This window comes from Protopterus annectens, chromosome 1.part1, assembly GCF_019279795.1.
Source record: "Protopterus annectens isolate FY-2018-M chromosome 1.part1, PAN1.0, whole genome shotgun sequence".
Lineage (NCBI taxonomy): Eukaryota > Metazoa > Chordata > Ceratodontiformes > Protopteridae > Protopterus > Protopterus annectens.
In genome coordinates, this window is record NC_056726.1 from 1,927,484,176 (window position 1) to 1,927,556,264 (window position 72,089).

Consider the following 72,089-nt stretch of genomic DNA (forward strand, 5'->3'; position numbering starts at 1 on the left):
TGAGATTACTAGTTAAAAGAACAAAGCAGTTATACTGACTATATAATTTTTTAAGTAACAGTTTTTTGTATTTACATTATTTACACAACATTTTGATGAGGCCACCCCAAAACTACATTAAATTGACCCCATCTGACTTGAAAGCCTCACTTTTATGCCAAACAGTTACGTTATAAGCCACAGACAGGCCGTTTGCCTTATGCTGGGTCAAGTCTGGTCAGTGCTTCACTACAAACTTGAGGTAGGAATACCCAAAATCCTCAGGCACAGTCTCTGATAATTGTACATTCTCTTCGAGGAAGGTAGTATTTCAGCAAATTTAATGGACATTTAATGATTGAGCATTCCCTCAAAATAGTGGACTACTTCCATTCTGCATTTCTTCAACCCATCTTCAAAATGCACATTGGTTGTTCTTCTCCATTCCAGATTTGCAACAATCTCATCCCTAGTGCTTCTTCTGATATGACTGCATAAACTGCAAAAAGGCATATTGAAATCTGGAGAGGCTAAGATAGGCTGTGAACAGAGTACTATTTTTAGCTGATTAAGGCATTTTTCCTTTTGTTAAATGTGAAAGGCAATCTGTTGAGGCAGTGGAAGGGTTTAAATTTCCAACAGTAGCAGCTAAGCTCAAGAATGGCCTATTTGATTCTTAGTGCATGGAAATGGAGCCTGTTTTTTTTTCCTTTTTTTTTTTTTTTTTTGTGGCCAAATAATAACCTCTGTCATACCAAACATACTCTTGGAGGCAATGCCAATTTACCCAGCATGTTTTTTAACTACATAAAAGTCCCTGAAATGTCACATGGATACCATGCAGCCCAAATGGAAAGGCAATAAATTACAATGCACCACCTGTTGTTGCAAAAGTTTTTCTTATTTGGCTTCAGCCACCAAAGGAGTCTGCAAGTATTCTTTTCCACATCCAATGTAGTCTAAATCTTATCTGCCTTAACCTGTCTATAAGTTCAGTAACCCTAAGCAATGGGTAGTTGTCAGATTTTGGAATGTTGTTCAGCTTTATAAAATCATTCTAACACCTCCATCAGTTTTAGGGCTCTGTCTTAAGCATCTTCTATATCTCATCTTGCACAGATGTTCTCTGATATTCAGGTATTTTATAAAGTTTTATGATAATGGGACAGATTCCGTAGTTTGTTGCATCTGGCACACTCTTCTGATATCAGTGCAAAAGTTGCAGATAAGTCTATAGTATGTAAATATGCCCCAATGAACTTAGAGTATCTTGGCACATAACAGAGTTTCTCAATAAAACCAGTGTATCATATATCAGTCAGTGTAAGTCACGAAAACTGTCTCATAAAGCATGATGTACATTAAAAATCTTAGAGAAATACTATCCCAGTCTAAGCTGAATGACATTCATAAATACATATCTACAAATATCTCTCCTGTAAGCTTAGAGACAACTATTGGATATTGCCGCAAGTCATATATTAGAAAAATATACCTGCATAATATTTCTGATAAAAAAATTAATAAAGGCGAAGGGCAATTATGGCCACATTGTCATGGCTAACAGTAGCTAAGAATGGGTGCGGGATATGTGTGGGGAACACAGTTAACTCACACACCCAAGGAAATAGGGAGATAGAAAAGCAGAATTGGGGTGTGGGTAAAGAAGGGGGAACACAAGAGGTATGATGGACTAGGAAAATCTGAGGAATAGTCAGAGTGGCATGGACATTGTTTTTTTTTTATTTTTTATTTTCTTTATTTAATTTTTGTCTTGGTGGGAATAGAACCCATTTTTTCCCTGTTTTTTTTTTTTTTTGAAGAATAGTAAGGAAGGTAAAAATAGGGAAGGAGGAAGAGAAGGCCAATACAGCATATATACACATATAACAAATATCACAACACAAGAAAGACAAAGGTTGGAAATAAACAGTAAGGAAAAGTAAGGTACACAGACCTGCATACTCTACAATATGGTCAATGGAAATTAGACAAGCAAGGTGTGGATGCATAGCAGCCATGGTGAAATGCATCTGTACCTATGTACTACCATATTATAACATGTTGCAAACAGTGTGGCAGTTAAACCTGGATGTGTATGGCCAATGGCAATTGTGTGTCATAGGATAGTGAATAGGGATCACAGTACACATTAGATAAATAAACCATTACCCAAATAGTATGTCAGCAGTACAAGTAAAAGCCAAGCAGCATCACAGATAAGCAAGGGTAGCCACTGAAATGCTAGAGAATACCAGCAAAGGACAGATTAGAACCTCTGGCCATACATGTGAAAGGCAAACAACCAAGCACAGCACCAAACAGCTGTACTGTAACAAAGCAGCAAACTAGCTGTTACCTACACAAGTAGGCATGCACAACCCAGACATAAGTGTAATAGAATGCATATGTCACACCCATATGCCATGTCAAATATATATATATACATACATATATATATATATATACATACATAACCTTTAATGGCCTAACAGGAAAAGCAATGTCAATACACTATCTGGTCACACATCTATGATTAATGCTATATAACCAATATCAGGTTGTGCACATGGATTTTGACAATGTACACTGGTTAATATGTAAACAGAAATATAGCAGTAACCAGCAACTTGTGTGTATATGTCCTTCATCTGAATAATAGCTATAGGGTTGATACAAGTTGACTTTGTAACAAAACCGCTACATGAAAACAGATGAGAATTCCAGCAAAGGTGAGCATACACTATGCATAGGTTCAAGATATATGACATATTTACAAATGTGGAAGGGTGGTGGACAACATGGGACTACATCAATAAAATCATGGCAGCAAAGTTCTGTTAGCAAGTGATAAAGAAGGACAATGATATATAAGGGGACACATTACTACTGCATGTGCACACATCATAGGGTGGTGTTGAAGTCAACCCAAACTACATTGAAGCAAATAGCCAATGTATGTCATACAGGCAGACTGAATTTGTGATATCAATAAAAATGGGCATGTATAAATCACACACACAGTACTGTGCAATCATTTAACCGCAACAGACATAGGCAAGCAAGCTAGGACTTGGCATCACATACACATATATACTCTCATGCCAATGTAAAACAACATGTGGAATAAATGCCTGTGGTTAGTTCTTATTAACCATTGTTGTAACTGAGCAAAGGACAGTCCTGTGAACAACATTATAGCACATTAACATGAAGTCAGTGATGAAGTCCTAAGGTACAATGGTGTTTCTATATTGACTGGAATATGTGTAGAGACATGGTGCTTCTCTACTAATAAGAATATGTGCAGAGGCATGTACACCCATTTCTGCAGATGTACACCATGTGCTGAAAGGTGAGAATTTATGTGAATATGGAAAGTATGTAGAAAGGTAACATAGGCCAAAGAAGGTATACTGTAATGTTAATGGATACATTATCTTTACCACAATATATTACATGTGCAGTACATTGGCAGTCTATGCATTCAGTAAAGGAGGACTGCACATATGTAGCAGACACATTTATAAGAAATAACATGACAACATCACTGCAAACACATGCCACACACAATGCCAGTATGGCAGTGTGACAGCATGATAAGTGTCAACCAAAACACAAGGGCAATGATATGACCTTCTGCTGAATGTACATGACATGGCTTCCAGCCACAACTCTGAGCTGAGATACCAGATGACTAAAGGCTTCTGAGCTTCCAAAAAAACATAAGTTGCCTTTTTTTTTGCTTATTTATACTATTTACCGCACTGTTTTAATAGCTGCTGCCTACGTTTATACTGTGTACTAAAGTACACTATTGTACTGCAATTGTCTGCATTACTGTGCCTGTTAAATCAAATTGTATTGCTGTTTTTATTGTTTACTAATATTTTTTTGCTATTTTCACTGTTTGTTAACTGGTTAACTGTTGTTTGTTATTTACTGGTATTTTTCACTTTTTTAAAGCTACTTGTTCTGTTTGTTCTGGTTCCCCTCCCCAACCAGTGTTTAAGTAACTTATCTGTTAGCTGTTCAAAACATTCTTTGGAGCCTACTTTCAGATTTTCTGTTGTTTTACACATTTTTTAGTGTCTCACTGCTATTTTTTCTGCTATTTTAAACATTCTCTAGTGCTTCCCACTGAAACTGGGGTAGCTAGTATCTGTAGCATAGTCCAGCTACAGGCTTGCTGCATCTGGGATTGTTTGTGGTGATTGTTTGTTTTGAGCACGCCTTGCACTCCATCTTGGATTGGAAGGGACCTATCTGCACTTTACTAAAAGGCTTGTGTTGATTGGACCCTGTCTGGTAAAGGAAGGTCAGTCTAGGGCTTGGAATAAGCATCCTCAATTGGTCCTTTTGAATCTTTAAAATTTTTTTTTCAAGTTTTTAGCTTCTGATATTTAGGCCCTGCATTTGAGCAGGTTTCTGCTTGTTTGTACAAAGCTTAACTGAGGTGGGCTACCAGCCACAACTCTGAGCTGAGATACCAGATGACTAGAGGCTTCTGAACTTCCTAAAAAACATAAGCTGTCTTTTTTTTCTTATTTATACTATTTACTGCACTTTTTTCTTGCCTGCCACCTACCTTTATACTGTATTTCTATATTGTGCACTAAACTACATTGTTGTACTGCAGCCGTCTGCATTACTATGGCTGTTAAATCAAATTTTATTGCTGTTTTCACTGTTTACAAAGCTTTTTTCAGCCATTTTCACTGTTTGTTAAGTATATACTGATATTTTTCACCATTTTAAAGCTATCTGTTCTGCTTGTTCTTGTTTTCTCAAAAACAGTGTTTAAATAACTGATCTGTTAGCTATTTGAAACATTTTTTAGAGTCTCCTTGCTGATTTTCTGCTGTATTAAACATTTTAGTGCCTTGCTGCTATTTTCCTGTTGTCTTAACCATTCTGTAGTGTTTTCCATTTAAATTAGTGTGGCTAGTAGCTGTAGCATAATCCAGATACAAGCTTGCTGCATCTGGGTTTGTTTGTAGTGGTTGTTTGTTCTGAGCATATTTTCCGGGCCGTCTTGGATTGGAAGGGGCCTATCTGCACTTTAGTGAGAGGATTGTGTTGATTGGACCCTGTCTGGTAAAGGAAAGTCAGTCCATGGCTTGGAATAAGAATCCTCATTGGCCTTTTTGAATCTTTTTATAGCTTTTTTTCTAGTTTTTAGCTTCTGGTATTTAGGCCCTGCATTTGAGTAGGTTTCTTCCTGCTTATACAAAGCTGAACTGAGGTGGGCTACCAGCCACAACTCTGAGCTGAGTGCAGATGACTACAGGCTTCTGACCTTCAAAAAAAATACATTGCCTGTTATTTTATTTTATTTTTTTGCTTATTTACACAATTTGCTGCACGTTTTTATTGCCTGCCACCTACTTTTAGACTGTATTTATATACCGTGTACTAAACTAGAGTGTTGTACTGCAACTGACTGCATTACTGTGCCAGTTAAATAAAATTTTATTGCTGTTTTCACTGTTTACAAAGTTTTTTATTTATTTATTATTTGCTGTTTTCACTGTTTGTTGTGTATTTACTGGTATTTTTCACTATTTAAAGCTTTCTGTCCTGTTAGTTCTGGTTCTCCTGCCAAGCAGTGTTTAAATAAATAATCTGTTAGCTGTTTAAAACATTCTTTAGAGCCTCCTTGCTGATTTTCTGCTGTTTTAAACATTTTATCTCATGTCTCACTGATAATTTTCTGCTGTGTTAAACATTCTCTAGTGTTTACCAATTAACCTAGGGTAGTTAGTAGCTGTAGCATAGTCCAGATACAGGCTTGCTGCATCTGGACTTGTTTGTAGTGATTCAAAGTAAAAGGCAAAATGGTTCCACACAGCTGGGTAATCCAAGCAGTAAATACTTTATTCCAGTAAGGTAAGCGCTTTTACAGATAACATCCGCTTCATCAGACCAAGACAAACAGTTCATTTAGAAAACATCTGAATACATATGAAATAAAGCTACATAATTAACCTGCTAGATACTGAACATTTCTAAGTAGCTTACTTAAATTACATGAAAATACTGGAAAATTAAAACCATTAATAAAACAGTTAAATTACATACAAACTATACACTCAGTGCCCATCAGGTTAATTATGTAGCTTTATTTCATCTGTTATTTGATTGGATTATTTGAAGGTTTAAAAGGATGTATTCTAAATTAACTGTTTGTCTTGGTCTGATGAAGTGGATGTTATCCGTGAAAGCACTTACATTACTGGAATAAAGTATTAGCTGTTTAGATTATCCAGCTGAGTGGAACCATTTTGCCTTTTACTTTGCATCTCTACTTACTTTTGCAGTTGGTTCCCTTTGTCTGTTTCAGAGGTTTTGTTTTATATTCGTATTTGTTTGTAGTGATTGTTTGTTCTGAGCAGGTTTTGCAGGCCAATGTAGATTGGAAGGGGCCTATCTGCACTTTAGTGAGAGGATTTTGTTGATTGGATCCTGTCTGGTAAAGGGAGGTCAGTGTAGGGCTTGGAGTAAGCATCCTCATTGGTCCTTTTGAATATCTTTAACATTTTTTTCAAGTTTTTATCTTCTGCATTTAGGCCCTGCATTTGAGCAGGTTTCTGCTTGTTTGTACAGAGCAGAACTGAGGTGGGCTACCAGCCACAGCTCTGAGCTGAGACACCAAATGACTAGAGGCTTCTGAGATTGCAAAAACAAAATAAGTTGCCTGTTTTTTAAGTGGGGTTATTTATACTATTTGCTGCACTTTGTTATTGCCTGATTCTACATTTATACTATATTTATATACTGTGTACTAACCTACACTTTGTACTGCAATTGTCTGCATTACTGTGCCTGTTAAATTAAGTTTTATTGCTGTTTTCTCTCTTTACAACCCTCTTATTTTCTTTCTTTTTTCACTGTTTACTAAGTATTTACTTGTAATTTTCACTGTTTTTAATGCTATCTGTTCTGCTTGTTCTTGTTTTCCCACCAAGCAGTGTTTAAAGAACTGATTGATCTGTTAGCTGTTTAAAACATTATTTAGAGCCTCATTGCTGATATTTTGCAGTTTTAAACATTTTGTAGTGCCTTACTGCTATTTTTCTGCTGTATTAAACATTCTATAGTGTTGCTCACTGAAACTATAGTAGCTAGTAGCTGTAGCATAGTCCAGATACAGGCTTGTTGCATATGGGTTTGTTTGTAGTGGTTGTTTGTTCTGAGCACATTTTCCTGGCCATCTTGGATTAGAAGAGGCCTATCTGAACTTTAGTGAGAGCATCATGTTGATTGGACTCTATCTGGTAAAGGGAAGTCTGTCTATGGCTGAGAATAAGCATCCTCATTGGTCCTTTTGAATCTTTTTTCAAGTTTTTAACTTCTGGTATTTAGACCCTGCATTTGAGCAGATTTCCACTTGTTTGTGCAATGCACAGCACCTCACACTGCTGGGCAATTTTGCTCTAAAGCTAGACAGTTAAATTCAACAAAATTTCCCTTAGATACTCTGTAGCACACTAGTGTAGCCCTCATCCTTAGTGTTTTCCCGGTCAAAGAAATACTGCTAGTGACCTGTAGCCTGTTAACCACCCGCAAACAAAAAGTATATATAAAGCCCCAGTCAGAAATATCCAACCACTGTGCTCCTCCATGAATGATTCTGGTAACCCACCCTTAGTGACAACAGTCTTCAACCCAGCATTATGGACAGTTGGACTACCTTTGCTTCTCTTGTCAGCCTTGTTGACTTGGATCTCTAGAGGGAGTGTAGCAATACCATAGTGTACAATGACAACCCTGTACTAATAACTCAATCTAGGACAGAGTCTGAGAAATGTATTTACACCAAGAATCTTGAATCCATGCTCTCTCACAATCTAAACAGTACCACGGAAGAGGTTGTCAACTCATCCACCACTACACATGCACATAGTATCATTACTCATACACATAGTATGCATCAAACACAAAAATCTACATACACAGAGGTTCTCTCGAAAAACTTACCTAAACATCAGAAACCTCCAAAACATAAGACTGCTGCAACTAACACAGTCCCCACAGCACCCACGACACATAGCAACACCAGTTTCTTACCCACCAAGCCAGTTAGGTGAAATACTCAAAAAACAAATTTTTTTGTCATTGCAGTTTTAACTCATTCACTCCAATGGAGCTCAGGAAGTTTGCACAGCAACTTCCAATGGGCAGAAGCTAAGCATTTTGACAAAATCAAATTATGTCCACACATTTCGAACAAATGTTCATATCTCTGGAACCGTAGGGGTTATGAAAGAAGTATAAATGGCAAACTCTTCAGCACACATTATTTTTTATAGTGGTAGTATTCTGTAGGTGCTAGGTCTTAAACCAAATTGTATAAGTCGCAGTAAACACAGTGACTATTACATTTGTAATATTTTGTAAACAACTTACAATATCTCAGCAACCACTCAAGTTACTCACATACTGTCAGCAGCATTGTATTCATCAAGTTGAGTGCTTATTTGAGTCTAAGGAGTTCTGTCTGTGTTACTTGGTTATTAAGATATTTAGAAAAATTTGAAAATGATATATCTGTAAATTAATATAATAAAATCAATAGTTAATATCTATTTACCTGCACTAGACAGAAGCCAAATATTAATGCAGTTGAGTTTGCCATTGTGTACGCTTTAAGATGAAATCTTTGAAAAACCTCATACATAGCATAGTTTTGGGATTATTGATGCAAATATGAGCGAGAAATATATTACAGTAATGCAGTTTTTTTGTGTTGTGTACGCTTTTAAGATGAAATGAAAAAAAACCTCATACATAGCATAGTTTTGGGATTATTGATGCAAATATGAGCGAGAAATATTTGACACCTACAGGCATCAGTAGGATTTAACTGAATATGCATTTGGAGGAATCACTAGGATGTAATGAGTTAATAGTGAGACACATGGATGTCCCACTCACCAGACTGGAAAAGGAGAAAGTCACGGTCAGCTACCTGTCCAGTGCCAGAATTCATCAGATCATGCATTCAAACAGATTTGTCTGCAACAAGTACTATTATGACTTCATAATGGTTCATGTTGGTGTCAATGACCTGAGATGTACCTCATTGAACTATATGGAGTCAGATATGGTTGAACTCTTTGAGTATGTGTCCCTGGCAGGTATGTCCATAGCCTTAAACAGCAAACTACTCTCACCTTGAACTGTGCTGTAATATAAACAAAAGATTATTGATTTCAATAACTGGCGTAGATTTTCATGTCATGCAAAGGGGATCAGCCTGGGAAGCCATGGTTAACAATCCTCCCTGCTTTTCCAGAGACATTTTGCACCTGGCACCTATAGGCTCTCAGCTCCTGGCAAAAGCTCTTGCCTGCCCATAGAACTTTCTTTAGGCAAGGTCCTGAAAACAACATTACCAACATGACATTAAACAACCAGAAGAAAATAAGGGTCATGCTGCTAAATGCTAGCAGCTTAAACCAAAAACTGCACTACCTGGAATCACTTCTATCACTAGAAGATGTAGATGCTTGTGCAGACACAGAAACCTGGTTCAAGGTGTCAGAGAGTACCCCAGCCTTGGAAGGCTACAATGCCTTCCACTCTGTTAGACCAAAGAAGGCAGGGTCTGTATCTAAATTACAAATAAATTCACCTCCCATCTCCATAGAGTTACTCCAAGTCCAGGTTGCAGTGGGTAAGACCCCCTTTCAAGTCATAACCAGTTATAGATCCCCTCCATGGGTCATGATGCCCACAATCCCTACTTGACCAAACTGGAGGCAATCTAAATTTTATTGAACACTCTGGTTATAGGGATTTGAAATATCCCACCATCAACTGGGAAACCTATGCTATCCAAAAAATGAAAAAGGCACAATGCTCCAACCACAGTACTGTAAACCAAGTAAAAGGAGCACCGGAGACCACATAGTTCAGGCACGAACAGTTTATTAGCAAATCCACACCACAGACATAACACCAAAACACATGTTAAAAGGTTTTGCTTTGGGATAATGTATCTTATTAGCATATTCATTAATATCCCTCTCAATTTTAATAAACTTCCTATCCTGTGTTTTTTACACCTTGATTCAATGTTGTTCAACATATCATTGTACTTCGCATTCTCAGTATCTACTCTAAATAATAAATTGTTAATAATGTTATTATTCAAAACATCAGTTTCTTTATACAAATTTTCCATTTCAATCTGGTTATCCTTAATAATAGCTTTCATAATGTCAGCACCACATCTATCAAACGCCATGATGAGATTGTGGTGAAACTGAGAATATTCTCTGACATTATTAGAGTATTTACTATCCCTCAAACCCTTAGGAACAATTTTTAGTGCTAAACTGCATCTTAAATAAGCATTGTCAATCTCCCATGCTTTATATTTATAAAGTAAATTATCTCGTTTACATATCTTATTAGCATAGGTTTTATTATCAGTTGCAGTCTTGGTGGTGTTATTAAAATCCACCCTGTAATTTAAAATGTCTTGAAAATTTCGCTGTGTACCTGGTAACCGTGCCTCGTCTAAACAAGAAGGTTGACCATTATGTCCATTTCCAAACCCTGTGTTCATACCAGAGTTAGTACTGTTGTTTTCTCCAGCCAAAAGGATGTTAGGAAAACCCTCCAAACTCAAATGAAGATGAGGTGAAATGTCCAAATTAACAGTAGCGTTAGTCATGGAACCATTTTTGTGTCTTTCCTTCCTTCAAGGCTGAAAGTAAATTAACTTCCTGGTTGCCAGGCAAGTACGTTCCTGAAGCTTGCTGAAGCAGAGATTGGCTAATCAGGGTTAGAAGCCCCACCAGCTGAGTGATTTGTCCAATAAGCTTACGCAGCTCTCCTAATTCATTCCCTTTAGGGCAATCCTTGTTGACTGAAGTGCTCGAACCAGATGGAGAATCCATGGCCACAAAATACAAACTGATAAATCCAAAAAACAAAAGACCACAGAATGAGCATGTGAAAACCAAAGAAGGCGGGGTTTGTATCTAAATTACAGATAAATTCACCTCCCCTCTAGATAGACTGGACAACTCCATAGAGTTACTCCAAGTCCAGGTTAACGTGGGTAAGACCCCCTTTCAAGTCATAGCCAGTTATAGATCCCCTCCATGGGTCATGATGCCCACAAACCCTACTTGACGAAACTGGAGGCAATCCAAATTTTATTGAACACTCTGGTTATAGGATTTGAATTATCCCACCATCAAATGGGAAACCTATGCTATCCCCAACTCACTAGCACAAAAGTTCCTTGACTTTGTTATTACAAATGTCCTGGAACAAATGGTTCATATCCTCACAACAGAAACAAACATTCTAAATCTGATCCTCACTAACATGTCAAACAGTTGCAGTGCCGCAACTGTCAGACACTCACAATAGTCACCTTGAGCTGGCACTAACACCAGAACTCACAAAGCGTGAAATAAGACTAAAATACTTCATCAAGGCAAACTATATAAGCTGCACCTCAAGCTGGAAGTAGTGTCTATGCCGAAGCTTACACTAAAGCCCTGTAGAATCACTTGCATAAGTGTATAAACTCAGCTGTACCAGAAAGAATCAAAGCTAGAGCCCCAAGTAAAAACAAACTGCCATGGTGGACATCCAGTATCAACAAACTTCACAATAAATGCAAAATAATGCTGTCCAAAAAAATAAAGGCAAGACCCCAACAATGGAAAAGCACACTCCTCAGCCTCAACAGGGCACATAAGACAACTGGGCTCCTTTGAGAGAAAGTTAGTAAGTACAGCCAAGGATAACCATAAGGCCTTTTACAGCTAAGTACATAGCCTAAAAGGTAGGACCCAAGCATGTGCAGAACTAGTGACCAAAGGTATTACACACACTGACCCCACAGAGATATCAAACCTGCTAGCGGATATGTTTGCTGAAATTTTCACTTCCTTATCTCCTCCTAACTTATCACAAACCTTCCCCCAAACTTCTCTCCTCCCTACATATCTGAAGAGCAGGTCCTCAAAGCCTTGTCCAAGGCAAAAAACACAGCTTCTATGGGACCAGACAGCATCCCAGGCATTCTTCTAAATAGATAAAAACATGAACTAGCATCGCCATTAAGTACCCTTTTCAGTCATAGCCTAACCACAGGCTTTGTTCCTGTGGAATGGAAAACAGCAACAATTATTTCCCCTCCAGAAAGGTGGCCTAGCAACAGACCTGGGGAACTACAGACCCATACGCCTGACCAGCTTCATCTGTAAGGTCATGGAACATATCATTATGGACCTCATAAATAAAGACATAGACAACATCCAAACCCTGGATTCTACCCAATTCAGGTTTGTCAAAGGCAGATCCTGCCTGTTAAATCTGGTAGACATCTTTGTAAATGAGACCAGGGCCATTGATAAGGGCAGATCTGTGCACACAGCATACCTAGACTTGGCAAAGGCTTTCAACACAATCCCACATTCAGGCATTACAGATAAACTTAGCAAGCTGAATATAAACCCCTTTATTGTAAGATGGCTTGCCAACTGGCTCACAAACCAGACAAATGCTGTCAAATTGGGTGACCCCACATCAACTAGCACACCTGTTACCAGTGGGGTGCCACAGGCATCAGTGCTAGTCCCCCTACTGTTTGGTATATACATCTCAGAAGTTCAGGTCAAAACTAAGGGGTTGTGGCAGAAGTTTGCAGACAATTGCAAACAAGGTGCAATCACTGATTCCCCAACATATGTCAGTATACTCCTGGTGTATTAGTCACAGTCTCAAACTGAATGCAGAGAAATGCATTATCATTCTCTTTGGCACAAACAATGTCCCTTCACTCTATTAAATCAATAACAATACCCTAAGTACCCATGAAATGGTAAGGGACCTGGGATCACAAGTTGACTCCAACCTTAACTTCAACCACCATGTGTCTACTTAGTAAGGAAGGCTTTCTACGTAGCACACTTGATTAGTAAAGGCATTGCCTTGAGAGCAAAAGAGGTTATAACCCCTCTATACTCTGCACTAATCTGGCCCATAATTGAGTATAACTCCCCATTCGGCATGTACTGTACAAAGCACTTGCAGCAACTGGAGTGACCTCAAAGGTTTCTAACAAAGAAGATCAAGGAGCTGCAGCATGTGTCTTACACAGACCAACTAAAGTCCCTTTCACTATACTCTGTGTAATATAGACTTCTTAGGGGAGACTTATGCCTGGTCTAAAGACCCAAACCTAATGAACTTGCTGCATATCAGTAAATCAAATGGGACTATGGCTACGTGTTCCAGGGACCTAAATATTGCCTGCAACTTAAATAGGACATACTCAAGGGACAGCTTTATCTCTCCATGACTGATGTGTCTTTGGAACAGGATATCCTTTCATGTGAAACAGAGCACATCTATGACACTGTTTAAGAGGAACCTGGATGAGTGGATGAAGCACCATATATTCTTATGGGGGATATCACCTAGATCCCTCTTGGACATGGGCTGTCATCAATAAATGCAATATTGGGTATTGACTAGCATTTTCATGGTATTACATTGGAGTTAAATGGCTAGGCTTAAAATAACCTCCGGGTTGATAACCTAGTAATCTCCTATGATCCTATAATACTATGATCCTATGAACCACAAATCATGCCCATATTACTGTGGAATACATGGAATATTGCTACATGTTTTTGTGAGTTAGTGTCAATATCTCACATGTATAGAGTGGAATTGTAGCAGTAGCAGCATGTAAACTGCCAAAACTCATGGACAGCTGAAAGCTGAATGAATATTTGATGTGGTAATGTATGTCATGCAACCATTGCAACATAATGCTAAATGTCACATGTACATTTGGCTGTGTATCACATACGCATGGCAGTAAAATGTTATGCATGCACAAGTGTGCCTATAAAGTCCAATCACAGATATGGCAAACACCATGGGGCAGCATTACACATGTGGATCACAGAGACAATACTAACAGTCCTGATGGTCCACTCAGATGGGGATGAACATCACAAATGATCTTCTCAGCTATTTCCCTGAATACATCATGCATAGACCATGCCATATATTGGAAAAAATTCCCAAGTATGCTCTCATCAGAGTCCAAAAGACATCAGTAACCACCTCTTGGATCTGTTTCTATTAATCATCTTGTTGGGGTGCTGGGTGTCCTCTCCTCTGAAGCAGGGATGATGGCATGTGCAGGTCCACCTTACTCTTTATTATCCTCATCTCCTTCATGGTCAACATCATAATTGCAGGGCTCTGGCAGTGGTCCAGCATGTGCTTGTCTCTGATGTCTGATGGATGAGCGTCCATGGGTCCTGAGCTCTGTCAAGGTGAATCACAAGACAAGAAACTACATATGCATACTTGCTACTACATGACCACATAAAATACCTACTGCACAGGCAGAAAACAGTCAGTATGAAACGTTAGAATATGTTATGGCCATAGTCAAGTGTACCACCATATGCAATGTATGTCATTAAATCAAAACCATAACAATGAAAACCAAATGTTTATCAGGCTGCACATGCCTGTGAAAATCATATCTGACATTAAACTGACACTGATGTGCACATCTGTAGTCTAGCAGTCATTACCTAACATTCTGTTGACATGTGATGTCTGTATATGAGAATAAAGGTATAACAAGATATATTGCAGGTGTCATTAAAAACACATTCTCAGATGAAATGGTCTAAAGTTATTGTGTAGAACAAGTATAGTAAACAGATTTGCTGCTACCGGATGACTTCTCATTCACACTACACATTCCCAGTGTCCTATTATCTATATTTATGGATTTTTTCACTACCAGGCCATTTCAGGGCCATCGTATCCATTGCAGAATATTAGCAGTTTACTCCAGCATGTGCCATGACATGCATAGCACAGCTTACCAGTAGAAATCCTTACATTACATGAACACTTGTTTATCAGCCATCATTATGCATGACAATCATGTGCAAAGCCAACACACTTACATATTCTGACATTTGAAGAAAAGCATGCTATGAAACTATGCAATGCAACCCTCTCATGGGTCTGCCTTGCAAAACTACACTGTGAAGATGACAACATAAAACTAGCAGTGTGACCTGTACTGTTTAAATATTTGTGATGTTGGCTTCAGAAAATTGGCCAGCAGACTTTCTTGAGAGAATACCACTATTTCTATGTTTTCTGTCTTGTATGTGTGTTCTGCACATTTATGTGGGTGTGTGCATATCAGCTGTAACTCAGGTGTCTATGCATGTAATGAGTCATATGAACAGCGACCAATTAACACATTCATATAATGAAGATATATTGAGATGACAATCTAGTGGGAAAATATAAAAGTCATTTGCAAAAGAGCTGAGCAAGGCAACATGGTCATTGGTAAACTAACATCTATTTTTAGAATGCAACACAACACACTGTTAATAATGTACAATCATAAATACAGTGACAGATGATGACATATAAAAGTATAGTACATGTTGTACAAATGTATCAGTGCCCTACATACATTTATTAGAAATCTCCATCCTGCGAAATGCAAGCAGAAAATACAAGTGTGTTTTAAACAAGCCATCAAAGGTGTTGTATGTTAATGGAATTCCCATGCTGAACTGAAGGGCATGCTGAACAGTTTGTCAGCAATAGTGTGAACACTGATACAGCAGATACTCACTCAGTATGGACATAGGCAGGCTAAGCAAAACAGACTAGTAACAGAAAACCACATCCACAAAGAGCAGGCAAAGCCCTATTAACTTGTATGTGAAACATCACCATCACAACCACTGTGACAGTTACACATAAATGACTGGCATGTAGGTTGTGGCTTGCAATTCAAAACATTATCTTCAGCAAACATGGTGTGCTGCTAACTCTTATGTAAAAGTATTTTTAGATAATTCATAACTGTAATCACAGGAATTGTCTATTGTACTTATCTTAAGATGCATGATGGGTATTCCTGCATTATAAGTAGTATGCATAGTAATGGCAAAAAGATGACCCTGTAACAATGATCAAATCTATTTTAGTTGCAAAATCCAACAAAGTAATCAACATACCTCTGTCCCTACACTGGTCCTCCAGCCTGTGCATACATATGATGCATAGGGCCCAATTCCATGTGGGATCTTCATCACCTGAAAAAAGTAAAAAGCATTAATGAATTATGTAGATATAAAACAACATTGATATATGTTACTCAGCTCATGTTCATTAACTTTTAAATTGAAGAATATTATAGAATCTCTGTACACAATCATTTACATACTGGACAAAAATTAAACATAGATTGGAGAACCTGAGAATCAAATCTGTAACTCTCAGCTACATTCATGAATGTATGTCAGCACAGTGGCCACAAAACAAAAACACAACTGTAAACTTTCATACAACAGACAGTAAAACACCTTCATGCAACACATAACTTTTAACAGTGAATTACAAATTGTTGCACATCACATACACATAGGTGTGTTTTGAGTGGAAGAACATAAAATATATACCTATATTAATTGATAAATTACAAATTATAACTCAAATTTATCCCTGATATCAGGGGATAACCCTGTTCTGCAGACAAACAGTGGGATTCAATAAACTCTGTGTAGGCTTCCCACAAAGACTACATGGAGTTTACGTGTTTGTGTGGTGAGCAGCAGCAGTGATAACATATTCATGCTGTGCACCACATTTAAATTTAAATAAGTGCAGTTTTGTGACTGGTAACAGTGACACCAACCAGGAAACAATGTAAAACAAAATGAATAGCAAACCTGTTTGCAGAAGAGCAAACTAGTTTAGCAGGATTACAGGGAATGCTACAGTGATTACCAGGGATTTTTATATAGTAATGTATATGGTCCAAACACTGTAAAGAACAGTATATACAGTGCAGAGTATTATAGAATAACAATAAATAAAAAGCAAAACTGGCACCACAAATCTTACTAACGGGCTTTATTAAATGTTGCTAGTAAAACAAAAACTTTCACCAGAATGTATATGAGAATATAACAGGGGGGGACATAACTAATTACACTGAAGTTTTAGAAAATAAATAGATTTTATGGTTTAAAGCCAATCAATTTCCAGGGCTTAATGACAACTGTACTTTCAAATGAACTCAAGGAAATACAAAGTGTGGTCAAATAATAGGTTGCTAAATGAGGTGTTATTACAATTTTGTATATATAATTTTTTTTATTAATTGTCACTTTAAATGCCTAATTGATGAATACTTAATTTTTGGATGTCACATGACTTGATTTTATAGTATTTAAGGGTCTTGGTTTACATTCAAACTATTTGCTTGAAGAAGCATTTGAAGGTGACAGTTTTTTTTTGTTTTACTAGCAATGTTTAATAACGCCCATTAGTGAGACTCGTGGTGCTGGTTTGCTTTTTATTTATCGTTATTTGGTTTTGTTTGTGAATCTGGTCTTTGAACTTATGAGATTTTTGGGAAGTAGAAGATAACCCCAAAATACATAAGTTTACTACTGCTCCCTCTTTAAGGCCTATTCTTTCGGCTACCAAGTGGATCAGTGAACCTCTACCAAAATTTCTCGAATTTCATCTCAAAAAGGCTTTAAGTTGTTCTACAACAATTGTAAAAGATACCTCACAAATTTTAGAATTTTTTTATATGTCGTCAAAAGTTAATAGTGTTTCTGATAGTTATTTCATAACTTTAGATGTGGACGCTCTATTTATATCTGTACCAAATCATATTGATATTGATATTGAATTTTTCACAGAGTTCATTACTTCTTGTGCAATTTTTTCTCCAACAGAAACTGAAGCTATTTATGCTTTAACAGAGTTGGTTATACGCAATAATGTTTTTCTTTTCAATGATGTGATATACAAACAGTGTAAGGGAGTACCTATGGGTATGCCCACAGCTAACAGTTATGCTAATTTGCTTGTAAACAATTGGGAAATTAAATTTGTTTTTAATCATACTAATATCAAAGTTCTGTATAACATTTTGTTCTATAAACATTTTGTAGATGAGCTGTTTTTAATCTGGAAAGGGTCTTTAACTACTTTTTATGATTTTATTGATTATCTGCATTCAACATCTGACTTTTTTACATTTTAAATATAATGTTGAAACACAGGTGCCCAGTAGGAAGGTAGCTGGAATAAAGCAGCTGAACCACGACAAAGTAAAGTCTTCTTTTTTAATACAAAATGGTGAGCGCTTTCGCAATGGTAACCATTGATTCATCAGGCAGCTCATTCAAACAGCAACAGCACTTAAATACTTTAATTCATTAGTAAAACAACCAATCCTACCACTAATTACTATGGTTACATTTTGCCCTTAGTTAATTGCTGAAGTCAGAAAAACACTGTTTAAAAACCACATGCACAGAATGTAAAAACAAGAACATGTGGATGAATATAAATAAAATACATAAAAAGTCACTGAATAAATACATATACTCATGTTGCCCATTTAGTAACTGCTTGTGTGTGTGGGTATAAGCATAAAAATATATGTACATTTATATAAAAAATATAAGCAGTAGACAAACAACTTAATGCATATATTCTGCCTAATAAATACACATGCTGTCCACCTAATAAATACATATGCTTTAAACATACATCTCAACAAATACTTGTCTTTAGTTGTATCTATGCTAGAAACAGCTCAAGAAATACTGTCATATTGACCCAAAGCCCTGCATGTGTTTATGTAGTCTTCTCTTGTTAAGATAGTATTATTATTATTTATTTTATTTTAACCTTCTAGATTTTAGCACTGCCTTCAATGGAACACTATCATTGAAACCCAAACCTTTGTGTGCTCCTAAACGCACAATCCATTTTACTTCCATATTTTCAGTAGTATTGACTATGTCGCCCATCCTATTGCTGACATTCTGAATGTGAAAAACCTGAAATAAAAATATTTGGTCATTCCCCTTGTCCAATGTATGCTTAGCCAAGGCACTATACAGTTGCCCTTTTCTAGTGCAGTAAAGGTGATCCCTTATCCGTTCCCTAAGGTGACGGGTAGTTTTGCCAACATAGAAATGGAAACGTTCTGCAGTGAGCTACATACACTATGTTCTTAGTATTGCAATCAGCAGAATTCCTTAGCTCCCATAGATGCCCTGTTTCAGGGTGCTTGAAAACCCTTGATTCATCTATATAAATGCACTGTGCACATTTTCCACATCTATGGGTACCATTCACTGTGCTATCCATCAGAGTAGGTATCCTTAAGGTAGGTTTCATTAATATGGGGTATAGTGAACATGAAATTGATAAGGTGTACTATAATGTACACAAAGAAGAGAAAGGTAAAGCTAAGCCCTACTACTCTGATAGAGCAGGTAGTGACAGGATAGGTATCAGGAATATTGTATTATCACACATCCCGATGGTTTTACCATATACAAGAGATGTGAAAAGGTTTGAAACCATAATACGACAAAATTGGCATATGTTGTTAGTAGATGAGGATACTACCAACATAGTGGGTGGACAACCACATTTTGCATTTAGAAATAAGAAAAATCTGAAACAGCAGCTTTGCTGTCCAATGATACCTACTCTGATGGATAGCACAGTGAATGGTACCCATAGATGTGGAAAATGTGCACAGTGCATTTATATAGATGAATCAAGGTTTTTCAAGCACCCTGAAACAGGGCGTCTACGGGAGCTAAGGAATCTGGCTGATTGCAATACTAAGAATGTGGTGTATGTAGCTCACTGCACAACATGTTTCCATTTCTATGTTGACAAAACTAACCGTCACCTTAGGGAATGGATAAGGGATCACCTTTACTGCACTAGAAAAGGGCAACTGTATAGTGCCTTGGCTAAGCATACATTGGATAAGCTGATGACCATATATTTTTATTTCAGGTTTTACACATTTAGAATGTCAGCAATAGGATGGGCAACATAGTCAATACTACTGAAAATATGGAAGTAAAATGGATTTTGTGTTTAGGAGCACACAGAGGTTTGGGTTTGAATGATAGTGTTCCATTGAAGCCAGTGCTAAAATCTAGAAGGTTAAAATAAAATAAATAATAATAATACTATCTTAACAAGAGAAGACTACATAAACACATGCAGGGCTTTGGGTCAATATGACAGTATTTCTTGAGCTGTTTCTAGCATAGATATCACTAAAGACAAGTATTTGTTGAGATGTATGTTTAAAGCATATGTATTTATTAGGTGGACAGCATGTGTATTTATTAGGCAGAATATATGCATTAAGTTGTTTGTGTACTGCTTATATTTTTTTATATAAATGTACATATAGTTTTATGCTTATACCCACACACACAAGCAGTTACTAAATGGGCAACATGAGTATATGTATTTATTCAGTGACTTTTTATGTATTTTATTTATATTCATCCACATGTTCTTGTTTTTACATTCTGTGCATGCGGTTTTTAAACAGTGTTTTTCTGACTTCAGCAATTAACTAAGGGCAAAATGTAACCATAGTAATTTAATTGATTGCTGAGTGCTGAATTAACTTTGAGTGGTAGGATTGTTTTTTTTAATAATGAATTAAAGTATTTAAGTGCTGTTGCTGTTTGAATGAGCTGTCTGATGAAGCAATGGTTAGCATTGTGAAAGCACTCACCATTTTGTATTAAAAAAGAAGATTTTACTTTGTTGTGGTTCAGCTTCTTTATTCCAGCTAACTTCCTACTGGGCACCTGTGTTTCAACATTTTCAACTTCTGGGCTGGTTTGGATTTATTTGTTTGCTGCTTGATTTTAAATATAATATCCATTTTACCCATAGTAATTCCCTAGATATTAGGTTGTTCAAACACATTGCTGGCACATTTGGAACTACACTATTTAAAAAAGATGTAAAGAAAAACACTTATTTGCATTAAGGTAGTATGCACCCCCCCCCCCATATTTTCAACAACATTGTCAAAAATCAGCTTACACATGTAGCTAAATTTAATACTAATAGAATAAATATGACTATACAAATGCATTCTATGGCCAGTTATTTTTTGATAGAGGCTATGATCATAAGGAAGTAATAGAATTAGAATCTAGAATACAAAGAGATGTAGTGGAATACATACACTCCATTTTTAATGATGAATATACTTTAACTCACACTAAAAGGTTATATCCTAAGAAAAATCATTCACATAAATTTAGATGTATTATCCATATGACGCAAACACTTCTAGAGTAAAAAATATAATTAAAAAGCATTGGCCTTTGCTAAAATATATTCCAGCTTTTAGGGATATAACTTTGGATGATATATCCATTGGATTTATGAATTTAAGTTATCTTCAACACAAATTATGTTATAAAGAACAAGAAAAACATGTTAATAAGATTTCCATAAATACATTTGATACTCTAAAATGTATTAATTGCTAGTTCTATAAATATATCTGTACTGATACATCATATACACCAAGTTACACTTAAGGTATTTAACTTTAGAAGTCATGGTACCTGTAATACAAAAAATATTTCTATATATATATATATATATATATATATATATATATATATATATATATATATATATATATATATATCTATCTATCTATATATATATATATATATATATATATATATATATATAGATAGATATGGATCTACTTCAAAACATATAACCCCATAACATCCAATTTCATAACATTGAGACCAGAACATCTAAAATCCATAACATCGAATTTCATAACATCTAAAACTACAAATCACATAAAAATAACATCCCCTCCACATACAATGACACAAAATTACCAAACACCCTTTTTACTATGTTTCTACAGGGGAGCAAGCCCCCTGCACCCCTCATATAGGGGGATCTGCCCCCACACCCCCCATAAATTAAATATACCAATTCCAAGATCGCACTACAGAGTGAAAAAGTTCATTTCTTAACCCCACTATATCATGCCCCCTGCAGAAACGTAGTAAAAACTGGTTTGGTAGTTTGGTGTTGTTATATGTGGAGGGAATGTCATTTTCATGTGATTTGTAGTGTTAGATGTTATGAAATTTGATGATATGGATTTTAGATGTTTTGGATTTTAGATGTTCTGGTCTCAATGTTATGAAATTAGATGTTGTGGGTTTTAGATGTTTTGAAGGGGACCTATATATATATATATATATATATATATATATATATATAGAGAGAGAGAGAGAGAGAGAGAGCTATAGAAGACTTAAAGACAGAATATGTGAACATCTTTCTGATATAAGAAGAAAATTAGATACAAATGCAATGTATAGACATATTAAAAATACTGATGCTTTGCATGTTTTTAGTTTTTTAATTTTACAGAATATATATAAGAATATAAGTTGGGGTGACATAATTGATTACACTGAAATTTTGGAAAATAAATGGATTTTACAATTTAAAGCTCATCAATTTCCAGGGCTTAATGACAATCTTACTTGAAACCAACTCTAAAGGAAATACGAAGTATTGTTAAAAAGTTTTTAAATGAGGTGTTATTACAACTTTGTATATTTTTTTTAAATTAATTGTCACTTTAAATGCCTAATTGATTAATACTTACATTTTGGATGTCACATGACTTGATTTTATAGTATTTAAGGGATCTTGTTTTTTATTCAAACTATTTGCCTGAAAAAGCCTTTGAAAGTGAAAGTTTTTGTTTTACTAGCAATGTTTAATAAAGCCCATTAGAGAAACTCGTGGTGATGGTTTTGCTTTTTATTTATTGCTATTTAGTTTTGTTTGTGATTCCAGCTTTGTCTGTGTTGGTGGAACTTTTGCCTTTGAGCATTGTAGAATCCCACTCCAGGCATTCTGTACAAGTTGTGTAAATGATCTGTAAGGGTACATGGACTGCCATTTAAAATAAACAGTCAGGGAAGTGTGTGTGTTGAATAGGTACACACAGATGAATTGTAGGAATGAACACAGGGAAAGAGGCAGGTGAAACATCATAATTAATGGCAGATGAGGACATGTAAATGGAAGACAGTTGTAGCAGGAACACTAAACACATATCAGTATGGTACAGTATGGATTGTGCAGTGAAAATGTATATTATGGGACTGTCAGCTAGCATAACAATGGAGAAGATGACTTTGTGAAATAAGCATCCTAATATGAACAATAGAGAGGACATCTATCAGGAATGTTATATACAGTCTGGGTTGGGTGCATATTGTGAAGCTGTGCAAATTGATTTGCCTGAATATGAGTGTAATATCAGCCGAGGTGTCCAACAAGTCAGACACAGTTACAGGCTCATGGACAATAGTAAAATAAGCATGCACAATCATGGGCAGTATTAGAATAATACCACCATGAATCCCATGTCTCTGACACAACAGATGTGATTCTGAGTGATAATAGATGGTTCTGCATGAACACACTTGTACAACTATTATGACATGTCAGCAATCTATGAGGGTAATCAAGCACACTGTTCTGACACTGTAACATTTACTGAAGGTGTGAGAAGGGACACTGCTATACCTGTATGTTTTATGATCACTGCAGGTTAGTTGACTGGTGTACATGGCATATATATGACACAATCCACACTGTCATGAATCTAACCCATGCCATCAATGTTGTCAAACAGCTGTGTATTTACTGTGTACATCCACAGAACAAGTATCACACATGCATCTGGTGTACACCTTGATGGGTGCTCTGTGCCATCAGACAATAATGTTTATGAAAAAAAAAGAATACCTAGGTATGGCCAGTAAGATGTGTGACAGCTCTCCATGGCAAAGGTGTTACACTTCAGTTACACATCACTGGAAGATTTGTGGAGAGGTGCATAAAGAAGAGTGCAGGTGCATTGTACTCAGTTATTGGTGTTATGGAGGCTGTGAACTATGGACATATTCTGGCCTTTGATGTGGATGTCCTGCACATACTCAGTAGTTGTGTTACATACAAGGGAGTATTCCCCACTGTGTCCATATGCTGGTGGATGTTCTACATACCATGCACCCCAGGACACACTTCACATACTAGTTGGTCTGCTTATAATGTACATTTGTTTTCATAATGCAACAGTTCCCACGTGTTTTTGTTTCATCTCATGTGTTGTCATGGCTGTGGCAGCAATATTTGATGTGTGTTGATACTGTCAGTATTATGCTAATATCACGGTTGGAGTCAATGATTGCTCACAATCTGTAGTCCTCCAGACAGCTATTTGGACACAGGATGTGTATGTCATTCTTGACATTTGTGACTTAAATAATGGACAAGGAAGGGTCTAGCACACAGCCCTGATGTACAGCAGATCATTGGACCCGAGATATGTCACTTCACTAGTTTCAGCTTATTTAGATGCCACGTATTTGATCCTGTGATCTACCCACTTGGTGATATAGGTGTTTACTGAAATATATGACAGTGTTGAGTGAATACCTCAGTGTACGTTTGTGTCAAATGCCTTGGCCTGGTCAGGTTTGACAGGATGATAGTGTTCTCATCATGCATGCCCCTGATGACCCCTATCAGGACATCTAACAGATATAAAAGACTTAGATTTATCTTTAACAACTCAAACACATATGTTGCATACAGCTGGGATATTACTAATGTCCATATATAAAAGGTCCACGATTTCTTATGAAGAAAATACAGGATCTACAAACCATGCCATGACATATGTGCATAGACTGAAAACCTTGTCATTGTAATCTGTGTCTTATGGGATAAGGTGACATGTGCCTGGCCTACAGGCCAATCTCTAACCCTTTCTTGATGGGAATACTGCACATCTGCAAATCAGCTGTAGTAGATGACATCAGCAGTGTCTGATGAGGAGAAAATGCTAATAGCATTGTCCCACATGCTGGTAAAAAAATGCTCTCTCTAATGTGAAGCAATTGCACAAAGACACAAACACACACATGCACACACACACACACACACACACACACACACACACACACACACACACACACACACACACACACACCAGTTGACTGCAGTGAGAACAGAACTCCTACTTTTCTAAGTAAACTGACTAGAGAACTTTGTATTTAAGGCAAGTGCCACAGCTCCAATCTGACTTGGAGAATAGCTGATGACATCAGCAGCGTATGGTGAGGTGAAAATGCTAATAGCAATGTCCCACTTGCTATTGTAAAATGTTCACTCTAATGTCAAGCAAGTACACAAACACCCCCCAGTTGACTGCAGTGAGATTAGAGCTCTTACCTAACTAAGAAAATGGACTAGAGAACTTAGTACTTTATGCAAGTGTAATGGCAAAAGTCTGACTTTTACAAGGCTGTAGAACAACTCATGGTGGATGATACCACAGTGGATGTTAGTGTGAAGATGTTGGGAGGCCAGTATGAACTGGATGTGTAGTCATGTGAAGTGTCAAAATATTAGCAATCCATGGGATTGGAGTGGTAATTGCAGGATACACATGTATGCTCTTCTTACTAGATAGACACACACATACACAAGCCTCCCAACCGACTGCGGTGAGAACTGAACCCCTACCTATCTAAGTACACATACTGGAGAATACAGTGCTGTATGCAGCACAAATCTGACTTTTACAAGGCTGCAGGACAACTCATGGTGGATGACATCAGCAGTGGATGTTGAAGAGGAGGTGTTGGGAGGCCTGCATGACATGGATGTGTAGGCATGTAAAACTGTCCAGATATTTCAAGTTCTGCATGTTACCAGTTTATTAAGTGCACACTGTGTATTATGTGGTGGTTATGTTCCAGTGTGCAGGTGTACTTTAAGAGACAGCTTTACAAACTATATGCAAACAGATGCCTACATTACAGCAAGTATTTGATAATCTGAATGTGTATTGTCATTATAAAGATATGTATGGTATATCACACAACATTTCTTATTAATTCATGTAGTGTAGTTGATATACTTCTGAGCAAGTACTGAGAGAACAGGGTTGCAGTGCATGGGGGAGGTAACAAATGGCTGCACTGTAAATATGTGACATATTCTTAGATAGGGCCTTCATTTTTTTGTTTACACATGTAGTTTCATGGCATGAAGACTAAATGGATAATAAACAAAATTAATACACACTATTATTTACTTTGCATAGCGCAACGACGAGCAGCAGGTTTGTGTGATGGTTGGCAAAGTGTTTGCAAATGCAAAATACACATTTCTATGTTTCCCTGTTTGCTCATAGTTAAGTAGTGTGCAAACATGAGGCTCATTGCTAAAATTATGAGAGTTAATACTGAGTGTATGAAACAAAGCTTCTTCTTAGTTGACTCTGTGGTAGCAGGTGTAAATGCATTGACACATTCCTTTTTCAGACCATATGATATAGGATTTGAATCAAGGGCACAGCATGCTTAAGTGGCATTGCATAGAGGTAACCAAACCATTGAAGAGCTGCTCACTGTCATTTGGCATTGGTATGTGAGGCCAAATTCTGTGCAAATATAGAGGCCAAAAAGTGAAGGGCTCTGTTGTTTTTTTTTTTTTTTTTGGTACTAATTTGTGTTTTGTGTAATTCTATTTTTTGACCAGATTGTAGTTGTTAAAATTTTAAAATGGGGTATATAGGAAAGGGGTTTATATTAGATGCTCGAAGTTACTGAACTTCAAATATGATATGATCGACACCATATCGTCAAAGTCCAGTAACATCGAACACCTAATAAAAACATCACAAAAAGTCAAAAAATAGACCTACTTGCTTTAAGCAAGTGGGGGCAAGCCCCCTGCACTCCCCACACCCCCCGCTACTTAAATATTCCAACTCTGAGACCACACTACATTGAAGTAAATGGAAATCACCCTTTACAGAGATTTCCATTTACCTCTTCGATGTTCTGCGGTTTCGCTGTTTACATGTCGACAATGTCAGATTCCACATTGTGAACGTTTGCAATTCTGATATAGACCCATAGGAAAGTAGTGAAATGGATGGCAAGCAGGGGTAAGAACAAAGGGAAAGCAATATAGGAATATGCAGGAAGAAGGTAGGAAGGAACCAGAGCTATCCATTTCTTCAATAGTGTAAAATGAAAATATGTACAGACTATTAGCTGAATTTGGACAGTCAACACCATAAAGAGGGCTGACAACAATGCACTCATGTTGTACAGCCAAGTTTATGAGATCAAGTGTGTCAAGAATAGATGTCTGAAATGGAAATCTCAGTATGGGACAATCATTTTTGTGGGACAGGTGCCCTTTTTATGTCAGTAAGAGAGGAATGCTGAGTAAGATGTTGGTATTTCTGGGTCAGGTAAGTAGGGTAGGTGAGAAAGCAAATGCAAGCAAGCAGGTCAAACAAGACAAGACACAGGGATTATGAAGAACACTAAAGGTTGGGGACAATGTGACTAGGTTGAAGGAAGGGACAAAGCAAGCTCATACTCATCAAATATGGGGACAATGAGAATCTAGTCCTCACCAACTGGACTGTCATCACTGTCTCCTTACTCCATTGGTTGCTAGAGTGCTTGATGTCTTCTCCTCCTATAGACCATAAAGGAGAGCAGTGTCTCCATCTGGCATAGGCATACACCAATGGTATGGTGCATGACCCTGCACATCAACCCTGGCATCTCCTGGCAGGTGATGAAATCCCCACCTTCGCCAGTACTCCCGGAGGGTACCACAGCACCAGCTGCCATGGTAGTGCTACCTAAGGGCACAGGTAGTGCAGAAGCAGCAGCGACAGTACTGCCAGGTTGGGTCTCAGATAAGATGGGTGTGTGTGCTGGAGACAGTGGAGTAGGGACAGGCTTACCCTCTGGGGCTGGCCTACCTCACTGTGCTGTGAAGCATTTACTGATTTGTTACAGATGGATGACATGGAGACATTTTGACTACACATCATAGAAAAAAAGAGATAATGGTTAGGGAGAGAGAAAAAAAAATTTAAATTAGTGCCATCATATTTACTTGAAGTATTATATTTAAGTATATGTCCTAACAACTACAAACCATAATTAGGATTGCTCAAAGTCATCCTTGCAATGTGCATGTATTGCACATATGCTTGGTGAAATTATACAGATTACAGTTAACAGCAGGGCCTTTATGCCAATTGTATAGAGTTTAATTTATGTAATATTATTAAATGAATGTAGCATTGTATAGTTGCTACTTGTGGTCTTTGAATCCACAACCTCTGACTACAGTCTTACAATTGACTCCTAAAGTTGGTTTGTTCTACAGACTTATGTATGCACGCTTGATCTTACAGTTAGGGTATACATGCTCACTTTGCTACTACTGTATAGAAAACATAAAAATCTAGCTTTAACTATAAAAGCTACAATAATACTTTTCTAGTGCTGTATACATGCTACTTGTTTCCCTCAGTCCCTCCAAATGATCAGCATGTACCCGCTGATTCAACTCAATTTTAGGATTAGCTCTGAAAAGAAAAGAAAGCATCAGAAGAGCATTATACATAACAGTCTTGCCTATAATTAACTTTTTATGTATGATAAATCTTCTTTATTAGCAAACTTACACAACTGTGGGATGTCACTAGTCTAAAACTCATCCAACCACTGGTTAAGTGTATCCATCTTGCGCCTTTTTAGATCACTGAAATGGTCCTTACACAGTTCTCCAAATTGGGGGATGCCAGTCACACTGGATACATACTTGGCCTGATTATTCCAAGCTTCAGACTTGTACTGGGAACCTGAATAGTCCCACTGCACAAACCTTTGGCTGTGGTGCTTTACCAGGCATCTAATAAATATTTTAGACTCCTGAACACCCCACCTCTGCACCCTAAATTGGGCACCTTCCCCTCTAACACCAGATATGTCTAATCCCAAAAGCAGAGCAATGGCAAATGTTGATTTCCCATCAGTTTCTATTATCTTGTTTACTGGTAGTGCACAAACCTGAGAAACAATGCAAACCATATTTGCATAATGCTAAGCAGAGAGCAACAGTGACAAGCAGGCAGGAAAGCAATTTTTGAAAGTGGAAGATTAATCTGACACATGACATTAGTTTGAGAGGTGTCTGCTGCTGTAACAATTAGGTGAATTAAATTTGCAGACATATACTTGGGGCCTAAATGTTGTAACCTGACACATTTTTGGTTTGCCTTTATACACTGATAAAACTGGTTCTTACAGTGTGGGATTCAAACCTGTGCATAAGGGACAAAATATTTTCTTCCACAGCAGTGACTTTTTTTCTACTTCTTCGCCACAGAAAAAGTGCTTATTAGACATAGTCATGAATCATTCATAAATACAGATGCCAGTCTGAGGTGTTAACCATGTATGTCTGTGACCTGACTAGGTCTTTTGATATAGACTTGTTTGTGTATGTGTCTTATTTAAGTGTGAAGGCCATCCAAGTCCAGATTGCAAAATTATACTTACTGAAACATAGTAGACAGCATATTCTCAGTCATACATCTGAACCTTCAAAATACAGTAAGGGTGTCTTATCCATCATGTATATAATTCATATCATTACCACAATTTATAATTATGTATAAGGTGTTATAAGTGATGTTTAACATAATGTGAAATGAAACAAAAGTAAAAATGTCTAGAAATTCCTGTATTAAAACCCAAGACCATGTGTATGGTAGCCCTACACTCACACCTGTTGCCACAGGAGTATTGAAATAACTCTTGAATATTTACCTATTACTATAGCCTGGACTGTCACAACAGTAAAGATATGTTACACTTCCTGTATTAGAACCCCGGACCATCTGTATTACAGCCATACACTTACACCTGCAGCCACAGAACTCTTGAATATTTACCTATTACTATAACCTGCACTGTCACAACAGTAAAGATATGTTACACTTCCTGTATTAGAACCCCAGACCATATGTATTACAGCCATACACTTATACCTGCTGCCACAGAAATGGTTATATAACAATTTCATTATTCCCTATTCAGTCTTCAGTTCTCTGTATTAACTGCCATGCAATGCCACTGAGCATGTTTGCATGGTACCCAGAAACATTAATGGAATGTATCCAGTTTTACACTGTTGACTGTCTGCATCCTGCCTGCAGGTATTCAATGGCTGCAGATGTTGGGGGAGCTTGCTAACCACAAAATAACTTCACTTAGTGGTATTGTACGATTGAAAGCAAAAACTGTAACAATGTATCATTTTGGCCTTTAAACTGTCTATGCCCTGTCAATAGGTGTCCTGTCTGCTTCCTGTGTGGGCCACTAGTCCTGGTTTGTACACTGCTAAGCATCAGACACACACACAAGTTAAGCACAGATAAACCTGACATCCCTTGTGTTTCTCAGTTTCCCTTGTTTGTGCTAAGCTGCTCACCATGCAAACACTGGCATTAAAAAAGAAGAAAAATACAAAAAAGGGAAGAATTAGATGAAATGAAGAAAAGAAATCTGTTAAATAAACAACTCTACAAATTTTATGTTGGTACACATGAAACATGTTTATACAGGTCTGGATTTGAACTTTCACTCTAATCAACCTTCAAAACACAATAAGGGTGTTGCGTCCTTCTTTGCTACACAAACAGTTTTGTGGCAGAGAATTAAAATCACTGTGCAAACAACCAACTACAGCATCATCCACAGTACTAACAAAACATGTGACAGTTGTTTGTACATGTATTAATTGAAGATGTAGTGTACTGAGTGATCACACAACCAATTCTGATTATTGCTTGCATAAATGCAACTTCTGTCTTATCGCCCTGTGTTTGTGGCCCATTCTTGTCTTATCTGACCAGTAATCTGACATATGCACTCTGTAAGGCATTTTGTATTAATAAAAGTGCTGAAACACAGGACAAGTTTATTGAAGTGAAGTGTGTAGTACACAGACTTCCTCGACAAAGTACATTAATCAATCACAGCTTTATACTATCCTTAATTCCTAAAACACATAAAAAACTCTATAATTCAGGAATGCAAAACATTGTTGAAAAAATATATTAAAAGTAGCTATAATTTAGCTACATTTCAAATAAATAAAATTAATAAAGAATAATAAAATTAAATAAGTTAAAGTGAGCTGCCTAATAAGCTGCAAGAACAATTACAAAAATCATTTGACCCCACATACTATAACTGTTTCTTAAATGTTCTTAATTTTGTATATCTATTAAGACATATATAAATGCATAAACAGGAAACACTTCAAGTATGCATCTATTTATATAAAAATATAAAAGGTGTATTCAAGAATAGATGTACATATATAGGTCGTACATCCAAAGCAAGTACAACTACTTTTTACTTCACATTCATACTGACTCAAAGATTACTGTCTATATCAGTTCTGATGCTTCCAGGAGTAACTGGGATGGGGCACTATCTTTCTTGAAGAAGTTATCGTTTTCCTGCTATAGTTTTTGATACTGTGAGATCCTTTCTAGCTCCTCTGATTCTTGAGTTCAATCACCATGCAGCATAAGTAAGAAGCAAGCAAACGCGATAAATGTGTAAATTTTGTTCATGTTTATAAGATCATATCTTTAAATATAAGGGATGAGGATTGAAATTCGCGAGAATATCTCATCTCAGCCTCCCCTGTGCATCAAACTCCAGGAGTAACTGGGACTCAAGGGGCACTTCTTTCTAACAACTGGTAGACGTAGCTACGCGCCTTGCTCAGATTAAGAGCTGCTCAGCCTACTTGTTTGGGGTGTAAAAATTCTGTGGTTTCAGAGTTCCTCTTATGAGGAATTTAATAAGATAGACTACACACCATTATTTAAATTATATAGTTTGTTGAGTTTGAGCCGTGAAGGAAAAAAGCAAAAGTAGTTGTACTTGCTCGGATGTACCTAATCTATATATGTACATCTATTACACTTACACCCTTTACATATATCGATTTTATGGATATTTTTATATTTTATATGGTTTTGTGCTCTGCATTTCGTTGAAATTTTGTATTAATACCCTTAAAATGAGTGAGGATATTAAATGGCAATGATATACAGTTGTCAAAAAATGAAGAGGAGATTGGACGTTACTGAACAGAAACTGTGAAATGTGTGTTGCTTAATCACATTTAAATCCCTGCTACAATTACTTCTACACTTTGTAAGTCTAATCTGACTGACACACCCACTGGAGGTAGAGGAGTATGAATGATGTTGTGCTTCCCTTCTCCCTACCAGTAATCATTCACATATGTAATCCATTAGCAACAAACACTGAGGGAGTGCCTGCACTATGTTTACATCTGATACACAGAGCCCAGTATTTGGGAATCAGTAATTCTAATGAGTTCACACCACATTTGCATTTTCACCAGCCACATAGTCCTGTAACTACACCATAAAAAGCAAGCCATATATCCAGGGAACCTAAAGGTGAGGAGACATGTTTATGTGGATAACACAGAAGAAGATATTACTTTGGGATTTATCTGCACAGAAGACTATTGGTCTTAATAATGTATGCCTGCATTTTCAGCTGTATACTGTATATGCTGACATGCCAGTAAGGAAATCTGTTTATACACATGCATTAGCAAATGCTACTTTTATCTGTATGCATTTCTTAGAAGTGTTCTGATTGCACAGACATGTTTGTCAGAGCATTTCACTTTCTCAAATGCACAGCCTTATTAACTGTCGTCACAAGTGCTAATGTTACAACTGTTTTTTTCTTTGTGCACTTTTCCATTGTTATTTCTGTGAAATGTAAATGTCCTATATTGTCAATGACACAGGGGGTGTTAGCCTTCTAGGATGGAGCATTCACACAACCATGGGAGTGCTGGCCACAGGTAGACATGATTGCCAATAGATTAAAATGGAATTTTCTGTGTTAAGTCTGCACACATGTTTCAAGGACAGTGTATTTGATGGTTTACTATAAAAATCATAGAAATCAAAACCATGAACATTGATATCCTCGACACATTTCATCACCTCATGAATTTTAATGAGATCAGATCATCGACCCATACCATCGACAGTCCGTTTTCAGTCTTAATGTCAACAGTTGCCATTTACAGACATGCTGCATTTCTCTGCCCTGATGACGATATTCTTAACTGCCGTTCACTTGACTGTTGACATACTGACCGTCACTCCTACCATGTTCGAACAGGAACCGGACGTTCAACTGATTTTCAATATTTTGATTGTAAACTGTATTTGAGATCACTTTTAGCATTTCATCGATGGTTTGTTAGTAAAATGTGTCACTTGCCTGTTGTTTTGGGGATGTGGAAGCAAAGTTGAATTACTACAGGAATCCACACAAGGTGAAAAGGTGTCCAAACTAAAAAATAAAAAAGTCACCACCACGTCAAATTCCAAGTGGATGTTTATTAAAACACAGTTCTCAACAAAACTTAGCGCTTTTGCCTGTTTCATACAAGCATCATCAGTGTCATTGTTCTTGGCATTAAGTCTAGTTAACATAGTAACAAGACACCAATCAGAACCAAGCAATTAAAAACAGTAATTTTAAGGAAACATAATACAGACTGCCTACCTTCAAACTTATAAAACTTAACCAGTTGTAAAGGCTAGTAATGTTACATCATTAAAATACTCACAAAACATAGAAACACCAAAAAATAATGAAATAATGAATAATAACAATCCATATAAAAACTATATCAAATCAATGTTGCCCTTAGCTTCAATATACTGACCATGGAATAGTTGTCATTAATGCATGGGGATACTGTTGCATTTAGTCTTAGTTGCCATAGCTTCTCCCTAATCTCAAGTATAGTTTTCTCATCATCCCCCTGTCATGTTCAACCCTGTCAATAACAAAAAAGAAAAATGTATTAAAATTGTCAACATTTCACCTTGACAATATAATGCATTAGTGGTTTTCCTATTTCTCATATCTCTAAGGTGTTCTGACATTCTATCCCATAATCTATGGGTGTTTTTCCCTACATAGAATGCAGGGCGAGTACCACACACAGCATTACTGTTTTGGCACAAACAAGAATGTTGCTATTGTTACTCTCCTTGTTTTGGATCCAACCTTGCTTTGTGCATGATTGTAATATGTTATAACCACATGGGATTATACAGGGTCATAGGAAGTTAGTAGGCTATTGGCCCTGAGGCCCTTATAAGCCTAGTCAAGAGTTTAGCCCATGTTTAGACAAGTCAGTACCCAAAGCCCCTGTCCACTAGGGACACAGGTGGAATCCAAGGGGTTGCACTTGAAAAGGGATAATGATGTACTCTGCCTGACATGGAGAGGTAGTCTGTTCCACAGATGGGAGAGTCTCTGAGACAATCTGCCCTGTCAAGTCCTATTGATATCACAGACCAGGTTGAGGTTGTGCATGTAGGTTACTTGAGTAGAGCTTGACTTGCGGATATGCAGCAGTCCCATCAAGGTGGGGTCTGGGATTGCTTTGCATGCCAGGTCACCTCTGAGGAGTCTGTATAAAACTGAGTAGAGGGACAGGGCTTGAGGCCCTGGATTATTCTGGTGAGGAACCTCTATGCTCTGTCCAGCTGCTGCATGTAAATATATTTGAATATCTTAACTATTGTATGTTTCTCCAGTGGGTTATAGTGAAATGCCAGCTTTAATATGTTATGTTGAAACAGGACTTTTATTTATGTGATACTTATGTGTATTATCCTTTTTTTGTGTTGTATGTTACTTAGAACTAATGCACCTAGACATCCCAATCTCCAAAGCACCCCCTTCAGTGACCCTGAAAATGACATCATTGTGCATGAATTTAGACATCATGGTGCCTTTCTGCTTGAGATGGAACATGGGGATATATCAGGCAGAATGCAAATTTGGCAGTAGATGATTGCAAAAGTAGAAGCAGTAGGCAGCCAGAGCAGGACATATGATCAGGTGTACCCTAGGGCCACTGACATGGTTTCACTGGAATAGAGGAGAGCAGCTGCAGCAGCCTATGAACAGACGGGTACTAGTGGGCCTGCTACACAGCCACCACCAACAGCAAATAAAGTGTTCCTGTCAACTGTCAGGGATCCAGACAGCTCAGTGGAAAGTATGCAATAGCATGTCATTGATGCTGGTGCTACTGTTTCAGGGAGGACAAGTATGAACTAGGAGGACCTTTCAGGTAGGCTTACCTATCTCAATTGTTAAATACTTGTTGTATAGTAAAATATTGACAGCAATGCTTAAGTTCTGTTTAACGTTAAGGTACTTTGGAGGGATAGTTGTAGGTTGATATATTTACAAGAAATCTCCATGGTATCCCGTAAGTCTCAAACAACTTGTACATGTATACATATATATATATATATATATATATATATATATATATATATGTGTGTGTGTGTGTGTGTGTGTGTGTGTGTGTGTATGTATATATACATATATACATTCTGATGAAATTCTTAAATAAAGAATGAAAGCGCGCTCAATCACAGGTTCTACTTACTGCATTCTTTCTTCTTGTGTTATACCTAGTTTTATTTACATTTTACAGATCCATTCGGAAGTTTTTTTGTTATTATATATGTATATACGTATACATGTATAGTGAGTCCAAAACAAAACAGTGTAAGAAACTTCTCTGTTTGGAAGTTTTTCAATTCCTGTATGTCTCGCTAATCACTATAGGAATTGAAAAACTTCCACGCCGAGAAGATTGATACAGTAAACAACACATTCTGGTTGTTAACTGTATCACGGGCTATGGTGCAAGTGTCATCCAAGTTCTTTATAAAAGTATTATTAAATGGACATTTAAAGGGCAAAAAGGTTTAACCCCCTGTGTTATTAATTGTGCTGATAGTGTCCTTATCTTTTGCTTAACGTCATCCAGGACCATCATCCATAGGAAGCATAGCATTATCTGCACATGGTAAGCCAAACATTTTTATGTCAGTACTGATGAGCACTTCAAAGAAATATTTACTTTATCCATATATGGGAGTTAAGTGTCAGGACTGTTGTGTCTATTGCTGTAATGCCTGTAGTAGTGGCACCACTGTTAGTTTGTTAGCATATATTGTACTACAGTAGTGTAGGCATTAATTTCTTTTCTGTGTTTGTTGCTTATTATCACAGGTGATCCTGACAGTGGAAGTGTAGGACTCTTACCACCTGATATCAGAGTATTGGCAGACTCTGATGCTGGTGGTGGGAAAACAGAGGCACAGTTGTCAACGCAGAGGATGAATCTGACACAGAGGTTGACATTCAGCCATCCCTTGTAATTCCATCAGACACAGTCAGTAGGCCTATGCTAATCCATTCCAGTGAGCACTTAGATATTGGATAGGTGGAAGGTGAGACACTTGATCAGAGAAGCATGTTTACTGTGGCTTCAGTGCCTGTTGACTCTGGATGTAGACAAAGTGTGGGTGAGGTGCCATGCAGGAGGGTTGTTTCAGGTGCTCAGAGGAAGCCTTCTGCCCATCCTTCACCTGATACATGCGTGTCTTCCCATGCCACCCAACATATGTTTAGGGCTTTCATGAAGGTGCAGACATGTTCCAATAGGTCACTCAGAGAAATGCTTAGGGTTGTAGACGTGGCACAAGCTGACATGTGTGATTGCCTCCACCATCTTGCTGATTCAATGGATCCAATGAATGACACGTTGGGAAGGGTGGTGTCTGTGATAGAATGTCTGCTGGGAGGGAGACAGCATCCATGTGGGCATATGTGAGCCACATCATCTGAAGTTGGCTATAATGGCTGTGCCTGATCATGCTCCCATAGTGGCAATACTTCCACTTCTCAGTTATTGGTTAAGATGTCCACACTCAGAAGTGGCAGACCATGGAGTAATGGTTCTGGGCATCATCATGAGGAAAGCTCATCCAAAAGACATCAGTCACATTCAGGTAGCAACAGTGTATCTGACTGTGGCATGGACATGCCAGTGCAACACTTGACAGAGCCAGTTCACATGGTCAGGTATTACAACAATTAACTGTCACCTGTACCAAGCATGACTCATACCTGTCCAACATACTAAGACAGAGAAACACATTTCAGCCAAAGACAGGACCTCAACTGCAGAACAAAAAAAAAAAAAAAGAAAGAAATGTGCATTATGTTGTAGCACATGTTTAGATAGTGATTTTGTATTTCTACCGTTTTTATATAATTTAGGTGTTCATACATTCTTTCTTGGAACTTTCTAAAGGTTTTTCCTATATAAAATGCTGGACATTCCAGGCATTTTGCAGCATAACCAACACTTTTAGACTGACAAGTGAAATGACTACATATATATATATATATATATATATATATATATATATATATATATATATATATATATATATATATATATATATATATTAACCTTATTGACACGCAGTCTAAATTTTACCCCTATTTCAATAACATTGGGGCACTGCCTGCAGCAGATAGTTTGAGATAGTCAAGAGAGGGTGTTAACACAACACCTAGAATTGTGTGAACTAAGATGGCAATTAAAGCTAAATGCATATGAGTACCCTGGCCTGAATGAATATACTAGTATATATTGTTTACTGAAGCTGAGGCACATTGAGGGTTATTGCTTTTAATTGTTTTATTGTTTTTTAACTTTGATTGGCTGAGGATGTGTTTGAATAATATTTAAATCTGACCTATGCTCAACTCCTGAGGGACTTGCGTGGCTACAAACATCTGCATTAGAAGCTGAAGCTAAGTGAAACTTGCAGTAGTGCATTTTAATATTCTGTTAAGTACAAACCTGCAGTTTTAAAAGTACTGTATTTTCATTTTTTCTGTCTCCTAATTGTGTGTTTCTGAACAGTGTGCTCTGTGTCTCTCTGCAGTTAGTTCCCCACCCTCAATCCCTGTTCTTGTGCTGGTATTGGTATTGCTGGCTCTGGAATTGCCCACCCCTCCTGTAAGTCTGTATTAGAGCACTCCTCCTGGGTCCATCTCATTTGCTCACTTAGACAAGTACAATGAGATCATATTCTGAGTCTAGTGTTCACTCTACTCATCATCATAGAGTAGATTTGAGAAGGCCCCCAAAAAAATTAATTTGCTTTTACTGTATTTGTCTTTCCTCCTACTTTATTTTGCTTTTCTTAAAAGTACTCAATTTTATTTATTCTGCAGCATTTATTACTGCTTGGTAGTAGCCTGATTAAATTGTAACTGTTATTCTAAGTCTTTTGGTTTAAGCACTTGGGCTTCATACAGGCTGTTTTACATTAAGAAGGTTTGTGGTCTGCACTGTTGTGTCAGGACAGGTAGCTTGCATCCTTCTAAGCTGAGAATTGCTGATTGAAGACCCAGTGTCTGCTATTCTAAAAGTATATTAGTTCTGGCTTAAGCACTTGGGCTTCAGGCCAGTTATTCTACATTAAGAAGGTTTGTGGTCTGCACTCTTGTGGGAGGAGAGGCTGGATTCTGCCCTTCTGAGCTGGGAATATCTGGTCACAGGCTTATTGTGCCTGCTTATTTGAACTGTTTCTTTCTGAAATTGGTGTGGCTTGTTGCTGTAGCATAGACCAGATTCAGGCCTGCTGAATCTAGCTTTATTTGTATAACTTGAGCACTGATACAGGCCATCTTTTTTGGAGAAAGTTCCCCTGCACCCTAGTAAGCAGGGGTGTGCAGTTAGAACGTGTCTGATTGAAGACTGCTGGAACAGGGCTCAGATATAGCTTAGGTAACTTGTTTAAATCAGTTTGTTTTATATATATATATATATATATATATATATATATATATATATATATATATATATATATATAAATTGTACTTTATTCATCTGCTTTGACTGTATTTGTGTTTCTTCCTACTTTATTTCTAGGGGCATTGACTACAACTCTGATCTGCGACATATAACAATAAGTATCCTTTTCTGTGTATTTAAAGTGTTTTTTGAGTATATCTGCTTTACTTTCTAAAAAAAAAAAAAAAAAAAAAAAAATACATATATATATATATATATATATATATATATATATATATATATTAATAGGTTCATAGATTCATAGGTAGGTACTAGGCTGTTGGCCCTAGGGCCTATATAAGCCTAGCCAAAAAATGTACCCTGGCTTTCGCCACCTAGGAAAATAATTTTCCTGTGCCCCTGTCGAGCAGAGCCACAGAAGTGATCCCTGGGGTGAATTTCCCATTTCCCATCCAATCATCAAGATTTTTCTTGAAGAGTGCTAATGAGGAGCTCTGTTTGACATAGATAGGTAGTCTGTTCCAGAGTATGGGAAATCTCTGAGACAGGAATCTATCCCTCCAGCATGTTCTGTTTATTGTGGTGACAAGGTTTAGGTCCCTAGAGCATGTAGCACGGAGGGATTGGGATTTCTTTAAGTGGAGCATGTCCAACAGCACTGGGTTTGACATAGCTTTGTATGTTAGGCAGAGATCGCCTTAGGCAATATGCGATGGAGTAAAGCTGGAGTTTTTTGAGACGGTCTGCGTAGGGCATCTGTTTGAGGCCAGTAATCCTCTTTGTGAGGTATTTCTGTGGTCTTTCCAGTTGTTGTAGATGTCTTGTGAGGTACATACCAAAAGGGGCATTGTACTCTATAATGGGTCTAATGAGCGATGAGTAGAGGGGAACAATGACCTCTTTTTTTCTGGATGAGAATCCTTTTGTGATGAGATGAGCCACGTAGAAGGATTTCCTGACCACTGTGGTGATGTGATTATCAAAGGAGAGACTACTGTCCACCTGTGTCCCAAGGTCTCTTATCACATTTTCGGCATTAAGTAGACTACCAGCTATGTGGTAGTTCATGGGTACAGAGTTTTTAACAAAGGGGATGACAATACACTTTTTGGCACTGAGCTTCATGCCATGGCTTTGACACCAAGTATCTGTCTCAGTGAGGCCCTTTTGTAGTTTGTCCACATCGTTAGGAGTTTCGATTATGGCTCCTAGTTTTCAGTCACCTGCAGACTTTGTTAGCCAAAGATCTTCTGTATTAGCCTGCACTTCAGAGAAGTAGATACCAAACAGGAGAGGACCCAGGACTGAACCCTGTGGTACTCCACTTGTCACTGGTCAAAAGTCGGATTTTGAATCCGCTACTTTCACAGTGTGGGTTCTGTCCATGAGCTAGTTGGCAACCCATCTTGTGACATAGGGATTTATACCTAGTTTAGTGAGCTTATGTATAATTCCAGAGTGGGGGATGGTGTCGAAAGCCTTGGCGAGATCTAGATAAGCTGTTTGAACCATTTTACTCTCATCTATGGCTTTGATGACTGCTTCAAAGAAGTCAATCAGGTTTAGGAGACATGATCTGCCTTTTAAAAATCCAAACTGGGTAGGGTCCAGAGTTTGGAGATTACCAATGTCTTTGTTTATGAGTTCCATGATGATACGTTCCATGGCCTTGCAGACCAGGCTCATCAGGCTAATGGGGCAGTAGTTCCCAGGGTCCATCGTGGCTCCCCCTTTCTGGAGTTGGATAACCGTCATGGTCCGCCATTCAGTGGGTACAAAGCCTGAGGTGAGGCTATGATTGAACATGGTACTTAGGTAGGGTGCCAGTTTATTCTGTAGTTCGTGTAGAACGCAGCCTGGGATATTGCCAGGTCCCATGGATGCTGTGTTCTTGGCTTTGAAGAGTGTGTTTTTTTCCTGTACAGCTGTGATTATAGGAACTTTGCATTCTTCCAGTATAGAGATGGGCCCTCTAGGGGGTGAGAGGGGGGGTAAAGTTAGCACTGAACCTATCTGCCTGGATGCTGGCAATATCAGTTGGTTCTGTATATTTAGTGCCATTGTGCTGTACCTCAGAGCAGATCTGAGTGTTCCCATTGAGATTCTTGACATAGCTATAGAATGCTTTGTGGTTGTCTTTAGAGTCAGTGGCAATTTTGTTTTCGTAACTACCTTTGGAGGATTTTATGAGGGATCTCAGCTTCTTACTGAGGTTGATCAGGGAGTTCCTTCAATCATGGGATTTTACTCTTTTTTGCAACAGTTTCTTTCTTCTGTTGTAGAGTTTGTTTATGGCAGAGGACCACCAGATTGGCTTCCTTTTTTTGGAAGATAACATCTTGGTTCTATTATGGATAGCATGATCCATGTACTCGTGTAAGTGCTTATAAAGTGCATTTGTGTAGGATTCAGCAGTCATACCTCTATTATCTGCTTGCATGGGTGTCATGAAGTTTGCCACTTCTGTCTTAAGAAGTGTAAAGTTGGCTTTGGAGAAGTTTTTTACGATGGTTTCCCTAATTGGGGGTGGGATGTGGATGTCTAGGCTGATTAGCCCGTGGTCGGATCTGACCAATGAGGAATTGACCTCTGCTGTGGAACACCGGTTTCCCATGTTGGTAATGACCAGGTCTAGGATATTGCTGCCCCTGGTGGGGGTGTGAATAAGTTGATCCAAGGTGTTGGAATTTCTGAATTCTAGCAAACGTTGAGCAAAAGAGTTGGTACATGAGTAGTTTTCCCAGTTAATGGTGGGGTAGTTGAAATTGCCGATTATTAAGGTGTTGGGTTGTACCCTAATACTTTCCAGTGTATCAAGAAATGAGGAGTGGAAATCCTGAGGCATGGTGGGGGGTATGTAGCAAGCTACAATTTGGAGTGCAGTCTTGCCCAGAGTTAGTTGCACTTGGATAATCCCGGATGCATTATGCTGTGCAACTAGCCTGGAGGTGGGGATATCCTTAATGAATATGGACATGCCTCCGCCTTTAGTGCTTCATTCTTAGTTAGGTGGCCGAAAGGTATGGTATGAATTGTAGCCTGGTAATGCAGGGGGTGCTCTCTGGAGCTTTGAACCAGGTCTCTGTCACTGCACAGATGTCAATGTCCTCCAATTTAAGGAGTGTCTTGAGTGAGTGCAGATTTTGCTTGCTTGTGGTGATTATGTCATTTAAACCTTGCCTAAAAAAGGCACTATAGGGGCAGCAAGAGCCTTAGCCAGTATCTGGAATCCTAAGGGTGACAGGTGCAGGCCATCTCTGGCAAAGCATCATGGTCTGTCGATCATGTCGTCCCAGGCAGACAAATACTGGATCCCCTAAGAATGACACCAGAAGCTTAGCCAATTTTTGAAGTCAATCATTTTGTCCTTGTACTGTGGTATCATTCTGGGTGATGGCAGGATGCTACTCAGGGTTAGGGTCATACCTGCCTGGGATACAAGATCGAAGAACTCCTCCATGTCTCTTTTCATGTAGTCCAGGGAGGTATGTCTCAGGTCATTCACAACAACATGGACAATGACAGTGTCATATTTGTACTTATTGTGGAGTGACCTGAGTGCATGCATTATGTGGCGGATCCTGGCACCTGACAGGCAGCTGACAGTAACTTTCTCCTCATTTAGTCTAGTGAGTGGAACATCAGTGTGCCTGACTATAGAGTCACCTATGACTAGATGCTTGTTTCCCACCTTTCTAAGCTAGTATAGTCCAGTTTTCAGGTTAGTGCTGAATTCAGGGCTGTGTTACAAATCTCTGTATTTGCCCATACCTTACTTGAATAGAAGGAAGCTTCTCTCTTCACCTGTGAAAGAGGGGAGCTTTGAGCAACCTATCTGTCCCTGGAGGAGTGGTTTCAGCCCATAAATTAGTAGTTTACTGGCCATTTTGGGCTAATTTCTATCTCTTTCATTTCCCTGCTAAAAATGCCATATTTGCCCAGTTTTGTGCACCAGGAAGCACCGGTTAGATAGGGTAAAACTATTCCCGGCTCCACAAAGTCTCCTCTTCAATTTTTCCCTTGGAACTAGACTAACTTTCAACTTAAGCACTCAAGCCACTCATTTCTCAGCCTGGCACTTACTCAAAACGTATAGCAAGCACTTATAAACCCTAGCACTAGACCTTCCTGTACTGTACAGAAGGGCAAGGCTCTCTATTCGACCTTACCAGGCATCCAGTAAAACAGTTCACTGTACCTATCCAGGCATGTCCAGAGGGAAGTTTCAGGTGTACTCTCCAGTCCAACTGGTGAATCTGGGCATTTTGAGGCAATGTTACAACTGCCTCATGTACACAGACAACCCCCTCTTTCTACTACCAAACACTAATACATGCGAGAGATGCAATTATACAGCCAAACTGTAGGCTAGGGTCTCCCAACCCAAGACTGGATCAGACAGTCAAGAGGAGAAGGGAAATACTTGCACCACACCACCAGTCTCACATAAACCCATTAAAGCAGCACTGGAAAAAAGCATACATAAATACATGAAAACATACTCAGAGGCTCTAAATAAAAATCTGCAACAGAGACCTCCAAAACAAACATCCAACCAACCTCCACCCCCCCAACACAAACCATGAAACACATACTTCACAAAACCAGTGTGCCATGCAATCACAGCCCTTAAGGCAAAATAACATACCCAACATACTAGAACTAGGTGACTCTATAGTCAGGCACATTGACATCCCACTCCCTAGGCTGAATAAGGAGAAGGTTACTGTTAGCTGCCTGTCGGGCGCCAGTATCTGCCACATAGCACATGCACTCAGGTCACTGCAGAAGAAGTACAAATATGACTCTGTCATTGTCCATGTTGGTGTGAATGACCTGAGCCATACCTCTCTGGACTACATGAAAAGAGACATGGAAGAGCTTTCTGATCACGTAGCCAGGATGGTATGAACCTGACCCTTTGTAGCATCCTGCCCTCAGCAAGAATGATACCATGGTATAAAGAAAAAAATCTCAATTTCAACAATTGGCTAAATTTCTGGTGTCATTCAAAGGGGATCCAGTGTCTGTCCGCCTGGGATGACATGCTCGACAAGCCATGCTGCTTCACTAGAGACAGCTTGCACCTGCACCCTTAGGCTTTTGAATACTGGCTAAGGCTCTTGCCACCCCCATAGTGCTTTTTTTAGGCAAGGTTCAAAAGAAAATCCACCACCATAAATAGCACAAGTAACAAAAAACTGAGGGTAGTGCTACTCAATGCCAGAAGACTAAACCTCAAAATGCATGCACTCGAGGCACTCCTCAATATGGAGAAAATTGATATATGTGCAGTAAACAGAAACCTGGTTTATGGCTCCAGAGAGCACCCCAGCACTACCAGGCTACAACTCATAGCATACATTTCGGCCACAGAACCCAAACCAAAATACAAAAGGCGGGGGCGTATCCATATTCATCAAAGATACCCACACCTCCAGATTAGTGGCACAGCACGATACTTCAGAGATCATCCACATGCAACTAACAATGGGCAAAACTGCAATTCAAATTGTAGCTTGCTACAGATCACCCACCATGTCCCATGACCCCCATTCCCCGTTTCTGGAAACACTAGGAAACATAAAGGTCCTACCAAACACCCTAATATTGGATGATTTCAATTACACAAACATTAACTGGGAAAACTATTCAAGTACTAACTCCCTTGCCCAACATTTCCTAGAATTTATAAACTCAAATGCCCTGGTTCAACTAGTCAACACTCCTACAAGAGGTGACAACATAATGGACCTGGTCATCACCAACATGGGTGACCGGTGTTCCACACCGGAGGTCAACCCCTCGCTGGTTAGATCTGACCATAAACAAATCACTTTGGATATCCACATTCCACCCCCACCCCAGAGAAGAAAACCACCATGAAAATCTTTTCAAAAGCAAACTTCACATTACATAAGACTAAGCTGGAAAGTTTCAAAGCCCCCATGCTGAAGGATAATGCTGTCCAAGCTGCAAAATCCTTTACTAATGCATTCTACGGGCACCTACAAGAATGCATGGATCATGCCATCCCAAGCAAAACCAAGACTCACTCCTCCAAGAAAAGGAAACCAGTCTGGTGGACTCCTGCCATAAACAAGCTATACAATAGAAGGAGGAAACTAGTATAGAAAAGAGTAAAATACCAAGAAGGGAAGACATCCCTGATCAGTATCAGCAAGAAATTATGATCCCTCATAAAATCATCCAAGGCGAGCTTTGAAAGAAAAATTGCCAAGGACTCCAAAGATAGCCACAAGGCATTCTTTAGCTATGTTAAGAATCTAAGTGGCAATGCTCAGATCTGCTCGGAGTTAGTGCAGAATGGCACAAAATACACTGAACCGACCAATATCGCCAACATCCTGGCAGACAGGTTCAGCACAAACTTCATCCCCTCTCACCCCCAAGAGGGCCCATAACCATACCAGAAGAATGTAGAGACCCTGAAATCACAGACACTTAGGTTAAAACAGCCCTCTCCAATGCCAAAAACACAGCATCAATGGGACCAGATGGTGTCCTAGGCTGCATCCTACATGAGCTCAAAAACGAACTAACCCCTCACCTAAACACACTGTTCAAACTCAGTCTCTCCACAGGCTATGTATCCATAGAGTGGTGCACAGCAGCAGTTATTCAGCTCCACAAAGGTAGAGCCACAACAGACCCTGGGAAATATCGCCCTATAAGCCTGACTAGCTTGGTCTGCAATGCTCTGGAGTGCATCATCATGAAACTCATTAACAGAGACATTGGGAACCTCCAAACACTGGACCCTACCCAGTTCAGCTTTGTTAAGGGCAGATCATGCCTCTTAAACCTGGTGGACTTCTTTGAGACAGTTACCAAGGCTATAGATGAGGGAAAAGTGGTACACACAGTCTACCTAGACCTCGCAAAGGCCTTCGACACCATTCCCCATTCTGGTATTATAGACAAGCTCACCACCCTGAACATGAACCCCTATGTCACAAGATGGGTTGCCAACTGGCTCATGGACAGAACCCACATGGTGAGAGTTGCAGGAGCTAGGTCCAACTCTAAATCGGTTACAAGTGGAGATCCCCAGGGCTCAGTCCTAGGACCCCTCCTGTTCAGCATATACTTCTCAGAGGTACAGGCAAGCAAACTAGGGGCTATAATTGATTCTCCGGCTGACACAGACATCCTCCAAAAGGGTCTTACTGAGACAGATACCTGGTGTCAAAATCATGGCCTCAAGCTAAATGCCAAAATGTGCATAGTCATCCCCTTTGGAAAAAACAAAGTACCCACAGACTACCACATAGGTGGTAGTCCCCCAAATACGGAAGACATAATAAGGGATCTGGGGACCCAAGTAGATAGTAATCTCACCTTTGATAATCACATTGCCAAAGTGGTTAGAAAATCCTTCTACGTGGCCCACCTAATCACAAAAGGGTTCGCATCCTGATCAAAAGAGGTCATTGTGCCCCTCTACTCATCACTCATCAAACCCATCATAGAGTACAACGCCCCATTTGGGATGTACCTTACAAGACACCTGCTACAGCTGGAAAGACCACAGAAGTACCTCACCAAGATGATCACTGGCCACAAACAGATGCCCTATGCAGCTCGACTGAAGAAATTACAACTGTACTCGGTTGCATACCACCTACTCATACAAGGCCATGTCCAACCCAGAATTGATGGACATGCTCCACCTAAAGAAAACCTTATCCCTGTGAGCCACACGCTCTAGGGATCTAAACCTTACATCAACAATAAATAGGACATGCTGGAGGGATAGTTTCCTGTCCCAGAGACTTCCCATGCTTTGGAACAAGATCCCAATCTACATTAGGCAGAGCTCCTCACTAGCATTCTTCAAAAGAAATCTTGACGAGTGGATGGGAAACAGAAAGTTTACCTCGGGGATCACTTCAGTGGCTCTGCTGGACAGAGGCACAGGGAACTATTTTAAGGGGGCGGCGAAAGCCAACACATTCTGGCTAGGCTTATAAATGCCTTCGAACAGATAGCCTAGTACCTACCTATGAACCTACGCAGATGTTTTTTGTTCTGAAGAAGTCCCATGTAATTTTATGGGGGAAGAAAGCACTTAACGTTTATTGTGGTTGTTTCCAATAAAGGGAACTGTTTCTGTTTGAGGTTATCTCTTTGGCTGCAATTTATTTCTTTGGAGTCATATTGTGTGGTTGTGGTTCCCTAGTTGTGAGATACTAAGACATAGAACTAGCACAGAGCTTGGCTGTGTTTCTGCAGATACTCACACACCAATTTCACCTTGAGGCTCCATACAGACACACATACAATAGTTACCTGGTTCAGCCATGAAGCTTAAAGCTCATTTTGTCTCATTGGCCATTTGTTGCTTTATCCAAATGTCTGTCTGCTTCCCTTTCTTACTCACATGCACTTACCAGCCTTTTTTGTCAGCCTAGACATCACCCCCCTACAATACCCTGTGCAAATTATGGTAACACCTTGCCATAACCTTGTTTTCTTTCTTCTGCATTCAGGGATACAAAAAAATCGTGTCTGCTGTTCAGGGTGTATAGCTGACTTAGTCCTTAGTATATCTGTGTTTGTCATGTTTTTGCTAATTGTACTTTTGACTTATTTTGGTCTTAGAAAGGTAGACAGTTGATAGAATCAAAACATTTTTTGCATCAGTATTTTTAATAATCTTCTGAGGGTTGTAAAGTCTGAAACTGAAATGTGTATCATTATTGTCTAACTTCTCTTTCATGAATTTCTAATACAAAAGTATGAGGCCAAATTGAGGACATTTGGTGACCATCAGTACTTTTGAGGGGTATAAATGTGTGAATCTTTGATGCCTGAGGTCTACTACTTGATAGAGGACACATGTATTCATATATGTCTCTGCTGTCATATGTTAAACTCATTGCTGTACAAATCACCCACCTTTTACTTGCTTACATTACCAAGTAAGGACATGCAAGGATATGCATTCATTCATATTATTACACAATACACTCCAGGTTCAACACTTACCATGTAAATCCAGGAATTGCAACAGTTTTAGTTCAGGGCTGACTCTGTCTGATGCTAGGACTACCTACTTGGGTAGGTAAAGGCTGAGAGCATTGCCTGGCATCAATGTTGCTATATGTATGTGTGTTGGAGGAAGCTTTTAGCCTCTTAATTAGTAAGTGAGTGTGCTATTCATTGCCTCTTAGCCAATGTGAGGGCATATTAAGCATGCCTACATCTGCCTGCACCCACAGCAGCTGCTGGTTTACCTTCTGACTCCTCATCTGTGTTTGGCTGTGGTGAACTTGCCACTGGTGGTGTGATGTGCGCCCCTTCCCCTTGTTGATCCTACTGAAGCTGCTTTCTCAGGATGATGCTGTGAAGCATGGTACAGATGATGAATATTTCAGTACATGTACATGGATTGTGCTACAAGACTCCCACAGATGTATCTAGGGAGTGGACCTACGACTTCAGTAGCCCAAACATATGCTGCATGATCTTTCTGGTTTGAAAGTGTGCCTCCTTATGGCATTCTTCAGCAGGTATGTGTGCATTTCTGATGTGTGTCATCAGCCACAGTTCCAGGGTAAATCCTGCATTCCCCAGTAAATGACCCTGTGAGATATCACCCCTAATGTACGTCTGATACAGTTGGGAAGTGTGCCAGATATGTCAGTCATGGTAACTGCCTGGGTTGTCAGCACACCCATTCAAGATGATTCCTTAGCATTACACATAACTTGGCAGTTAATAGAGTGGATGCCCTTTCTCTTTATGTAGAGCCTTCCCTGTTCCCTGGGTGGTGCCTTAATTTCTATATCTGTACAATCTATGGCACCCAGTACTTCAGGATATAGTGCTACAGAATACAACTCCTGCACATTTTTGGCCCTGTCCTCAAGAGTATGTGGAAAATATATGTGGTCACTGGATGCTGGAACATAACATTTAGGAACTGATGTAGGATGCTGGATGCTGATGTCTGTGACAACCCCAGCATTTTATTTTTTTATTTGTTTATTTATTTAACAGTTGTTTACCGGGAATATCCAACTGGGATAGAGCTCATTTTCAGTGGATGTCCAGGGAGACACACTCCAGATGCACGTCTTTGGAAAGTGGGAGGAAACCACAGCACCCAGAGGAAACCCACACAAATGCAGGGAGGACTTGCAGACTCCACACAGAAGGCACCCAGCTGAGAATCGAACTGGAGAACTCCTTGCTGTGAGGTGACAATGCTAACTGCTGTACCACTGTGTTGCCCTGTAGTCCCCAGCTGGTCTCTGAATGGTTTCTGTAGCTGAAATTCAAAGTGCTACACATACCTTTGTCTCCACTTGTATGGATTCCCATTGGTTTTCCCTGTGTCTAAGTAGAGGATGACAGAGGTTGCAGAGTTTCTTTAGTGTATCTGTATCCACCCTGTGACACTCTACAATTTTATCTTCATGCAGATTGTCATAAGTTAACCAAGGTCTGAAAACTCTTCTCCTTCTTGGCTATGGTCTATTAGCATCAGCAGCAACATAGACTTGGGTCTGCTGCACATACACATGAATTAAAGCAACAACAGCCCCTAACATTCTTTCGGTGTAGAATCCTTTCTGTGGCTGTATTCCAATAGGTTTTGGAATTCACAGGGAAAACCAGCACTGAGTCTATACAGTTGCTTTATAACTTGTTCAACAGATCCACTATCTTGGGTTGGTTGATTAGTGTACAATTCAGCTGCTTATCCTGTAATTAGCATGCCACGGTGTTTACCATGGTTGTGCAACTCTACACACTATGTAGAGCCAATACTGAATAAGAAACAGTATACCATGTGCGCAACTCGATGTGATGCACATAATCTGTTAACGGACCATGTAAGATTTATTGAATCTTCCTGAAATTGTATATCTGACCATCTTACTCCCTCCAAATATAATTATGAGAGGGTGTTGAATTTTAATTAATAATCAATGACACACATACATGAAATTCAATTTACAAATGTTAGCATATTCTATATTGTTTTTGCAGAACTATGCCAGGATGTTCAAAGCTTTACATATACAACTGTAGCAAAAGAATTGCTGTTGGTAGAACATTATTGATCACAGATGTATTCATAATAATCCATTGAATAAATTATGTAATCATAAGCATGTTCAAAATAACTGTTAATATCAATATGTATAGCAGCATTTTCAAAACTTTTACACTGACACAATGATCTGAATATAATAAGAGCAGAGGCGGCTGGTGACTTCAAATCAAAGGGGGGCTGCAGGAGACAGGTGAATGGGTGGGGTCAATGGGAAGGGATGTGGCCAACTAGAAAGGGGAGGAGCTATGCTCAAAACCACAAAAACTGTAACTTTAATTAAATACGCTGCCCTGGATGCCAAACCATCATTATGAGAGTCCAATCAAGACAAAATGAAGTGTAGAAGAAAAAAAAAATATTTCAATGCATTGGCTGCATGACAGCTTACTTAATATCCAGATGGAAACAAAAAGGTTGTGAGGCATGAAAAAATAAATTATTTTTTAAACACATTACTGGAATGCCAGTCAAAATCAAGTATAAGAAAAACAAGCAGCACTCAACTCAAACCACTTCTCCTTGCACTGTAGTTCTAATTATAATTTATATTCAGTTTTATTAAAGTACCAAGTAACATGCTGAAAGTAACAATCTGTGTGATACCCCCACTTGTAAAAATGTTTCTTATCCAAAAAAGACCTGCTGCCTGACAATAACAATTTACTTGTTTCATGGGGAAAACATGATAAAAGTAAAAAATGAAAAGCAAACAAGAAACAAGCTCAAGATACATTGCTTAAAGGATTACTGCACAGGTTATGGACCACACATGATAGATTGGCATTCTGTTTAGTTTACAGGTAAAGCCTGCAAAGATGACTGCAAGTCTCCAACAAATTTAATGAGCTTCTTAAAATAATGTAATCCTGTCCTTTATTACAAATACTGTCATACGCATTTCAGTACCCAAGGCTTATGGTCATTAAAGCATTGCTACTTAAACACAGAGCAACAGTCACTGCAACATGAATTTTCTGAAGAATAATAATAAATATAAATCAGCAGTACAAAAACATGGCAGAAAACCAGAACATTCTTCAAAATCAAGGACAGATGAAAAGACACTGTAGTACATGTGTCTACATTGGATGGGGAATACTCTGCACACTTACACTGCATAACTTATCCTTGCCTTGCTTGGACACATCCAGCATCACTACATGGGGGGAGACGGGTGCAACAAGTATGTCACAATTTGAAATGTCTCTGGCTGACAGTGATGGCTCTGACACATTTGTCATACCTCTCGACCTCAGAGCAAGAAATCCGGACAAAGCCATACACAGAAGTGGGACAAAGGCCCAAAAATAAGGACAATTTTTAAATATTGCTCTTATAAACTTAGAAAGATAATAGAATAGTAGTAGATCTTGCATTAGTATGAATTTTTTGAAGGGTGTGAAATCTGAAACTCAAACGTCTGTCATTATTTTCTAATGTCAGTCTAATGATTTGCCACTAATTTGCCAGAAAACCACAATTTTATGAAAAACAGACCAAACATGTGATGCAAAAATCTGGATATTCTGCAAAAATCTGTGCACACACACACGCACACACACACACACACACACACACACACACACACACACACACACACACACATGAGCACGCACGCTTTACACGCTCTTCTGCTGCATCCTTCTTTTTAGAGAGAAGAATGGTAAACTACATATGGAGGCAAAGAGCCTGTGTGTGTGTTCTACCTTTTGCTTATGTCAGTAATTATCTTCTGGAGTCCTTTAAAGTTCAGATCACCTTTGTAAACATGAAAATGCTGAAACTGTCACAGGCTGAGCCGTTTCCTGTGATTTGATTACAACACAACACAACGTGTCTTATTATCTTATAATTTAGAAAAGGCCTATAGAAGTTAAGGAACCCAACAGCTATAACATAGAATGAAAAGGCTTTTAGTTATGCACCAGTACTTCCTTATAGTAATCATCTTCATGTCATATAAGTAAACACACACACAGGTTTATTATCATAATTTCTCTTCTTCTCTGTTATAATTAATTCCAAGGAAGTGGAAGACATGGGGGTTGTAATATGCTGTCAAATAATTACAGAAAACATCCATGTTGAAGGAAAGAAGAAGGAGTCTACAATGGTACACAGAATGTACTCCCCTAAAACAGCCATCAATTTAATGTAAAATTAAATAATTAAATAAATGAAATTAAAAGCACTGGTAAGTGACTACTTTTTCTATACGCAGAACCTCAGATGAAATTCTACATGTAGAACAAAAGCATTTACTGTTGCTGTGCAAGTGATTTTGTAGTTGTACTTAATATTTTTTACTAAACTGATATCTGTTTTTAAGAGAATACACCATCTGTACATTTTTATTATATCCCACACATCTAATGAGGCCATTACACTGAACTGTTTGAAAACCTTCAGAATGATCATGATGGCACAGTGAGCATCAGATGGACGTGCTGCAAGTCTGAAATAGGATTTGCTATGAGTTCAAGTCATCTGAGCTTTTCTGTCAACAATTTCGCTTAAGCAGACAGACCAAATACAGCATGTCCAGTTATGAGAATAGAATTCAAAATAATCATTATAAAAAGCAGTTTTATATGGAGCACCCTCCAGGCAGTCCACCTTGATCTGTGAAGATAATGCAGTCAGTAGTAGACACCAGAATAGTACCAGAAACAGACTACCATTAAGTGATTATATACATACAGTGCAAAAAGTCAAGATTGTGTAACAAGCTTGCATGGTGTAAAAGTAGCATTTAGCCAGCTGCTTACAGCCCACTACAAATTATCTCTGAGTAAGTAACAAGTATTTATCAGTGCATCTGTCTATATAGATTAGATTACAGCAAAAAGCAAAATTCATGCTATGTTCCCCACGTGTATGTTTTCTTGAGTAAGTTCACCCATTTAGCTCTTTTAAACATTCCTATATGCTGGCCATCATCATGGTTTTCTATTCTACTGCTTGTTGTCTTTTGCTCTCTTGCGAATTATAAAACTGTTATATTATGCCATTTCACTTGCTATTAGTATACATATGTACATACCACCAAGAAAAGAGTAAAAAAATTTAAACTTTGTAAAGTCACTTCAGTCTCTCTCACAGTCAACTGTCCGTCCAATCGAATGAAGGAATGATTGATTATTTCCATAATGCAATTCGATTGCAAAGAAACAAGTTAACTCACTACCTCCCTGCTACTGTTTGTTTCTTGCTCTTTTCCCAGCATATAAAGCCCGAGAAGAAAGCACGAGCCAATCAGTAGCCATTCAGCCCATCCACGTCACGTACGTGCCTGCGGACGTGGCAGTCCGAGCTCCTTCCAATTCTATGTGGTTGCACAACCACATAGACTTCTGAGCATCACACCAATGCCTTTGCTCCTTAATCTTTACTGCTTTTACATTAGTCTGGATTTATACAAACTATATATTTTTTAAAACCCCGGAATTCGGCGAGCATGCGCAGTTCGAGTTCCGGGACTTCAGAGAGTCAGTTGGACTCACAGCTAAATAAGCAGCAGCCAGCTTAGAAATAATAGTTATTATTATATAAAATGTATCTTTTACTTACAAAAGTACTTTACTTTTCTTTTTTGCTGGGGGGGGTGGAAGTCCTGCAGTCCAATGGGACGAGCCACCTCTGCTTATTTCTATCAATTTCTTTCCCTTGGCTTTAAGCCTGCTTTTCCTATCACTTCATATTGAAATTCTTGTATGCATTTTACTAATTTATCTTTAATTTCTCTATTTACTGGCTAAAGTTTCTTTAAATATTAACCTGTATCTATTCTTAACCAATGTTTTCATATTATGTCTAATTTGGGACAAATATTTAAAGTTCAGATACGTTTGTATTATTTCTGAAGATTGTAAAATTGTTCTTAAAATGTTTTGCAATACTTTGGATCTTCTCTCTGCAGCCGTCCATTGAAAACAAACTCCTATCCATTCAGGCTTTCCTGGTAATCAAAATATCAATAAAGAAAAAAGTATCTGTTGCCTAGACTCTTATTTGAGTTTTCTGTTTTATATTTAAAAGTGGTTGGAAACATCTAGTTTTACATACACTAGTGAGGTCCTTCTCAACACTTAGCTGCTGCTTATAGTTCTCAGTTTTGGGACTCTCTGCTTTAGCTTGTCAAAACGTTTAGATTTCTGCTCAGATTGTGCATTTTCAGACTTCCTAGCTTCATTTTTTAGAATATACACTTTCATGGAGAGATTTCTTTTGTTCAGGTCTACTTAAATTTAGTTTGGTATTAAGTTGCTTTTCACATGATACAAAAATGTAAAGCAGCTCCAAGCATAACTGCTTTACCCTTAGTCTATGAAAGTATTCCATTGAGTGTGTTTATTTAAGCACAAGCAGTTGCCTAGATTCTCTATGAAAGAACGGTGCATTATAAAGCACAGCATGCCATTTGATCTCAACAGATCAAGAACAGTTCCATTAAAACCCATATAAAAACTGCTAAATTATTATCTTTGCTGGAAACAAGCCCTAAGCCTTCCCCTGAACTTAGGCATACTAAGTCCTTCTTCACACAGCACTAAATAATTGAGAAATATCCCATTAATGCTCATTGCAGTCTCACACCTGAAGCAATCACACTGATACGGCATTTGCTCATACCTTTCAACTGACCAGATTTTCGCAGAATGTCCAGATTTTTGGCTCATAATTTTGGTCTGTTCCTCATAAAAGTTGTGGTTTTCTGGCAAATCACTGGGATGATCTGAGGACCGAAGACTATCAGAGCAATATTTAAAATCTGTCCCTATCTTTGGGCCTAGGTCCCCCCATTTTGCTGGGCTTTGCCCAGATTTCTTGCACTAAGAGGTTGAGAGGTATACTTTTGATAGCCAATAAGGGATGATATTTTCCAACTTGTTTTGGTATCACTTTTTAGAATTTGATAGCCAATGAAAGGGACATTATCCACTTTGTTTAGATATTTTTAATCCATCCAGTCAGTCCTCAATTATCTGCAGAGTAATCACTTGAACAGGAATGAGGTTTTATGGAATTACATAATGCACAAAATAAAACACATATTTTCATAGGGAGTATACCAACAGTCCCCTGTGAGGGTTATACCCCCACTTCCTGTTTGTTGTGCTTAATTTAAGGTTGTGCAAATTCTGAAAAACAGCAGTTACCAAAAATACTGAAAACACATTTGGTAATCTTTCTGTGACATGCTACAATGTCTCAACAGGTATTAAATAATAAAATTAAGCCTACGTATGTTTTACAAAAATAAAAAAGAATGCATAAGCAAAGCATAAAGTGTATGAGTACTCAAACTGAAATGAGGAAATTATCACTAAATCACCTATTGGAAAACTATGTTTAATGTTTGTGCTTTGATATTAAAGTCAGACATTATTTCTTATAACGTTATTATAGATATCTTAAGTTGTAAAAGGGAATGACAATGGAAAATTGTTTAAAAATAATGTAATATCTGTATAATATTTTATATTTTTTACTAAAATATAATTATATGATAATGCCATGATATATTATTAGTAGGAGGAGTGGGGGATACAACCCCCCAAAATGAGGGTGTGCGAAAAACATTGATAATGTCTGTAAAAACATAACCACACATGAAACCTTTGACATAGTCTGACAAAATCTAACCACATACAAAACCAGTGTTTTTGTAGGAGGCCTAGCCCCTCTGCACAACCCTTTGGTAATTATATATGTGAAGGCTGTCAGCCTAGCCAGAGAGAATTTTATAGATAATTCTATCATTTGTAAATATCAATGTAAGACACAGGCTTGTTGTCTTAAATGGGAAAAAACTGCTGTTAGATGTGGAACTGAAAAAAATGAAACAACAGTGCTCTCTACCGACCAAAGTAAAGCATGTGGTGACCCTTTGATGTAGACAGTGGTGCAGACGAGTCTAGATGAAGACATTTTTTCTATTGTTTTAACCAAGAGTTAAATTGCTAGATTTAAACATGCAAACATATTTTTATTGCTCTGCTTCCTGACCAGCTGCAAGATAACAAAAGGAGATGTTAAGAATGTAAATGTAGTTTCTGTCAGCCTGAGAACCCAGGGAAGTGTGAAGAATCATGTAATGTGTAGTCTGTGAACCCCAGGAAAGTGTGAAGAATGATGTGATGTAAATCAGAACTGCAATTTCAATTTAAACACAGAGAACCAGAGATTATTAAGCATTTTTGTCTTGACCATCCAACTCATTAGCACTCTGCCTGTTTTCTTATGTAAGTTATCTTAGACTTGTGTTTTCTCTTAGAAATAGCTAAAAACTAGAAAGATTAGACTGTGCTTTTTTGTGATGTCAGTACTGTGCTACTGAATTATTTTAAGTATTTCTCTGTGATCTCTGAACTCTTGACTAGCACTGAAGTATTGTCTTGTGTTTTTACTATTTATTATTAAATATTTTAAAACTTTTCAACTGTAGCTGTTTTGTGTAGAGGTAATTTAAGCTCTAGAGTACATTGCATATTTATAGTGATTACTGTACCAACTCACTCTAATAAGCCTTGCCTGTTTAGTTATACTACCAATTGGATAATAATATTGCACAGTAATAATTGGACACCCTTGTAAGGGTTTTGAGTAGCTAATAAATATTAGCTGGGTGGCGGCAGTGATTTCTACCGTATAGTCTGGGTAAAAGGGGCACAGCTGAAGAACCTGTGCCAGCCTTCCCCAGGAGTGTCTGTGTGGTTATATAAACTTATCTCAAAATGTGTGTGTGTCAGCTACTTGGGCAGGGACATGAAGCACTGGTTGGACAGAGAGGGTGCTGGAGATTTTAGCTTGTCCAGCTGGCTGAGATTTGGACCCTATAGCTGTGCCAGTGGGGAGTCTTATTGGAGACCTGGAGAGCAAGGGAGCAACCACCCTCAGACCGACTGTGATCTCTGTGTGCTCTTAAGGGAAATTGCACTTTACTGTGTGTATTTGTTATCCTTCCTCCTATATGAGATGCCCCTCACTGGTGTTAGTGGTGAGGATTGAGGCTCCTTGATTGCTGGGCCAGGGCACAGGTGTCACAATATATACCAAATCTGAAGTCACACAGTGTTAGGGAAAGGCTATAAACCCTTCCTTAGTATTCAATTTTATCAGTATTTTGTGTATAGTTGTTTTTTTTCTGTGTGGACATTTTACAATTTAGATATCTGGCTTAGATATTTGGACTGTCGATCATATGCTAGTTTAGATCATGTGAACTACCGAACTACTGCCATAGACAGATAGATAAATACATAGAAGTGCACTCTGTCACTCTCTCTCTCTGTTTTCTCTCTCTCTCTCTCTATTTATATATATATATATATATATATATATATATATATATATATATATATATATGTGTGTGTGTGTGTGTGTGTGTGTGTGTGTGTGTGTATATATATACATATATATATATATATATATATATATATATATATATATGTGTGTGTGTGTGTGTGTGTGTGTGTGTGTGTGTATTATCAGCAATATGACTTCATTAGACAAATAAGATAAAATAAGAAACTATAAGATAGATACAGATAGATAGATATAGATGTATACTATTTAAAGCATTTTTGAAAACCAATGTTTGTCTTTCGGCTTTTTCCCAGTAACGGGCCGCCACAGCAGAACTCCAGTCCGCTAATGATTGGCAGTAGATTTTTACGAAACGCAGAGGTGCCAGCTCGATGCCAACCCTTCAACGAAGGCACGCCCATTTACGCACTCATGTCTTTCAAACGCTACCCAGCCGTGGGGAGGACATGTAGACGCCACACAGAAGGCACTCTCAAGCCAAGCCGAGAATCGAATGGGAGAACCTCTTGCTGTGAGGTAACAACGCTAGCTGCCATAAAGAAAATTCAATAAAGACAATCACGCACCTATGATAGTTATCTCAACTCTCTAGCTCTTAATCCTGGCTTAATAGAGGTTACCTGATTTAACCTAGATAGAGACAATAATCCACTTTCAGCTAACAAAATAATTATTTCTATGCAGGACAGTCTCCAAATCACTACTCCTTTCTCTGAGTTCCATCAAAAACAAGACATTAAAGTGTTATAAAATCATTACACCTCCACAAATATCTATACAAAGCATTTGGGGAGGTTTACAGTATATGAAGCATTATATTTCCCCTTGCTTTTAATAAAATAACATTATTCCTATATACATTGCAATAAGTCCCCACACCTCTTTCCTGACAAAAACAAGGTAAGACAGTTGTGAACATATACAACATTGCTGATATGGAGAAGCTATGCTATTTTGAAAAGTTTAAAAACTTAATATGTTATCTTTAACAAGGAAGGGGTATATCAGGAACTTTGGTGATATTTAGAGTAACACACAAAAATCAGGATCTAGTAATGTCACATGTATACTAAATAGGAACAGTAGCACCTCTCATCAGTTCTAGAAATCAGTATCATCAATCTTCTTCTTCGTTCGTCTTATCCCGGTTAGGGGTCACCACAGCGGATCATCTGTCCGCTCATGATTGACAGTGGAGTTCTTTATGGTGTCAAGTTGCCAGCCCAGCCCCCAACCTTCCACAGAAGGCACACACACACACACACACTCACACCTAGGTCCAATTTAGAGTGTCCAATCCACCTATTGCATGTCTTTAGGAGGAAACCGGAGGAAACCCACGTGACCACAGAGAGGACATGCAGACTCCGCACAAAAGGCACCCCTGCTGAGATTCAAACCGGAGGACCTCTTGCTGTGAGGCAGCAATGCTAACTGCTGCACCACCGTGGCCGCCCCTGTATCATCAATAATTTCAATAAAACAACAAATGGCCATTGTGGAGATAAATGTAAACACTTGTTGTCTGCCTCTCAGATGAGACCCTATGAAAGTTTTTTTTTTTACTTTTTGATTCATCTACACACACTCTGACATATTAAGGGGGTAATATGTATCTACACGGGCACATGCATGCATGCATACATGTATCTTCACACATAAAGAGATATATATCTATTTCTGACATTAATGAATATGTAAGATTTTATTTTTTTATTAGTACCCTCATAATTAAGTGCATTATTCTACACTCTAAAACTATGTAGTTCATGTCCATCTTTAAAATGTAATAAAGTAATGCATATTCTTGATGAAGTAAAATTTTACAATATTGCCTGTATAGCTTTTTCACTATTCTATTTTAAGTGATGGTTATATTTTGTCTCTGGTGTTACACATTATGACATTTTTATTTTCTACACCCTTGTTGTCATTTTACTTAAATTAAATCACTTACAAGAAATTCAACATTTGTTTTCTTATTTTTGTAAAGCATGCTATAAACATATGTTAAATCTGAGCTTCTTTAAAATGTGAAAACTCACAACAAAGAAATTGCTTGCAATTTCTCATTAAAGTCTTCTGTTGTCTAAGCAGTCTTGCCTCACATAAGTTCATAGATCATTAATGTCTACAAGCTGAGCACTACACAATAAATATTAAAATGTTAAAAGCCTATGCATTGCTACATGTGAATGTGTGTGTGTGTGTGTGTGTGTGTGTGTGTGTGTGTGTGTGTGTGTGTGTGTGTGTGTGTGTGTGTGTGTGTGTGTGTGTGTTTGTGCACATGCATGAGTGTGTGTTCAAGAGAGTGACTGTAAGAGATAAAGACAGAAAGGGAAAGGAAGACGGGGAGACAGTGGGTATCACTTTTTCATGGTCTACATGGCAGATAACGCTTGCTTTCTTTTATTAACTCACTCCTCTTATAGTCAGTTAAGAGGCTAGTCATATTGGTAGCTAAGAATTATGGACCATTCCTTCAAGTACAAATGAATGAATGATTATTGCTTCCCTGAAGCACTATATGAACTGCTTTTTAGCTCTTCAACAAGGCTGCCATAACTGAGCAGCAGATAAAGTGCCATGCATTCAGACACCAATATAAAAGTATTAAACATTTCTCTGATGAAGGTTTAATGTCAGACTTAAACTTCAAGTCCAGATGGAGTCATTCTGCAAAACAGCTATGATTTCTCTGAGTCTACTATGTCTTTTATAGTAAATAACTCTGAGAGGTTTGTGTGGCAACAGTAAATTAGTTGTTTTTAAATAAAATTATCCACGCTTTATGTAGCAGTTGTCAGATTTTTTTACGAGGCAAAATGAATGATAGCACATCGAAGAAAAGTAGATTCCTGTGGTATGGAGCTGCTTTTGTAAGATAATTTTATTCTAGTGCCTTGCATGAATGTTTATTTATTTTATTTATTTATTTTACATTTGTTTACTGGGATAGTTCGACTAGACTAAGTCCATTTGCAGTGGAGGCCCAGGGAGAAAAGCTCCACATTTGTTAACAGAAATACTAGAATTTAATACATAGTAGTAAAAGGAGTCTTTATCATATGTTTGAAGTTTTATAACTTAGAACATTAAAACATCAAATTTAAATGTTCGAAGTTATAAAACTTCTAACATATGTAAAAAAAAAAAAAAAACCAAACCCAAAACTAACGGCTGTAGGCAGGGGGTCAAGCCAATTGTAATACCTCCAAAGTGGTTTACTTAGATACATGTACTTCCTGCACTAGTTTTTAAGTAGGAAAGACCACACATAGGTTGAGGGAATGGATAATAGAGCACCTAAGAGCAATAAGAATTAAGGACCTTCATAATGCCTTTTATATGCACAGTACTAAGTGCATAAATTTCACGAAATTTTTATTTTTTGTGATAGATAGGGTTTTTCAAAATGACAGAGGTAGTGATGTCATATCGGAAGTTGAATTCTTAGAGTATAAGTGGCAAGTGATTTTAGATGCAACAACATCACCTGGTCTAAATGAACACATATCTTTAGCACCAGCATTGAGATCAAGAGCTGCTAAAATTTAAATATGCAATCTATGTTCATTTTATAACAAACAATTATTTTTAATTTTTAGTAAAAGCTTTTATATTATAGATATTAGATTTATTTGTTCATGGGACAGGGCTATATTTAGGTTGAATATGATGTATGAAGTGTGTTTTGCTTTAAGAAAAGTGTGATTGTACTAATTTATGCTTGATTGATTAATGGGCATGTGCATTTAATGAGTTGTTTTGTGGTTACTACTCACTCTGAAGATGCCATTTGTATGGTGAAAGTGCTTAGTGTGTGTAGCCAGAATAAAGAAGCTGTTGGATTTGTACTCTGTTTCGTGTTTCCTTCTACATTTTACAAGTGATCTACCCATTGGGTAACTGTTTCGTTTTTATGTGTTATCATCACATTGTTGCTTACTGTTAATGTGTCCGGCAAATCTATATCTATCTATCTATCTATCTATCTATCTATCTATCTATCTATCTATCTATCTATCTATCTATCTATCTGTCTATCAGTCTAGTGCTTTATGTGCATGTTGGCATACCAATGAAGGGTGTGTCAATATTTGCTACATAGCTGCTCTGTTATGCATATATTAATTATGACATCAAGAACATTATCAAAGAAAAAGTTTCATGAACTAAATAACAAAATTCCACCACACAAAGGTCATTAATTTTTGCTTCATTAAAAACAAAGATGTATAATGCTTAACTTCTTTATTTAAATTATTGTTGCTGCTAGTATGTTGTTAATGTACTATGGTCATAAGTGTATTAAGCAAGGTCAAAATCATGTGCAGAGAGAGAAATTTGAATATATTTGAAGGGCTACATCATGTCTAAAAATGGTGACATAGTTCCATATACATGTATATCATATTTAGATGTAATTCAGACCTGAACATTTGTATGTGCCACCAAAACAGGGACAGCTGTCATCTCTGATTGCAGCATAGTAACATGTTACACCATTGTATATCATTGTTTTAATGTCATGTTAAAGAGTCTGGAACACAAGCTGGCCCACCCATTGGGAAATGATGGAGGAGACATCGAATACACCTGTTGCAGAAGAATCAAAATCTGAAGATGAGGGGAGGACCCCACCACAATGATGTTGATAATAACAGACCAGGACCTTTGGGTAGATTAGCACCAGTGGATCACCAGTAACAATGTCAACCACTGGCAGCAGATGCTCTGAGGGATCAGATTAAGGATGTTGTCACAGATTACTTCAGAACCCATTTGCAAGACTTGGTGTGGGCTACGCACAACCTCATCCAGTTGATCATTATACAGATCATATGTGAAGTCCAACCCAACCAACACGGTATGTCCTAAGAGTAAGTAGAGTCTTTGTATTGTACTCATGTAATGTTGCCAGCATAGGTTTGCATGTTTTGGTGGTATTGTACTAGCACATATCTATATATAACACTCCACAAGGTAGTCATGCTTCACCATTTTTACGTCTTCTGTACAACACTTTAAAAGTGTAGTTCGCATGTACCTATGGCGGTTGTCTGCTGCAGGACACATTCTCCTTTGTGGCCATAACATATGCCCTTTCCTTTCTCAGACTCATACACTGCATTGCTCATCAGTGGGAGTGTCACAGACATTATTGTTTCTTTTCACTGACACCTGCAGGAGTTTAACAATGGCTCTACATGATTTCAGCTGCTAGCATTTCTGTGGCCCTATGGTCCTGTTTGACCACATCTAGGTACAGTATATTTTGATTCCTGCTTGTGTCTGCATCCCTGTCATACTGACAGTGTATATAACTAGGAGCATGCACTGCTGATGGAGTATGGCATGTGTGTTTATTTCCTCACAGTATTCTGTATGCTCCATATACAAACTCCCCATTCATGTTGTACTGCAATAATGGCATATGCATCTTAGGTGAGGAGAATAATTCTGCTCTCTTTTTTTATATGCAATTCTTTTACTGGCATTGAGTCTCTTTATGAACTGTTAAGCTCATCCCAGGCTTCCACCAATGGAATTTTAGATTATGTCAACAACGACTACAAAGCAAGGCTGTGTACAGGAGTTCAACAGTAAACATTTCCAACAAATGCAGCAATAAAGCAGAACTCCAAATACCAAACAAATTCACGTTATTCAATCAGCAAAGTTTTCTGGATCATTGAGAAAGAGTGATGTCCCAAAGACATTGCTGATCAAATAAAATTAATCTGTTTGCTGTTTGAAGTTCTGGCTTATCACTGCATTTGTTTTACATTATGTACCTCAAAGGCAATTACTGAGAAGTATGCCTCTGTGTAACCTGTGTTTGCTGTCACATATGTCTTTGATGTACATACCCCAGCCTTGTCCACATATACAGGCATTCAGTCCCATTGCCATGCAATATTTTACATGTTCATTTTCTATTCACAGGACTGTATGTGTATGTATGCCTCCTTTTGGGTACTTTTGTGTTGTACTATTACTTTGTGTTCCTTGTTGTGTACATCTACAGACTGTTGATATAGGCTTCACATTTTCAAGACACCTAAGCATGCACATCCAAGAGGAGGATGTAGGATGCCCCTAGCAGCATGTATGCTGCTATCAACCATCAAGGATCGGGATAGGAGTTAGAAACACCATCATTGTTGGGATGTAGCCAGGAATACAAACCATATCCATGATTGCCAGATGATTAGATAATGGTTACGCCAATTAGTTGTCACCCTTGTACTGGATGTACCAAGTACAGGAGAATAAAAGGGCTTCAGACACATTGATAGAAGTTTGAAGGTCAGAAGGCACAGACAGAGTAAAAACAATCGAAAAATTTGATACATCTTTGTTTTATGAAATGTTTCATGAAACTAAGTACTACTACATTGTGTGCTATGAGTTTGAAATTATTCAGCACCTCTGACTACTGGGAGTCTTTCGACATACCTCCATACTTCTGCACCTTTGAAGAAGGGGTGAAAATCTACTCCATTAAAAAAATGAATGGTCTGTACAGGCATATACCTGCCTAAAATCCAGCCACAAGGCATCCCACCAAAACAGCTGGAAGAATGTCTGTAAGGAGTAACTGAAGGATCAATGCTTTCAGCTTCTGCCAAAAAATTGATGTCAAAACAAAGAGCAAGATCGGAATGGCTACTGCTTACCCTTCAGCAGACTCTGATAGTTTCACAGATTTAAATTTGAGTGTTTTTCATTTCTGCAGGAGGTCCCTTCTGTTACTTTTTTAAAATGTGTGCTTTAATCAGGTTTAGAGAATGTGACCTCTACATTGCTACTCTGATTGGAGAATGCGTGTTCTCTGGCAGGGTGTTAATGTACAGATAATGCCTGCTGAAAAATGAGTCCACCAGTTCAAGGCAGCATATTTAGCTGCTACAGACCTCGGACTGTAAGGAAGATAACGTCTGCCATTATTTTATGTTTTCTAAGTAGTGCTTTCACTATGTTTGTGAGTGTAAAATTAAAAAAAAATAGAACTGTGTATGTCTGTGTGTCTACGTCTTTGTGTAAGTGTATGAGTGCATGAAAGTGAGAGTGAGATTGACTGAGGCATTATTTTACGGTCATTAAGCAGTGCTTTTCCTGTTCAGGGAGTATAAAATTAAAAGAAACATTAAAAAGGAAGAAAGATGAAAAGCGTATGGGTGTATGTGTGTCCATGTTTGTGTGCGTGAGTGGATATGTGCTTATGTGCATGAAAGCGGAAGTGTGTTTGTGTGAAAGAGAGAGAGAGTCACAGCAGCAGATAAGAGTTATTCATACCTGTCAATCTCGTAGTTCAAGAAATCTTGATATAGCCTAGAATAAAGGGAGAACAAAGGCTCAAAAAGTAGGAACAGATCTTTAACATTGCTGTTGTAAAAATGAAAGAGTTTCTAGAATAAAAGGATTTGTTTAAGTATGCATTTTCTGAAGGAAATAAACTCTGAAACTCAAATCTATGTCATTATTTAGTGACTTCATTCCCCAATGATTGCCAACAAACCACAACGTTTATGAGTAAGGGACCAATAAAATGAAGTATATATCTGGACATTTTTTGAATATCTTATATTTTGGCTGTGAAATAGTTCGTCCAACACCATTTACAATAAGACTGAAACATTAGGCAGAGGAACTATTTTACATTAAAAATATATAAAAAAAATAATAATAATATAGTAATAAAAAAATAAATAAGTAAAACACCACAATTTTCAGACAACCCATTCTCTAAGTGCAGTAATGCCCACCAGGGTGTGTATTACTGTTTAAATAATGCCTTTCCAGGGGTGAAGAGACAGAACTCCCTTGTGCATGCATTATTTACATAGTAACACATGCCTCGTTGGGCTTGCTAAGATTCTAGTAAACTCATAAAGAGAAATAAGGAGCAATATATTTCAATGGGCCAGATTCAGGAAGGCTTACACGGAGTTCAAGAGTAGTGTAAGCCTCCGTGTAAGCCTCCTGATTCAGGAACAGCCCAAATCTCCGTGTAAGAGACAGCTAACACGTCTCTTACACGGACTGGGCGTGGAAATGCTCAATACCTCATTTGCAGCTCCAAGATATGCAAATGAGGTATTTGAGCGATCCACAAAGCCAAAACCAGTCCATGTAACGGACGTGTTAGCTGCAGAAATGTACTCAGCTGACAACTGAGTACATTTCTACAAAATTAAAAACGGAGCTATGTCAGCTCCAAATAAAGGGTGCATATGTTTCAATAAGCATGCCAATGGCCAAATATGTGGCCATTGGCATGAAAAAGTGTTGCAAAAATAAGTTATATAACTTTTTTTTTTCACGGGATTTCTGGGTTTAACTGCAGCACACCCGCAAACAGGGTGCGCTACCTAAAACTAAAACCGAAGCTTATAAGCCCACAATTGTGGGATTTATGTAGTACATTGAATGTCAATGGAGGGACTTGCAGACAAAAACAATATGGCCTCCGTGTAGTGGTTGTCAAGGGGGGGAAGCTCCGTGTAAGACATGTAACTAGTCATTACTAGGCAATCCTATGTAAATGAGGGTTACAATACTGAATCACACTGCCACATAGGTAATGAGCACTTTCTGAGTAGTGTAAGACTTAGAGAAGGGGGAGGAACAGAGTAAGAGGTAGGTGACATCACGGGGGAGGATAGAAACAAATGTACCAGATTGGAGGGCAATGTAAGGTAACAGATGACAGACAGACATCAGGGAGGGAGGTGTGTCTCAACAGAACACTAGGAAAGTCAAGAAATTGAGGGTATACGCTATCCCTACACTCAAACTTTCTTGATATACGTGCATGCGCGCATGTGCGTAAGGCAGGTTTAACATGTGGAAGCATGTTGCAAACTGTTTACAACGGTTTGCTGGCGCACGTGTTGAAGGCAGTGTGCGCGTTTTAACATAAATCACACCGTGTAAGGATGTGTGCGCGCATTTAAGTGACTGTGAGCGTGTTTAAGCTGGTGTGCACATTGCTCCCCCTCAGGAAACAGAGAGGAAACAGGAAACAACTAAAATACATAGAAACTGCCAGAAGCTACTACTAGAGTTAATTGGTGGAAACAATTAGAAGCAGGCAATTACACAGGCAGACTAGAAGCCCAACCCAGCACTTAAAACACAACAAAGAGCAGTGCAGGCTGTTTCTCACAAGAGATACTGCCAGAAACTAAGCTATCAGAATTGAAAACTGAAAAAGCTGAACTCAGAGCAGAAATGCTAGGGGCTGCCATGGCTATTATAATCAGGCATAGGCGAATTGCTGAGGGTGGTGACAATGCAGACGCTGACAGACAACCCAGAGTGAGGAGAAGGAGAAGAGTATACAGGCCCAGGGTCACCTACCATGGGTTACATGAGCTGGAGATAGTAGAGCTACAGAGTGGACAGAGTCCTTCTGCAGCAGATTGTTGAGCTGTGCAGGCCACATCTCACACACAGAACCAACAGAGGGGAACCCATCCCAGTAGAAACCAAGGTATGTGTTGGCCTAAGAATACTAGCAACAGGTACCTTCCAGAGACCAACTGGTGATATGATGGGGATATCACAGGCATCAGCCTCCAGAGTACTGCACCAGTTCCTGGATGCCATGTCAGCACATGTCAGTGATCATATATATGTCCCTAATGACCGTGAGGTTGTGGCCAGCAATATGCATCTCTTCCAGCAAATAGCAGGATACCCTGAGGTGCTGGGTGCAATAGACTGCACGCACATACGCATCAAAGCACCAGCCGGTGAGCGGGGTAGAGCCTACATTAACCGCAAGGGATACCCTCCATCAACTGCCAGGTCGTGTGTGATGCCCAGGGCATAATAATGAATGTGTGTGCTGGCTGCCCTGGGAGCTACCACGATTCCCACATCTGGCATCTGACGCAGCTGTACCAATCATTTGCCAATGGGGACTTCCCACACGGACACCTAGTGGGGGATGCAGGTTATGCACTTGAGCCGTGGCTGATGACACCCATCAGAAATGCACACACACCTGAACAGGAACGCCATAATGAGGCACACGCACAAACACGTAATATCATAGAGCGTGTGTTTGGGCTGCTCAAGTCACGGTTCCGGTGTCTGGACACGTCTGGTGGAGCTTTGCAGTACACACAAACTACATGTACCCAAATGATCATGATATGTGCTATGCTACATAATATGATCCTGTGGAAACAGCTGCAGCAGGACCAGCACAGGGCTGGGCTAAACATCCCCCCACCATTGCCAAGGCCACCACAGGCAGGGGGTGACTCGGAGGAGGAACAACCTGACCTTGTCCCAGTAGGCAGAAGGAGGCATGCCCAGTATGCCCTGGCCTTGGCAAAGAGGCAACGCATAGCACATACGCTTGGTCAGTAGGAACACTGGGACTGATACCCGCTCTGACTCACTCATACAGTAACAGGGATGCCTAACATGACACAACCTGCTTCCAAACGTACAGGCAGTGTAGTATGTGTATCCGACAGAGGTGGCCCTGCAGCACCACCTGAGGCATGAATGCCATGTGTTAAGTAATGTAATATCATGTACAATATGCACACCTGAGGACCCCAACTAACATCCATATCCACGCATATGACCCTCATGGAAACAGCTGCACGTCATACAGTGATGTACATGTGCAAAAACATGGAACAAGATACAAAATGAGGGTGACTAGCAATAAATAGCATGGATAACCACACACCCATGTTTGTACCACAACAAGAAGCAACATGGAATAGCCATGGTCAAAAACCAATGTCTAAAACCGACTACTACTATATAGCTTGCTGCAGACCACTGTCCTAATAGCAGGAACTGCCCCAGGCCTATGTCCATAGGTTCATAGGTTCATACTAGGCTATCTGCCCTAGGGCATTAATAAGCCTAGCCCAGAGTTTTGTGGCTTCTGCCACCCCTGCAAGTTGATGGATAATATGCCCATTATTTTGCTGTGCCTCTGTCAAGCAGTGATACTGAGGTTATCCCTGGGGTATACCTGCAATCTCCCATCCATTGGTCAAGATCACACTTGAACAAAGCCAGTGAAGTGCTCAGCCTCACATGTACCAGGATGTTGTTCCACAGCATATGGACTCTCTGGGTGATGAATCTGTCCCTCCAGCACATCCTATTAATATCTGTGTTGAGGTTTAGGTCTCCTGCCCTTGTAGTTCTGATGGATGTAGAGGTCTTGAGGTGAAGCATGTTCATTAATTCTGGGTTGGACATAGCCTTGTATGTCAGGCACAGGTCACCTCTGAGCAGACGGTAAGCGACTGAATACAGCTGGAATTCCTTCAGTCGGGCAGCATAAGAAATATGTTTGAGACCCTTTCACTTCCTGTCGAGGAATTTGTGGGCCCATCCAATCTGAATGGGGCATTGTATGCAATCATTGGTCTGATGAGTGATGAGTACAGGGGAACAATGACTTCCCTTGATCTAGATGTGAATCACTGCATGATGAGGTGGCCAATGTAGAAGGCCTTCCAAACTACCCTGGCAATGTGAGTGTCAAACAAAGGTCACTGTCAACCTGGGTGCCCAGGTCCCTGATAACCTCCGTTGTGCTTAGAGGATTGCCACCTAGATGGGAAGTAGTGGTAACCTTGTTCTTCCTGAAGGGTATGGCTATGCATTGTTTAGTGTTTAATGTAAGGCCATGGCTGTGGCACCAGTTATCCGTGTCTATGAGACCCTTCTGAAGGATGTCTGTGTCAGATGGGTTTCCAACTATGCTTCCCAGTTTGCAGTCATCTTCAAACTTTGTCAGCCATAATCCTCCTGTGTTTGCTCGTACTTCTGAAAAGTAGATACTGAACAAATGTGGGCCCAGGACTGAGCCCTGTGGGACACCACATGTGACAGCTCTGGAGTGTGAACTGGCACCAGCAACTTTGACCCTGTGTGTTCCGTCACTTAGCCAGTTTGCAACCCATGCTGTGATGTATGGGTTCACAATTAAGCTGGTGATGTTTTCAATGATACCTGAGTGGGGTATTGTGTCGAAAGCCTTTGCCAGGTCAAGGTAGGCTGTGTGGACTGCCTTGCCCACGTCAATGGCCTGGGTGACTGTTTCGAAAAATTCAACCAAGTTTAAAAGGCATGATCAGCCCTTGACAAAGCCAAACTGGATTGGATCCAATGTCTGCAAGTCCCCTATGTCTTCATTTAGAATTCCCATTATGATCCTCTCCATAGCTTAGCAGAACAGGCTTGTCAAGCTGATGGGATGGTAGTTTCCGGGGTTGGTGGAGGCACCTCCTTTGTGAAGTGGGTCCACCATTGCTGTATGCCACTCCTTGGGAACATATCCTGAGATGAGGCTAAGATTAAACAGCTGCCCTAACTGCGGGTGTAATTACTCATTGAGTTCATGGAGCACACAACTGGGGACACCATCTGGTCCCATGGATAAAGTGTTTTCTGCCTTGGATTGAGCAGTTCCCACCCCAGCAGTGGAGATGTTTGGGGGCTACAATCCTCTGGTGTACATACCTCCAGTTGGGGAGGGGAGAAATCTGCACTGAACCTGTCAGCCAGTATGTTGCCAATGTCTGTAGGTGCAGTGATATCAACATCATTCGAACTAAGTCTGAGCATATCTGGGAGTTCCTCCCAGGTTTCAAACATAGGTAAAAAGGCCTCATGATTGTCCCTGGAGTCCTGAGTGGGTTTACTCTCAAAACATGCCTCGGATGATTGTATGGGGGAACCCAGTGTTTTACTCACAATGAGCAGGGTGTCTTCCTCCTACGGATTACGCTCTATCTCGTAGTAGCTCCTTCCTTGTGTTGTACAGCTTGTTTATGGCTAGGGTCCACCAGACTGGATGCTTGCCTGTGGTACAAAGAGTCTTTTTTTTTTGGGATTGCCTGATCCATGCAGTCCTGGAGGTGCTGGTAGAAGACATTTCTAAGTGATACAGTGTCTTGGGTAATGGTGTCCGCTGGCCTGGGGGCCTTGAAAGAGACCACACCAGTCCTCAGAAATGTGAAGTCGGCATTTGAGAAGGTCTTCACTGTTTCTTTTCCCATCTGGGGTGTGGGTGGGATGTGGACTCCCACTGAGAGTAGTCCATGATCTGATCTCACCAATGATGGGTATACGTCTGGTGTTGAACAGTGTGACCCCATGTTCGTGATGATGTGTTGTAGTATGTTGCCTCCACTTGAGGGGATTGGGACCAGTTGTTCCATGGCATTTCAGTGTATGAACTCTTGGAACCTTTGTGTTAGAGTGTTGTGGCATGATTACTGATCCCAGTCTATATGTGGATAGTTGGAATCACCCAGTAGGATGGTGTTTGGAGATACATTTATCCCCTTCAGTGTTTGCAGGATAGCTGTGTGAGGTACCTGAGTTTGAGCGGGTGGCATGTAACATGCTACAAACTGCAGAGCAGTCTTGCCTACAGTCACTGGCACCTGGATGGTCTCCGATGCATCATGTGTTGCCACCAACCATGAGTTGAGGGTGTCCTTGATGAATATGGACACCCACCATCCTTCTTGGTGTTGTCGGGATGCTGGTGCCGGAATGCATGATATGAGGTAACACCCAATAGTGCCGGGGTGCTGTCAGAAGCTGTGAACCAGGTGTCAGGCACAGCACAGACATCAATGTGCTACATACCGAGAAGGGCATAGAGTGTGTGCAGCTTGAGGTTGAGACCTTGGGCATTGAGCAGCATTACCCTTAGTGTCTTTCCTTTACTGTGTTCTAGGGTGGTAGGTGTAGAATCTGAATCTTGCATAAAAAAGGCACAATGGGGTGGCAAGAGCATCATCTGAACCGGAAGCCCAGGGTGACAGGTGCAAGCCGTCCCTTGCAAATCACTGTGGCCTGTCCAGCATGTCATCCCAGGCAGACAGACATTGGACCCCCTTAGAATGACACCATAGTCTAAGCAAAATATTACAGCTGATCATCTTGTCTCTGTTTATGTGGCATCATACTTGGTGAAGGTAGGATACTGCCAAGGTCAGGGTCATACCTGCCTGGCCTACATAATCAGAGGGATCCTCTATGTCTCTTTCCATGTAGTCCAGGGAGGTACATCTCAGGTCGTTCACACCAGCATGGATTATGACTGGGTCAGACCTGTACTTGCAGTTTAGTGACCTGAGTGCTTGCATTATGTGGTGGATTCCAGTGCCCGATAGGCAGCTTACTGTGACCTCCTCTGTACCTGATCTGGTGAGTGTGACATCAGTGTGTCTGACTATGGAGTCACCTATGACAAGTGTGTCTGGCATTGTGTTTGGCCTTAAGGGCTGTGACTGTTTGGCACACCGACTCTGTGGTCAATGTGTTGCATGTGCTGTGCCCTGTGGAGGCAGTTGTGTGAGTGTCTGCTGTGGTGGCCACTGCCATTCTGGTAGACTTCTAATCAGAGCCTCCGAGAGTGTCTCTGTGTGTCTATGTGTATGATCTTAAGTTGTGACAGTGCCATGTGAGACTGGATTTGTGATGTGTGTGTGGTTACCTTCACCTTCTCTCTGGTCTTGCTAGTCCTATGTTGAGAGAGCTCAGCCTCCACTTTGGCTATATAGTTGCATCTCTCACATGTATGTGTGTTTTATGGCAGAAGGAGAGGGTTGTCAGTGTACATGAGGCAAGTGTAACAGTGCCTCAATATTCCCAGGTTCACCAGCTGAGCAGGAGAGGACACTAGCAACTGATCCCTAGACATGCTAGAAGGAATAGACAAAACAATGTTGGAATACAGGGAGATATCAAGCCCCCAAGCCACATCATACTGTTTGATTGACAATAGCTACACATACACCGGTGTTTCATAGTGTCATAGTCTACTACTAGGCTATCTGCCCTAGTGCATGTATAAGCCTAGCCATAGTGATGTGGCTATTGCCACCCCTTATAGTGGTAATAAGTGTACAGAATAGATTCTGAATATTGTGCCTCTGACTTAGTAGTGACACATTATGACCCCTTACGTAATTGAATAACATGACTGTGTCTCTGTCTAGTCTGTGCCTCCATCTCATATGCAGTTGTCCAGATGTCTCCTGAAGAGAGTCAGTGAGGGACTCTGTCAAACATGAACTGGGATACTCTG